Source organism: the organism of the source record quoted next, unplaced genomic scaffold (assembly GCF_019419815.1).
Source record: "Pyrus x bretschneideri cultivar Hongxiangsu unplaced genomic scaffold, Pyrus_bretschneideri_v1 Contig42, whole genome shotgun sequence".
NCBI classification, from domain to species: domain Eukaryota; kingdom Viridiplantae; phylum Streptophyta; class Magnoliopsida; order Rosales; family Rosaceae; genus Pyrus; species Pyrus x bretschneideri.
The window spans coordinates 307-71952 of NW_025999746.1; the positions used below are offsets into that span (position 1 = coordinate 307).

The following is a 71646-nucleotide window of genomic DNA, read 5'->3' on the forward strand; positions in this document are numbered from 1 at the left end:
AGCTTGTTCAAGTTCGACATGTCCCTAAATAAAGGGTACAAGAAAACGTGGTTAGTCATATGGAAAACCATAGACATATATCATAGAACATTCGGGTTCTATAGACATATACTAGTTTAATTTATGCATGAAAGCTACAGGTTTCATGTGGTAAGCTTTGAATGAAAACTTCAGGTTTCAAAGGCACTAAATTCGAAACTACAGGTTCAATTTAGTTACGAACATTTAATTCATATATAGAGGTACCTGCAAGAACACAGAATACAATATACAATAAAGTGTAGTGGATTTATGGATTGCTTCAGGAACCCAAGTGTGAATGCTTCAAGACTACGAAAGATAGTCAATGGTTCAAAGAAACAAAATAATTTATTGAATTGTTAATGCCAAAAAGTGAGCTTCATACCAATAATTTTGGATTAATAGTCAGATTAATGGACTACTGGTCTCTTCAATTAATTCAATAGATTGAGGCCATTCGGGGTCAATCGTAAAAGCAAAAATAATTATAACATGCGAGTTAGAATTATTTAAAATGCCAAAAATTAGCATTAGATTCGAAAAATCATAGCCCAAACACGGTGGGCATAGGTGTCATGAGTAGGGCAAAGCCCTATAGGGTTTATTGGGCTCAGGTGGCTGCTAGGAGCAGCCGAAGTATGGCTTCAGGCCACGGGCTAAAATTTGGGAAGCCTAGCAGCAAGGCTGCTGGCATTTTAGGCCACACGGGACAAGCCCAAAGGCTTGCGGGGGTCCAAAATTTGATGTGAAAATTAACTTGACACACAAATTAAACCCTATTGTTGACAATTGTAGTATATATGTAAGTAGGGATTGTTCTAGACTGGAATTAACTAGGGATGCTAATCAACACAAATAAGACTCAAAAACACTAAACTAGACTCTATAGACTCAAAACTAACTTAAAAACACTCAAAACAGCAACAAACAATCAAAAAGACTCAAGTCTAGACCTAACAAGTGGTTTTGACGAAAATAAAACTTAACTTGACTCAAAAGACTAAAAGAAAACAGATTTTGACTCAAATAACAAGAATAAATGAAAGGGGGATTGTTTTTGACGAATTTAAAACTTAAAACAGAAACTTTGCATTAAACACTTTGTAAAAACGAATTTGGTGAATTTAAATGGGTGAAAGGCTAGTTAGAGGGTCCTTCTCCACACATGACATATGCATATAAACCAATTTCCAGTTATTATTCCTTAAAACTATGAATGACAATGCCCCAAGTTAATTGCATCACACAACTAACCATCAGATTTTCCTTATTTCATTGAGTTGAATGAATATGCATTACAATCAAATTATCTTTCTCAAGTTCTCTATATGAAACACATAATAAAGATACACATCAAAAGTCATTAAGTTTTATGAAAATCATAAGCATTGACAAGGCATTCATCACCATGAGACACATGAGACTCTTACCAAGGATTCACTTAACACGATTGTGACTAGCAACCTCCACTACTTGTGAATATAAGTGAATAACTATTACGTGAAACTCCCTTATACTCTAGCATCAAATTCATGCATGCAATAAGTGTTGACCCTCAACCAACATACATAAACAAGTTTTGATTACTTAGATAAGCAAATCACATTCAAGACTCAAGAAACAATAATTGAACGTAATCAATTCATATAAAACATATAATCATGGCTTTGAATTCACCTCCAACTATAAAGAAATTAGTTCCTCATGTTCATCATAATTGAAAACCAAACAAACAGTGAACTAAAACTAAGGATAGAAAGAACCCAAAAACGCTCCACACTCCAATGGCATGCATAGCACTCCCTTGGATGGCAGATTGCACAAGTCCTCTTCTCCTTCCTTCCTTGCTTACAGCACTAGGGTGATGTGATGTGAATTATGGTGTTTGATGGCTGAATGTATGAATGAATGAATGAGTGATGGATGGTTTGAATGGTGCGGCAAACACTTATATTTATAAGGCTAAGGAATACACAATTTCTGAAGGGAAAAAGTTTGCACAATCCTAGGAAGAAAGGGTTAATGCTTTCAGAAACCTAAGGGGGAAAGGGATAGGGAACACGGCAGGGATGTAGGAAAGGATTACAACTCCTAAACCACCAAGGGAAGGGCATATATACGGCACATAAGGGATAAGGGTTCTAGAACATAAGCTATGTATTTAAATGTATAACTAATCCCTTCTAAATAGCTAGAATTAAGGCACAAACTGATTTGGATAAGATAAGATAGGATAATGCTAGATTTAGGAAATGATAAGGTTGGTTAGGATAGGATAAGATAAGGTTTGTTTGGATTTTTGGATAAGATAGGATAAGGTTCCTTCTTTGTAGCTGATTCCTTATCTTCAAAACTTCCAAATTTGCTTCTCCAACTCTTAAGCACATTCCTAGACACCTTTGGTCTTCAAATTTGTCCATCCATCTTACTCCACTCATAAGTTATCCAATTGATGCCCAAAACTACTCCAAATGACTCAAAAAATGCACTTTCTTGCCAACTTTGTCATTAGGACCTATAAACACACGAAAATAGCTTAAAAGACTATAATAAGTAGTAATTAACTAACTAAATGCAAGGAAACAACATAACTAAGTAACATAAATATGCTCCTATTAGGGTGCGAGGAAAACCCAGCTGAAGCTAGGTTTTGATTTTGGGCCACAGGGACAAGCCCAGCCATCTAGGCTGGCTTCTGGTGTCGAAGGCCGTGTCATGGTCAAGACCAACAAGCTTTTGGCATGCTAGCGTGGGCTGAGGCTTCAAGCCTATGTCAAGGACAAAACCAGCATGCAAGTTTGGGCTCGGGTTGAACTAGAGCTGCAGGCCTGTGTAGTAGCGTCTAGGGCGAAGCCTGGTTGGGTCCGAGAGAAGCAGCGAGTCCAGAAAGGCTGCATGCAAGGTCCAAGGCGTTGGAACGATGTCATCCCAAGGTCTGTCACCACGCAGTTGGGTTTCAGGCCAACACGATGGTCATAACGGTGGTGCCACGGAGGTGCTGCGGCAGTGCCACGATGGTGCCGCATAAAATTCCTAATTTTTTTTTTTTTCAATTCTAAGGTTAAAAACCCTAATTGCTTCTAAATTAATTTCAATTCTTTGACTCACAATTCCACATAGCATAAATGCATAATGCATGAACAATTATATAGATTGACAAAATATATGAACATATATGCGATATATATAATTGGAAGGAAAATATAAATATAGGGGGTTCATGTATCATGGGGAATGTTTTCATGCTTCAAGGTTTTTTCAACTATCTTAATTTATTTTAGAAGAACTTGATTAGCACAAAACAATTGAAAGCCTTTGAATTTGTAGAAGATAGCCTCCTCCTACGATCCTTCAGTTTCTTAGCTTCTGGCAAAAGTGTGCTGATAACGTGTTGTAGGCCTATTTGACTAAACTGTATAAGGACAGATAAGGAGAGGGACTGGCAACAATAAAGAGAGAAGAGAGATTTAATTCTAAGGTGTATCACCTTCCCCCCCCCCTCGAAGCCTTTATTTATAGTAGTACGATAGGTAGAATCATTTCCCTAATAAGATTACATCTCTAATAGGAATTAAACTATTAAAGGGGATATACAAGATACTCCTAGATATACTAGGACTTACACAATCACATTCCTAATCCAATTGGACTACAACATATATATAATTATTATAGTATTTTACGGGTATAAAATTATTAAATTAGTATTTTGTTTATCGTGTATCCGGTTACTCACATGTATACCCGGACCAACCGGTTATCTTAACATGTGCTTATCGGGTTACCCGATAACTACCTGATTCATTATCGTATCGACCCGATAACCTATTAATTTCATGTCGTGTCGTGTCGTGTCAGGTTAACGGGTCGTGTCAGAAATTGCCAGGCCTAATTCCTAGTAACAAGGAAAGTCTTCAGTCCCTCGTAACATAGTTTCACGTCACCTAACAGTGTTATAATTTGAAACGTTTTTTTTTTTATCATCACCTAAAAATTATCATCTCTAGAAAAATGCATTCAATTTGAAAATTGTCTAGTCTCAAAGAAATTGACGATTCATTATGAGAATGCTACTTATTGTCATAATTGTCAATTTGTTTGATACATATATGCATGAATATATATATATATATATGTCTTCCAATCACATGAATTTTAGTAGAGATGCTTTTTAAATGTCAGTATAAATAATGGATGATTCTGATTATCACATTTGAAAGGGTTAAATAATGTACGTTAGGTGAGAATGAGGACTTTTCTCTTTACTATTAACAGATTAAGTACTATTCCTTAATGAATGACATGTGCCGTGGTAATGTATTGTATTGATAGAATGATAGATGTTGTGGGGAGCTGTGAAAGAAAAGAGAAAAAAAAAAAAAGAAAAAAAAAGATGACTTTATCCTTGAACGCTCCACATGCGAAAGACAAAAAATCAGATTAATTACGTAAAACTATTTTAACTATGGGTCGAAGTATAATCTCATACTTCATGTTTTAAACATTGCAATGTTATACTTCAACTTATAAAGTGTTAATTTTGGGACAGTCTTACACATCCGTTAAGTTTTCCATTAGAACTTCTATTAACTGATGATGTGGCGCCCACATGGATAATTAATGGCTGCCATGTGTCAATATAGGCCCACTTTAATATTAAAAAAAAACCTCATCCCCTGCACCCTCTCCTCCCTCCTTTCTCTCTTCTGCACTTGCACCACCCTCCCTTTTCTCCTCTGCAACCCGTACCCACCCTCCCCGCACACCCAACTCAACAAAATCCCACCAAAGGAATTCCAATTCAACAAGAATTTGGTATTTTCAAGTATAGATTTTCTAACCCAGAAGAAAAACCCAAAAAATGCAAACTCGAAGTAGGTGGAGGAGACCCAAATCCTCCCAATTTTCCAAAAAACTATAAAGTTAAAAGAAAGAAAAAATTCAGATCAACTAATATTGGGTTTCTTTTGTGAACCCAGAAAAATTGGGCTCTCTTTCGAGATGAAAGAAAACGGAAATAGAAAAGGAAAATCAAAAGGAAAAAGGAAGAAGAAGCGAAGAAGAAGAGACGAGAGGGTAAAGAAAAGGCCAGCGCCGCTGCATCACTAGCAGATTTTAAAGCTGTTTCAGCAGTTGGTGCTAAGTCTACAAACTACATATGTCCTCCTTCACACCACAGCATGCGATTGGCACCACAGGAGGGACGTACATCAACAGCCGGAGAGGGATGTACATTGAAGGCCTTGGTGTAATCAGTGGCAATGAGGGAAGGTTAAGAGGCGATGATAGCCACCAAGGAAGCCTCCACGACAGCAACACGGGACTCCAAGGCAGAGTCGCAAGTAGCAGCGAATTGGCGGGTGTGCACAAAAGGGAATCCAGGAATCCATATAGGTGATATCATTGTTAGAACCCAAATCTCAAACCCTAACTCAACCTTAATTAATGCACATAGAAGAAAGGGAAGAAGGAAGATTGAATAAGCAGAGCTCTAATATTTTTTATGTATTGATTTCTTGGTGTAAATTCTGATCTGGTAAGAGGGCTTGGTAGGTGCAGAGGAGAGAAGGGAGGGAGAAGAACGAACGAAGCGAGGGAGAAAATGGTACACGGATGAGGGAGGAGACAGCTGTTTGTTTTTTTTTTTTTTTTTAAATTTTTTTAATTATTTTTTTTAATATTAAAGTGGGCCTATATTGACACGTGGCGCCCAGTAATTGTTCACGTGGGCGCCACATCATCAATTAACAGAAGTTCTAACGAAAAACTTAACGGATATATGAGACTGTCCCAAAATTAACACTTTAGGTATGACTCTAGGACGAAAAAAACTTCATGTACTAAATGTTGAAAACCACAAAACTTGAGGGTAGTAAACAGAGATTAACCCAGAAAAATAAAACTTGGGAGATAGTGCATTACCAAAATAGAAGAAACTTGTTGGTTGTTGTTGGGTGTTTACAGTTAAGTACAATGTTGATGGATCAGTGGATAAGTACAAAGTAAGGTTAGTTGCTACAGGGTACACAAATGTATGGTGTAGATTATCAAGAAACCTTTTCTCTAGTAGAGAAGATGAATACGGTACGTGTTTTGATTTCCTTAGCTGTAAATATGGATCGGCCTCTTAAGCAGTTTTCATGTGAAGAATACGTCCCTTCACAGGAACTTGGAAGAGGAAGTGTATATGGTCTTTCCACCAGGCTATGGTGCAAGTAGTAATACAAGAGTGTGTAGATTGCGTAAGTCTCTTTTTAGACTTAAGCAATCACTTCATGCTTGGTTTGACAGGTTTACTCAAGTAATAAAGAAATAGGTATCCGCAAAGTAATTCAAACCACATTTTGTTTCTGAAGCGTAAGCTTAGCTAATTGACTACTTTAATTATTTATGTGGATGATATGATTATTACAAGGGATGATTCAGAAGAAATCCATAAGTTATAAGTAAATCTTGCATCTGAATTTAAGATAAAATATTTGGGAGCGTTAAAGTACTTCTTTGGGGTTGAGGTCACTCGTTCATCTAAAGGTGTTTTCTTATTGCAACGGAAGTATGTGTTGGATTTGTTGAAAGAAACTGGTATGTTAAGGTGTAAACATGTGGATACTTCTGTGGTAGAAAAACATCACTTGCGTATTTATCCATACCAGATCCTTGTTGATAGGGGTAGATACCAATGACTTGTGGGAAGATTAATTTATTATCTTATACTCATCCTGATATTACATATGTTGTGTGTGTTGTAAGTCAGTTTACGCACTCACCTAGTGAATATCATATGGTTGTGGTAATACAAATCTTGGCATAACTGAAGTCTACACCTGGTAAGGGAATACTTTATGAAAATCATGGACATCTAAAGTTTGAGGGGTTAGTGCAGATTGGGCTAGCAATGTTACTGATAGACATTTTACTTCTTGGTATTTTACATGGAGGTAATTTGGTTATATAACGTAGTAAGAAGCAGAAAGTGGTGTCGAGGTCGCCTGCTAAAGCTTAGTGTAGAGTAGGCCTGACAATTTCTGACACGACCCGATAACCCGACACGACACGACACGAAATTAACAGGTGTTTGGGTCGACACGATAACGAATCGGGTCGTTATCGGGTAACCCGATAACACCTGTTAAGATAACGGGTTGGTTCGGGTATACACGTGGGTAACACGATACACGATAAGCAAAATATTATTTTTATAATTTTATAACCCTAAAAAAATACTATAATAATTATATACATTAATTTTACAATTTTATACCCCTAAAAATTATAATAAATATATATATATATTAAATTAACTATAAAATTTATAATAATTATAATAATTATATATACTATAATAATTATACCCCCAAAATATTAAGTCTATCTATAATAATTATATATATATATATTAAATTTTATAAAAACTATAATAATTATTAATTAATAATTTAATATGCATGATGCATTGCATGATTTTGCATCCATTGAAATTTGATGTGATTTCTTTCCATTCAAATTTCAATAATCAATTTCTTGCCGTTGCCAACTTGCCGCCCTTTTTGAAAAAAAAAATGGAGGGAAAATGAAAATGTTAAAAAAAGTTGAAAATGAAACAAAAAAGTGAGGGAATTAGGGAAAGATGTTGGAGGGAAAAGTGAAAATGATAAGAAAAAGTTGAAAAGGAAACAAAAAGAGAGGGAAAAATGAAAATTAATAGAAGTGGTGAGAATTTTTTTTTTTTTTTAAGTTATTAACTTTTTATCACACACATGACTGTCATGACATATCTCACTATTTTTATAATGACACACGTGACACGTGATGTATGTACTATTCCGTGTACCAGTCAATTATAATTTATACGTACAAAATAAATAGATTTAAATCTACTTAATAAATATATATATACACACACACACACGGAACTTGATTGATGGCATACAAATTCTCCAAAACTAATTTCAACGATCCAAACAGTCAAAATTGTTTGTATATGATTGGAGATCACATCAACAAAAAATCACAAAAAAAAAAACATTCAGAGATCAAGTAACGGGACAAAGCTTTTCAACGGTTATAAACGAAAAATCACGATTTAACGGTTATTTTAACTCCGATTTTGATGATTTTTTATAACTACACTCCTTGACCCTATATGAATACAATGAATGAATTCGATCTTCAATTTAAAATATTTACACAAGTGGATACCACAAAATCTTATGTTATACTTAATAAAAGTATAAATAAACTCTAAATGTTAGTCAATCTATCGTTTTATGAATTCTCCAAAACTAATTTCAACGATCCAAACCGTCAAAATTGTTTGTATATGCTTGGAGATCACATCAGCAAAAAATCACAAAAAAAAAAAACATTCAGAGATCAAGTAATGGGACAAAGCTTTTCAACGGTTATAAACGAAAAATCACGATTTAACGGTTATTTTAACTCCGATTTTGATGATTTTTTATAACTACACTCCTTGACCCTATATGAATACAATGAATGAATTCGATCTTCAATTTAAAATATTTACACAAGTGGATACCACAAAATCTTATGTTATACTTAATGAAAGTATAAATAAACTCTAAGTGTTAGTCAATCTATCGTTTTACGAATTCTCCAAAACTAATTTCAACGATCCAAACCATCAAAATTGTTTGTATATGCTTGGAGATCACATCAGCAAAAAATCACAAAAAAAAAACATTCAGAGAACAAGTAACGGGACAAAGCTTTTCAACGGTTATAAACGAAAAATCACGATTTAACGGTTATTTTAACTCCGATTTTGATTATTTTTTATAACTACACTCCTTGACCCTATATGAATACAATGAATAAATTCGATCTTCAATTTAAAATATTTACACAAGTGGATACCACAAAATCTTATGTTATACTTAATGAAAGTATAAATAAACTTTAAATGTTAGTCAATCTATCGTTTTACGAATTCTCCAAAACTAATTTCAACGATCCAAACCGTCAAAATTGTTTGTATATGCTTGGAGATCACATCAGCAAAAAATCACAAAAAAACAAACATTCAGAGATCAAGTAACGGGACAAAGCTTTTCAACGGTTATAAACGAAAAATCACGATTTAACGGTTATTTTTACTCCGATTTTGATGATTTTTAATAACTACACTCCTTGACCCTATATGAATACAATGAATGGATTTGATCTTCAATTTAAAATATTTACACAAGTGGATACCACAAAATCTTATGTTATACTTAATGAAAGTATAAATAAACTCTAAGTGTTAGTCAATCTATCGTTTTACGAATTCTCCAAAACTAATTTCAACGATCCAAACCGTCAAAATTGTTTGTATATGCTTGGAGATCACATCAGCAAAAAATCACAAAAAAAAAACATTCAGAGATCAAGTAACGGGACAAAGCTTTTCAACGGTTATAAACGAAAAATCATGATTTAACGGTTATTTTAACTCCGATTTTGATGATTTTTTATAACTACACTCCTTGACCCTATATGAATACAATGAATGAATTCGATCTTCAATTTAAAATATTTACACAAGTGGATACCACAAAATCTTATGTTATACTTAATAAAAGTATAAATAAACTCTAAGTGTTAGTCAATCTATCGTTTTACGAATTCTCCAAAACTAATTTCAACAATCCAAACCGTCAAAATTGTTTGTATATGCTTGGAGATCACATCAGCAAAAAATCACAAAAAAAAAACATTCAGAGATCAAGTAACGGGACAAAGCTTTCAACGGTTATAAACGAAAAATCACGATTTAACGGTTATTTTAACTCCGATTTTGATGATTTTTTATAACTACACTCCTTGACCCTATATGAATACAATGAATGAATTTGATCTTCAATTTAAAATATTTACACAAGTGGATACCACAAAATCTTATGTTATACTTAATGAAAGTATAAATAAACTCTAAGTGTTAGTCAATCTATCGTTTTACGAATTCTCCAAAACTAATTTCAACGATCCAAACCGTCAAAATTGTTTGTATATGCTTGGAGATCACATCAGCAAAAAATCACAAAAAAAAAACATTCAGAGATCAAGTAACAGGACAAAGCTTTTCGACGGTTATAAATGAAAAATCAAGATTTAACGGTTATTTTAACTCTGATTTTGATGAATTTTTACAGCTACACTCCTTGACCCTATATGAATACAAAGAATGAATTTGATCTTCAATTTAAAATATTTACACTAGTGGATGTGGATATCACAAAATCTTATGTTATAATTTATATACTTAATAAAAGTATGAATCAACTATAATATTAATAATTATATACATTAATTTAATAATTTTATATCCCTAAAAAGTAAAAACTATAATAATTATATAGATGTAGGTGTAAATTGAATACAATTTCATGATGATCGATGTAAATTGAAGATTTTGTAAATGGAGGTGTAAACTTTTGAGAAAGACTTACAATCTTAAAAACAAAATCTCTTTATCCTTGCACATTTAATATTTGTAATATATTAGTAGTGTATGTATTATTTTTTTTATTAGGCTTTTATTTTCGAGTGTAGATATAGTACTTGACGAGAAATGTTTTAATGTTTTGAAGTAATATTTATGTAGCAATGTGTGGTATGTGCAAATTTAAAAAAATATATTTTTTTCTTAACGGGTCATAATGGGTCATAAGACTCATAACGGGTCGGGTCACTTTACCCGTTGGGTAAAGTGACACGACCTGTTAAGGACCCGTTAAGATAACGGGTGTGACACGACACGACCCGTTAAGATAACAAGTGTTACACGAAAACGACACGAACACGATAGACACGACCCGTTTGCCAGGCCTAATGTAGAGGTATGGCACACAAAAATGTAAACTTCTTTGGTTACATAAACTTTTGAGATGTCGTGGCTTTGAACCAAAGGAGGCTATGAAGTTATATCATGACAATAAATTTGCAAGGGAGATAAAAGATAATCTGATACAACATGATTGAACAAAGCATGTGAAGGTTGATTGACACTTTGTCAAAGAAAATCTTGAAATGAAGATTGTCTATACGGTTTGTGAATTCAGAGGAGCAGTTGGCTGATGTTCTTACCCATCGAGTATCTAGCAAAGTTTTTTAGGACCTAATTATCAAGTTGGGCATGTATGATATCTATGCACCAACTTGAGGGGGATTGTTGATTTGAGTCTTAATTGCAAATATTCTAGGAATCCTATTTTAGGTAAGATTAGGTTTTATAATTGGTTGTAGTCTCTTGTATTTAGTTTTCGTATCGTTATAATTATATTCCTTGTAGTAAGGCATATGTGCCTATATACTGTAAACCCTAAAAGATAGCTAAATTAACGAAATATTTTGGATGTATTTCTCGAAATGCTACATACCAGGTGAGGTTCCTTTAAACCGGACATCCAAGGAATATTGGTTAGGCTGATTCATTACAATCTGAGATTAAAAGCAAAGAAACCCTCCCAACAACCAATCAAAACAAACAGAAAATCATCCATTTGAAACGTAGAAATATATGTTTGATGAGGCTGATTCATTTTCAGCAGTTCTTATTATTTTTCATCCATGACTGAAAATGTTGGTGGGGCTAAATTTAATTGGAGTGTTTTGTATGTTAATGGGCTGATTCATTATTCATCTGAAAATTATGGTGGGGAATGGAGAAACATATTACAGGCCAAAAAGGGACAAGGAGAGAAGTGAACAAGAGAAAATGTTGCGGTTTTGATCCCCGATTTTTCTATTTCATTTTAATCACACGACATTTAATAAAGTTAAAATATCAAATGCAAAGGTCAGCGCACAATTTAGTAGCGTTTCACAGCCTAAAATGGGGAACATGATTAGTGCAGGCATTAACAAAAGCATGTCTTACAATACTTATATTTACAGAATGACGATATTGCACGACACTTCATCTAGAAAGTTGTAGCCACTGGTGATTATTATATGAGTAAGGCTTCGTTTTTGCTGATACTTATCATTCATACTCGCCATATTTTATTTGTGGTTTCAATAATGCAGCTAATTATTAAATGAAGTTTCGTTTGTGTCGGTGTCCTTTGTTTGGCTATTTGTTTTTATTTTTTTGTTATATTTTTTTTAGATGAAATCGGACCAATGATACTCAATAGTGATAAAGTGTTCCAAAGATAAACTATTGGTATAAAGAATTTGAGGGCGTAATTAGATTAATAGTCTCCTCAATAATAGGGTAATCAGAAGATAAAAAATTAGAATTTAAATCACTATGGTGAAGTTTATCAGGTAGGCACAAAATTGAAAGTTCAGTCAATTTTCATTAATTGTTAACACGTGAGCATCACATATGAGGCTAAAAAGATAAAGTTTGCCTCACATGCTAACAATTAATGAAAAATTTTGTTTTAGCTATACATGCGTGGCTCACGTGCTAATAATTAGCGGAGAGTTTATGGAACTTTTAATTATGGATCTAAATTAATTTTGGCAGACTTCACCATAGGGGTTTGAATCCTACTTCTTTTACCACATGGGCCATCTTCTGACTGCTCTATCACCACGAGGACTAATAAACCAATTAGACCAAATTAGTTCTGAAATTCTTATGATGAAGATGGTTTACAAATTCAAAAATGCTACTCTTACCAAATATTTGTATCATCTCTCTAATAGAAATTAGACCCACATATCCTAGTGAGCCCCTCCTCCATTAAAAAAATGATACAGATGAGAGTAAAAATATGTGGTAAGTGTAGCATTACTCTAACAAATTTAATCCAAAAATGACATTTTATATTCGGAAGATAGGCTATGAGTAGGTTTCAATAATGCAGAAAATTATAAACATGCTCCACTTTTTTCTCTCATACACAATTCTTCATCTCAGACTATTAAATTGAATAAATCAAAGTAAAATACAGACATGATTCAACAAAGAGAAAAGTATTTTGTTGTTAATATTTTCTTTTCAATTAATCATCTGTTTTAGTTACTTTAACCGATTATAAATACAAACCATTGTGCACGGTACCAACACAACTCAACCCATATCCCCTTAACAAATGCACAAGATGAGATTCCTACTAGCAGCTGCATGCCTTGTTCTCGCAAGTTGCCTCAACGTCCGAGTTATAGAGGGCCGTCCGGGAGACATCGAATTCTCTACTCAGGATGCCACCGACGACTCATACCAGAACTTTATTAGTGCACTGCGCGGCCTACTGACGAGGGGAACGACCACGGTACATGATATATCAGTGCTGAATTCGAAACCATTCATTTTGGTTGATCTTTCAAACCGTATTGGAAGCACCATCATCCTAGCAATAGACAAGGAGAATACCAATGTGGTGGCTTATGTTGCGGGCGACAAATCCTACTTTCTCAAAGACGCTCCGGTTGCAGCTCTCAACACTTTATTCCCTCCCACAACGAGCTTTTATCTTCCATTTACTTCTAGCTATACTGACCTCGAGAAAGCTGGTCGTAAATCCAGGTGGGAAATCCCTCTAGGACTCACTCCCCTGGACAATGCCATCACCACGTTGTGGGAGGGAGGTGATTCCAAAGCCGCGCAGTCCCTTCTGGTGGCCACACAGATAGTTTTAGAAGCAGCGAAGTCCATAATAGTTGAGCAACGTGTCCGGGATAGCATACAAGACAAAGGTGACTTCTTGCCGGACGCTGGAATCCTAGCCAACAGGGAATTCTAGACGGCAGTGGCTGTCCTTTGGGTGGATGCCATGCATGCTCCTACATCTAAGTATGTATATCTATGTTATTAGGTACTTTGTCCTCAACGTAACCACACATAAGGTACTTCTATAGCATGTTTGGATAACAAGCTTTTGTAAAAAGAACCAAAATAAGTGTGCAATTATGTAACAACTATGCTTATTCCAAGAATCAAGAGGACAAGGGACTTGATTTTGCTTTCAGATTTTAGTTTCTGAATACGGTGTATGATCTTTTAATTACTTATCTCATCACGTGAAGGAGAGCACAAATTTATGGGTTTGAGACGGGATGGCCATATATACTTAGGATTCGGATCCTCTGCTTGATTTGTGTAATGGTAGGATCTACTCTTATTAGACAGCAACTAGTGTGTCAAGAGCACGAATTCATGAGGCTTGATCATGTTATTAGACAGCAACTAGTGTGCCTAGTCCACATGTTAGGCTTGATCATTTTCCACAAGTGAGGGGACGTGCCGAAAATGAATCTCACATTGGGAAAAGAATGGACCTTACATGTGCTTATAGTAATTGGGTCTCTCCTCATATAACCAATTGATTTTATGGTGAAACCTCAAACTTTCAAAAAAAATCAAAGTTGCTATACAAAGGCTTGCGGTACACTACAATCTATATAATAGAAAGTGAGAGCCCCAAAGGGGTCACACATGCTGACAAAAATTTGGGGTCATGCCATTCGACAAAAAATATTAGGACAGAATTGCCCCTCAACCAAAAAAATCCAAAAGCATCCCAATATAATATATCAAATAATGCAGTGGTAATTTGGTAATTTGGTCATCTTAAAATATAATATAAATATAAGTAGGAAGAGAGAAAAGAATAAAAAAATGAAAGGATAAGTAAAAGTTGATGGTGCCCAAGTGAAGGGGAAAGAAAAATATAATAAAAAATAAGAAAAATGATGAATATTGTGTTTAAAACATCTTAAGAGGTGCATAGTGCCGGTGATAAATTAGTAAATTTTAAAAAAAAAAAAAAAAATTAGTACCTTACAATAAGTTAGCAATAATTTGATTCAATCAATTGTTTATTAAATATTATTTTATTTATAAAAAAGGTCTTTCGCACGCAAATAATAATGCGATTAAATTAATTGTCAAATGATTTTTTTTTTTAACAAACAATATTATCTACACTGAGGAGGAGGTGGGTTTAGCCTTACAATGGGCTAGCAATAATATGATTCAATCAATTGTTTATTAAATATTATTTTCTCTATTCTTAATGTAAATTTTATTGAAACCAATTTTATTATGTGAATTCAACTGTTTTAATTGGTTTATGAGAGGTTTCTTCTAGCACAATCTAAAATTATTCATTTACTACAAATAATTAACTTTCCTTTTGTCAATTTACGCATATAAATACATTTAAAACGTGTAAGTCGCGTGTAGTACGCCGTGATTCAAAAATGTTTTCTACACGCACATGAGCACATGTATGAAGGCTAGTTACCTATAAGCACATAGGTCTCTTTCCTCAACTTTCAATTGATTTTATATTATGAGACATTCTATTACAATTACATTTAAATGGGGAGCAACAAAAGAAGCGCCTGCTCCATACAATTATATTTAAATCGTGTGTTCGACATGCAGACCGATCGACCAGATTGTAACATGGGGTTTCGACTTTAAAGGTTCTTCAGCACTAAAGCGAAGTGTATGAGAGGCAGCAGGGATCTCACAAAGAGGCTCGCACTTAAACACATGTTTGGAATAGGTCCTTAAAGCAGTTCCGCTGTTGTTAGGCTCCCTGGACAAGAGGCAACTCAAACCCTTTAAATGAACAACTGTCTGCAGTGAACAATAATTGCCCAAGTGCATCTTCACCTCTAAACTGAATAGCCCAAGCAAATGAAAGCAACCGTAGCCTGCCAAATGAATCAGCCATTGCTACGCAATGCTTCTCTTGATCATCGGTCACTCAAACTACATCCATAAACTTCAATGACCCAATAGACAGGTTTGCATGAAAAAGCTTTTGGACAATGGTAAGAGGATGGGAGTCGGATCACATTCGAAACGCTGTCGTTTGCGAGTGGTGGCTCGTGGCTGAGTAGGCCGAGCAGGGAGAGTTCTCAGAAGAGTGCGACTCACTCTGGTCATCGATGAGCCTCTCTCAGACTCCAGACCCTCACGTAGAAGAAAACGGCATGTTTATTTATCATTTTAGAGAATTTATTTGGAAGATTGGGTGAAAATCGAGATGAATTTACAAATCTCAATTGATGAACGGATTAAAATTAAAGTACAAAAGACATCGATCAAATGCTGACATATTGCTCACTCCAACATTGACGACATATTTGATCGAATGCTAAAAATGATCATTTCCGCAATTGAGGTGGTAAGTTCATCATGTCATCCCATCTCAAAGCTGAGTGAAAGCCACCAAGTAAAAGAATAATCAACCTTAAATTTTTCTAACTACTGAAACATGAATTAGAATTTGGGTGCAAAAGAGGACGACAAAGTTCAGCTCGAGTAAAAAAATTCCTATGCGGCTACGATCATTCGTGTCAATTGCAGCACTTGCCGACGACCGCCCAAAGAGCGGGCATGCGCAACTGAATTCGGGCACTCCTCAGTTTTGGAAAAGTTCAATGACTATTAAAATCATAACCAATCAAGATTCTTACTCAGCAAATCACAACTCAGAACGTTTACATATAAATTATCATGGAAAATTATAACTACTGCAATCAGAAGCGGCATGTTTAAATTTAAAAGCCGACCCCCCCAATTGTCCAATTCTTCTTTTTCCGGTCGAAGTTTGCTCAATTCAGCGGACCTGAATATCACCAATTTGACCGGAACATAGTCCTAAATTAACTTTACCGGTTGACCACTGAACACAAAATTGACCTACTACCTTATATACAGCAGCCTACAAGAACTCCCTGGCAGAGTACATATGCCTTCGACTCAAAGATCGATTTACTGAGGATGACCATTTTTTGTTTGAGGAACCTGAGTGCTCACGTTGGCAATCAATGACTGTTGAGCGGCAACAAGATGTGGTGGAGCAGACAGATTTGACGGGGGTCTTGAAGCAGCAGGAGTTGGTTGGGTTGGCTGAATAATGAACTGGTTGAGAGCAGCAGAGTAAGCCCGACCTGACAGGCTTCCACGCATCCGACCTGTTGGTCGCCAGTTCTCTCCAGATGACAAGTCTGGTGATCCATCTGCCCCTGATACTGCTTGCACGGTTTCTACTACGTTTCTGCTCTGCTCCAGTGCAGCTGTCCTGAAACCTTCAGCATTTGCTGGCAAAATTGCCCTGTTTCTTGGAGATTGATTTTGAACTGGCGTCGATGGAGACTGCCTGGCCATCATAGCAACTCGCTGCTGCTGACCAATCACAAACCTTTGTTGGTTGTCTAAAGAACTAGACGTTTGACCAGTCTCAACTCGTACACTTCCTTGCTGAATATGGGCCCGCAAGAGATGTGAAGATGATCGATTGGCGCTTGAAAGCTGACCTACAGTCTGGGGAGTCCGTGGATTAAAAGCTTGCTGCAGATGTGCATTTTGGAACTCCATAAGCCCAAGAGATGTTCGGTTAGCACTCTGCAGTTGACTCGGAGCTGGAAGGCCAACAACCTGTTGGGCAGATTGGCCATGACGATCCCAGTTCTGCAAGATTAATGAAATGCAACTCATTAGCATGACAAAATGGACACCAAGAAAATTTCATTTAGATTGGAATTCCGTAAATTAGCAATGAAAAAGTCTCTACAATGCTTTGGCCAACAACCAATCAAACTGAAAAGTGCTGATTAAAAGTGAAGAATTTGAGGAACCAATCAAACTGAAAATTGTTGATTAAAAATGAAGAATTTGAGGAGCCAATCAAACTGAAAAGTGTTGATTAAAAATCAAGAATTTGAGGCCCAGGGTTCCCAACTTGTATTTATAATGGTCGCCACCAGCAAACAAAATGGACTTCAAGAAAAGAAGGGAGCATTAACCTGTGTTGTTTGTGAGGGCGGTTGCATTGACGATGGAGCAATATTTGACACTTGAGGCGGACTCATTCGGGGCCTAGAAAAGTGTTGCTGTCTTTCCACATCACTACATACTGCAGGGACACCATTTGCTGTGGGTGTGATAGACTGGCCAACCTGAGAACTAAGAGAGGCACTAGGGGGAGTATTGAAACTAGTTCTAGATCTTTGCTGCAATCCTGACGTCTGGGCAGGAAGGGCCTGAACTGCTGTTGGTGTCCTAGGTAATACTGTGTTAGCAAGTCTCCCATACTCATTGCTAACAGTAGCATTTGAACTTGCAAACTGCGGCTGTTGTAACTGCAAATTATTGGAAGAATATTGAGTATGCATTGCAGATGCCACAAGATCAGTGTTCACACGACTCTCAGTTTCTCGATCAAGCACAGGAGAAACGGCATCAGTCAACACAGGCAGGTGTAAATAATTTGCAGGACCAGAGTGAGAGATACCACCATCCATCTGGGTGTCTGACCTTATACCGGAAGTCAACGAACCATTAGGTAAGTAAATGCCAGACCAAAAGTCGTCCTCTAGATGAGCAGGAACAGTTTGATTAACCCTGTTTGTGTTGCAAAGAGGTTTTACGTCTTCGGTTTCGCAAGCACTCAAAGTGTCCATCTCAGTATCATCCTCAGTAAGATCCAAAACAATAGGAAGTGCAGATGAGACACGGGTAGATTCTTCCTGTTCAGAAATTTCATTTTGAAAGGCCTTATCATGTGCTTGACCTAGATCATCATCATTCTCCAGTCCAGCTTTCCATGATCCATCCATAGAGATTATTACTTCAGCAACATTCTCTCCTACCTCTCTCAGGACCTAGGGGAGAAAAGCAACTGATTTTATAATATTGGGTAAAAAATAACACAAACAGACAGGACAATGCAAATAAATAGCTACTTGCCTTAACCATATTTTGATCAACGCGGAGGTCCAAATAGCACACATACTGATTACAGTGGGGGCAGCGCCACGAAGGTCGTCTTAAATTTATATTGACGTAATTACCGAAGTCGAAACACTATAGCTCATATAAGCGACAGAAAATTATATTAGAAGACAGTATTGACTATAGTTACAAGAAAATATATTACCATGTACAACTACAATCACAGAATAACTTCAAATTTCACCAATTACCCAAAGCTCGAAACAGAAAAAATCAACGCAGGACATAAAGAACAAATCCAATTCCAAATTCTCAACTTCCCCTCCAAACCTCAACAACTAACAAGAGAACATTTTGGTGGGACAAAGCAAAAACTTTCATCCAGCCTTTTCTATCCTCCTTACAATCCCTATAGCACAAACAAAGAAAATTTTACTTTTTGTCTTCTTTCTGCTCCCAAAGAATGAAAAAAAAAATCATAATAATATTTTTAAGATACTAAAGCTGAACCCGAACTCATAAGAAATATCTCCAACGTATAAATTGGAAACCACGTGACCTCAAAGCAGCACATTAAATCACTTGCACATATAATGGAGGTGGAAAGCATCAATGTAATTAGAATCCACCTCTACTGCATAATTTAAAAAACAAAAAACTCTGGGGTCCAGTAGAATCAATCATGCAAGCAAGATGCATACAAATAGAGGAACAATGTTACAAGTCTCAAAAGCTTGTTACATAATGCTTATGAAGTTGCAAACAAAAATTTAAAACCAAAGGCATCAATAGGAGAAAAGGATGCATGGAGCACTCACCTGAAGATGTTTGCACAAATGACCTTTGACAGGAGTTTTTATACGTGTATAACTGTTTTACAGATAAAAGTAAAATGTAATAATCAGCATCATAGCAATGAAGTTTGATCATGGAAGGATTACCAAACTACACATTTTTCATCCATTTTAACGTAGAGAAATAGACAACAAAAAAGTAGATAAGATAGGAAACACACTTCAAACTTAACAAATTTATTCACTGAAACCAGGACACATGAACAAAATGCTATTTTGATTGTTGAACTCAACACTTGACAATATAGAAGCAGCTGGCGTAACTGATGAAAAACACACCCAAAAAAAAAATCATGTTCCAATATTTCAGCGAAAAACATAAATGTTTCTTCAATGAGAGATTCAGAAGTTCAGAATATATGGGATGAGAAAGATCACATTAATAGGCATCAACGTTTAACCTATGATATCTTCATATGAAGCAACTCAGCCTCTCCCGATCAGAATCGATTGAAAATTAACAGATATCCCATAAAGTTTCTAGCATTAACATTTCTACTTTTAAGTAAATCCTGATAATACGTTTCAAATCAAATGTCCCAGGAATACATATCTCCAACATAAAAGGTTATAAATAAACGAATAAAATTCAAAAACAAATGTAGTAAGAAAATTATAGCAACATTAAAGCTACAAGCAATAAATATCAAGGCATACCTTATCGGACAATTGAGAGAAATTCTTGATGGCCCCTCAATTAAATCAGGATCTAATGATTAAAAGAAGACAATTAAACAAACTATACCATTGTAAAAAGCCTAATGCTTTGCAAATTCCTGATACTACAAGATATAATCAAGTGTCTTTTGACGTTTCCTATGGAGAATACCTGAATCTGACGGAGACACAGTGAACTGCGAATAATCTTTCAGTACTGGAGTGTCAGGTGATGGTGTGATACTCATAAAGGCAACCACTATGGTATAATGGCCTAAAAATAGTTCAATGTGTCAGAGCTGGATGAATATAGTACAAGAAAACTACAATAAATAGAACGTAACTCACCATTGAATTGGCCCACAGCTTGCAGAAGATTTGATCCAAACTTGAGCATTCCAGTCACAACTGAAGGCAACTGGGGTCCAGTATCCTGTTAAAGAAAATGGAAGGCACAGGGTGTTACGAAATGAATACTATGTTACAATCCAAATTCTGTCAAATTTAGTTATCCAGTAAGCGGAGCCACACAAACCATTGTAACATTGATCCTTTTATCTACTCCCTTTCCATTTAGCAGAAAGCTACAGAATTGAAAAAAAAAAATGTTGTTAGAATAAATAGGAAACACCTCTAACTAAACTAAAAGGTTGAGAGGAAAATCAGCCATACTTCACTTGTGGTGGACTTATAATACATGCAGATGTCTCTATATTATCTGTTTGTGCTACAAGTAATCGCTTGAGGCAAACAGAAAGTGTGAGGTCCAGAATAAGTTCTACAAATCATAATTCCAATTTCATGTATAAAAGGAAAACAGTATAACGTAAACAATTAGAACAAAAAGAGAAACCACCACGAGTTTATAACCAAATAATAAAGTTATGATGACACAAATTATATGTGTAGTTATTCTCTAATAAGATAAATATGGACATACTTCTTTGTTGTTAGATAGACATGGACAGCTAGGATGCACAGAGGATAAGAACTCAGCCATCCATATCAAATCTAACAACTGCTAAAGACCTAAATTAAGGACTTGCACCCTAAATTAAGATGCATCTCTCACTACCATTTGAAATGAACAATAAGCATCTAGAAGGAGATATAAGCCTTCCACTGGACCAGATATGACCATTCGGTCAGCCTTCATGAATGATGTGTTTGCTTGTGTTAGGATTTTGGCTTGTCAAATTAGTGTCCTATTTTGTTTAGGATTGTATGCACCGATTCTTCTCCAAAAAGGACTAGGAAAGAATCAAAGTTTCCTTGTACAATTAGATTAGGAATCCAAGAAGTCTAATTTGGAAATGGAAAAAAGTGTACTTTCCTATTCCATATAAAATAGGAAACTTAATCAGAAAATAGGCGTGTAAACCACACCCTATACTTATAAATAGGGTGTGGCAAGGCTAGGGAATGTGTGAGAAAAGCCAGAGACCGCTGAGAGGGATAAAGGGTGAATAGTTCTAGGATTTTACAAAAGTACTATAACTCTATTATTAATCAAAGAAGTCGTGGTTTTCTACCCAGGGAAATCACAAGTGGATGTAGGCAAAAGTTCTAACGAACCAGCATAAATCTTGTGTGTTTCGAGTTATTCTCTAATTTGCTGAGTTTAGTCTATTGCCGGATACATCAAAGAGCAAGATCCAGAGGGAGTCAACATTATAATAACTTGTGTATGATGTATGACATTCATGCATACATGTTTAAATAAACTACAAGACTCAAGAACTTACAACCACTCCAACATTCAAACAAAAATGCACCTAACTTTATAAGATGCTTACAATTTTTTCTTGAGGAGAATAATGTGTACTCTTCGAAATATGGAAATCAAGCACATGCGCCCCATATCCAGACTACAACATGATAAGACATACGTCAAAACGAACCCAAAAAAAGGGATAGGAAAAAAAGTTGAAAAAGGGAATAAAGAGCCACCTTGACTTCTAGAGAGGCAAGTATCTGGCCCATCTTCATCATTGGATAAAACCTACACCACACACAAAAGGAGATCTTTCTAAATCATTTGCAACCTCAGCAAAAGACACCCGTTGATACTTGATACCAAAAGCATGATTATTAGGATGAGCAAAGAAAGAATATTTTGAACCTTAGAAGCTAAAGAAGTCATTGTAATAAAAAATTTCTACCCATTTCTAGTTAAACTCTAAATTCTAAATTCTAATATGAACATGGTGCAGGATCATTAGGCTAACATGATATCCTTTAAAAGGAAACATCAAATGAAATCTATATTATACGCGTGTATACACATGTATGTTGTAACAAAATGTACAAAATTAAAGCACGATACAAGTTCCCACCTTTCCATAATTGTGTCTATAACAGAAAGAGAACAGCTAGCTCCAGTTTTAACATCCCCCAAGCTGCAGAAGCTACTCCCTATCTATAATTGCACAAGAAGATCATCAGCAACATCAACCTAAGACAGATTTGAGCAATAATAAACAAATTAACAGCATACCTCGTTAGCTAGAAAAAAGAGCTCTTCAGTCTCCTTATCCGAAAACCATCCGGTCCTACAAGCATTCTGCCAAGTAAAATACAAAGTCAGCTCGACACTCATGATTACGTTCAAAGTTGGATACAAAACAAAAACCAAACAAAGCATCAAGCAAAAAGGGGATAACAAAAACATGAACATGGGCAAGCAGGATATGCTACTTGGATAAATGGTTAGCATCCATTTTCGCATTTATTACATAAAATGAACCACATTCGGGTTTATACCTTAACAGAAATCATCAGCACCATGATAGCAGCTTCCAAAACCTTATCACTCTTGCGTTGGCATATCTACACAAAACAAGAGTTAAAGTACAAATCTTTCCCTCAAAATAAAGGGGAAACAAACTGAAACCGGGAATTCACGAACTAGAAGAAGAAAACTTCAGTACCTGCTTCAACAACCCAGGTAAATCTTGAGCAATCGCCGGAACCTCATTGTTTGCAACGGCATAGTCAATGCCTCTGCATTTTGCCAAAGCAATTTCATAAAAAGGAAGGAAAATTGAGGAATTCAATCACTATGTATGTTTGAATGAAGAAAATAAACTTGAAATTTGGGGAAAAGTCAGAATTTATAAATTGATATGCACCAATTCCTTTGTTTGTATTCATAAACATAAAAATTTAGAATTTATGCGTGGAAAAAAAACTTGAAATTTGAAAAGTTTAAATTTCATCTAAATACATGTCATTTCCTAATTTTTATAATTGAGAATCTAAAAATAACAAATTACGTATTCAATTCCACTGTCCTTTTAACTTAACCAAAAAAATTCATAAATTCTAGAAAATAAAATCTCATCATTTCAAATACCATCATTTTAAAATTCCTTAATCTTAAATTTCTTCCTCCAAAGATAAGGGATTTAAGAAAAATGGGGGAAGGGTTATTACCTGGAAAGGGAAAGGCAGAGATTGAAGAACTCCATGGCCTCGCCGCGATAGCCAGATTTGACGTGAGCTGCCAAGCGCTCAGCGACGGCGGCAACTCGGTAGGAGTTAACGAGGGAAGCGGAGAGTTGCTGCTGCCCAACGCCTTTCAGACTGACTAAGTTGCCGACCGCCTGCGGTGTTAGCGTTGTTCCACTCATTAGCTCGCACAGACACACCCACCACACCCACACCTACACGCGCCCCTCTCTCTCTCTCTCTCTTCCTTTCTCTTTCCTCTTTCTCTCTCCCTCTCTCTCTAGGCCTTTCAAATGTTACAAAAATTGCAGGAGAGATTGGACAAAGGGTTCTAGAAAGCTGTACTCATAATTTGCAACTGTGCAGGCATTTTACAACAAAAAATAAATAAAGTCTAGGTAATTTTTATTTTTTTATTTTTGGTAAACTGAGGGGTAGATCACCCCACAAACTAGCGAAGAGTTATTACAAATTAGGGCTGGGCACGGGCCGGGCAGGGCCTAATTTTGAAGGGACCGGACCGGACCTAGGTTCAAAGGGAACAGGGTGGGCTAGGCCGGGGATTACATTTTTTAATATTAGAACCGGACATTACCCGGCCCAGTTGAAACGGGTAGGTTCTGGCCGGGTCCACGGGTCCCTTTTTTTTTTTTTTTTTTTGGTTGTTTGAAAAAAAAAATAAAAATTGTACAGAATACAGTTTGCAATCTGCACAAAACTGTACAGATTGCAAACTGCACAGATTTGCACAGATTGCAACTGCAGAAAGTCACATACTGCATTTACGCATATTTTGCACAAATTCACCATTATTCACATCCAATCTAAATACAAAGTCCAACATCCAAGTTCATAGATTAACAATACATTCAAAATAATAATATTACATCTTCCAACATCTAAAAATCAAATCAACATACAAAATATTCGAAAATCCAAGTTCCAACAACAATCTTCATTGAATCTGTAGACAAAAATAGAATATAAACATGACATTTTTAACGTCCAACATCATATTATCTATCCTCATTCAAATTGAATTATTGAAATTTAAAGTTTATTCATTTGAGTTTAAAATATTACCGCAATTCCTTTTCCTTTATTCGTTTGAGTTGTTTCAATTTCAGGAACACTTGATGAGATTGTTGAACTTGTAGAGATAGTATTTGCTCTTTTTCTTTTATATTCTAAAACAAAAAACAACCGTTAATTGTAAACCAATTAATATAAAGTTATAAACCAAACTATAAAAAACAAGATAATATTGCATGCATTTCTTCATTCCATTGAATGACAAATTCTTAGGACCAAAAGTTGGCTAAAAAACAAAATCGTGTGTTATCCATATCACAGCCCATTCTCATAGCTAAGAAAAATGCACGCTTTTTCGAAATTTACTGAAGGGGGAATTCATAAACTTTGCACACAATTGAAAACCATTAGAGGAATCAAAAGAAGAAAGGAAATATTGCCTGCAGATTCAGGCTAGCCAAAGCATAACGTGAAACCCTCTATAGTTCTTTATGTACTGAGCACAAATCATAAATATAAAAATTTGATCATGAAAGCGCAGAGGGAAAGAGCTTACCACATTCTGAACAGATTTCACAATAGATGTTGAAGACTCGGAGCTTTCCCCAGTAGCCCCTTCACCACAACAGCAACACGATTCTGTCTCTCTGAAAAGTCAGAAAATTATACACCTAAGTTAGGAGAGAATAGTGCAACCAAGGCATTGAAATGTGCACTCAAATTGCATTTCATATGACACTTCAAACACATAACCATCAACCTCTAAAACCCTTGATTACTTAGAGAACGTTTGATAACCATTTCGTGTTTTAGTTCTCAATTTTTGTTAAAGTAGATGAAAGGATGAATGAATCAAGAATAAGAAAATCAAACAAAAAATAACCATCCAAACCAAGAACTCACCAGTAAGCAAGCAGGATATGATTCAAAATCTTCCAATTTCCAAACTTTCTCAGTAATAAGTGGCTCCGGAATCTGAAACCAATTCCCAAACAATCAAGAAAATACATATAATATTCTTGGAAATGCAACAATGCAAGAAAATCTGAAAATGCAATCAAAATTCAAAAGTGTCTAAAACAAAACCCATAAATTAAATGTCTAAAACAACCTCTTTAAAGTTTAAACCCAGAAGAAGCTATTAAATACTCTTAACTCTTAAGTTCTTAACTATCGGCTTTGACTTACATGCATTAAGATTGCAGCTTCAATTACCAATTTTAGTTCAAAAATTGTAACAATTCGAAAATTTTCTGCAAATTTAAATACCAAAGTATTTAACCAAACAACTTAAAATCTACAAACAACTTAAATTTCTGCAAATTTAACCAAACAACTTAAAATCTACAATCTATAAGCAGATCCATAAAATTCAAAACCAATAAACAAGTTTCTGCTAGTAATCAAATCGCAGCAGTCCATATAATCAATCGAAAAGCTTATGCAATCATAGCCCCAAAAACCCTAAATTCCCAAATCAGAAACCCTAATTCATAAATTACCTAGGAATTTGCAGGATGATGGTAGTGTTCTCGACGGCGAGGTTGGTGTCGACCGTGTGGTGGTGGTCGGAACTCGCGATTGGGGAGGATTGATGTAATGTCGACAGACACAGTCGAGGTCGACAGTCACTGACTCACTATGAGTCTCAAGGAGTCGAGTCGAGTCGAGTCAGTAGGGGTGGAGTGGAGAATCGATGGAAAAAGATGGGAGCGCGAGCGATCGAGGTCTGACTCTGAGACGAGAGAGTAGAGAGGAGAGGAGATTTGGGGAGTGGGGGAAGGGAACTGTCGAGGTCTGTCTGACTGTCTGAGACTGAGAGTCTGATCTGAGAGACTCTTGATCTTGAGTGCGATCGTGGTTTTAATCAACGGATCAGATTAAATCTTAAATTTTGGAAGGTGGAAACGGTTCGGGTCGGGGACCCGTTTCCTCAGTAATTACGACCTGTCCCGCCCCGCAAATAACATGGATCCGCCCCGCCCCACCCCGTTTCAGATTTTTAAAAATAGGACCCGCCCCGATCCACTTGGACCCGCCCCTAACCGCGGGTCCAGGACCCGTTTGCCCAGCCCTATTACAAATAATTCAAGTCCTAGGACCTCATTATATCATCAAATAATTGAGCTCCAATCTAATTAGGAGGATTTTCAAAATAATTGTGTTAAGATTCATATTATAGCTTCAATTGGCAATGCTCTTAGCCATCATATTCTTCTCCTGATATATATGCATTAACTCACATTCCGTTATGCGTGTTATAAATTGTCTACACTGATGAATGATGTTGGCATGAGAATGAAAGCTGGTATCAATCATATTATTGATTAACCACAAGAGCCAAATCCATCTCCACATATAATCTTGAAATATTCTTGTCAATTCTAAGTTTCAATCCAAAATATAGCCCCCAAATTTCAGCATCAACCACCTGACCTTTGCCCGAGTTGACAGAGAATCCATTAAGCCGCCAATGTTGACTCTAAGAACTCCTGTTGCACCTATATTTCCAGTAGCATTGATCCGAGAACAGTCCACATTAAGCTTCACCTTCTTTCCGGTACGTATTTTTTTTCTTTAACGAAGACAATGTATTAAGAAACTCAATCCAAGTTCCAACACATCTTGCGCGCATGGACGGGGCCAATGAAGGCTCACTGGGGCAGATGCCTCCACTCAAGTAATTTGTTTGTTTAGTTACAAACTACAATTATATAATATATACGGGTTATCTTTGAAGAAAATATATGTATCTAATATCTAACATACATTCATTCTACTTATACACCATATCAAATATTATATGAGCGATAGTACTTTGTTCTATCATTCAAACAGAAAAAACCATTTCCCGCCTATCATATACTTACGTTTTTCTCATCACTTTGTCACTTTCCACTACTATATTAAAATTTTTGTGACATTGGAATTGTAATACATCGTCATTTGAAACAATCTTTAATATCATATTGCGTATAACCATACTATAATAAGGTTTTTTTACTTGTTTTCGGTTGCCCCCATGAGAAAAAATTTCTGGCTCCGTCCCTGTTGTGCGAGGAGATCCTGAACAAGAGCAAGTGTTTCCTTAATTCAAACTATGTCGTTTCCAATTGACAAAGCAAACTTAGTTAACCTATGGACAACCCCATCGCAACTCCAAGGACATACAAGAATAATTTAGACAGGAATGACTGTATCACATCGTCCGCAATCAAACCCATGACCGTGAAGTTCTTTCTAGCTCCATCGCCATTGATCTTTACCCATCATTCCCTAGGAGCAGTCCACCGTAGCTACATCTACTGTCTGGACGCTGTCGGCCTGAAATTGGTCGACTAGAAATCTTGAAACCAAGCAATGGCTCGCTGAACAACTTCCACAGGGTACCCTTCCACACTCTTGAGTTTCTTGCTTGCCAAACAGCCAATCGAATCATACAAAATAAATCAAAGTCAAAAGCATGTTGTTCCACCAGAGTTATTAACCATTCCTTCGTAGGGATACTGTGATTGATCACCGAACGCAAGCCAAAATGTAATGGGCCATTCCCAATTTTACGATTTTTATAAGGGTTAATTACACTAACACCCTCTGAGGTTTATCATGTTTTCACAAAATCCCCACACATTTGAAACATAACACTAACATCCCTTGAGGTTCTAATTCACTTTCACATAACCCCTTTAGGGCTAACATCACCTTAAAATAATTTCTTAAAGATAATTTTGCCCTAATTATTAATTACTTTATGAAAAATCCTTTATAAATAAATAGAATAAAAATTAAAATTAAAATCTTACATTAAACAATAAAAGGAAATAAAAGAAAATTGAAGAAATCCTGTTACCTTCTTCCTCTACGCTGTTAATTCGTATCTCAATCCTTTTTTCTTAATTGGAAAAACCCTAGCAGAACAAATCTTTCTCCTGTTAAATCCTTCGGGAGTTTCAGAGTATGAATGTGGTCGGGTAATTTCCTCCAAGAAGCCAAATCAGGTACTCTTCTCCATGTTTGAAATCAAGGCTTTCTTCCATATCGTTTTCTCGTCGAAATTGGTTTCAGTTTGGGTGAACAAGGAATGAAGGAGGTTGCCGAAGAGATTGAGGTGCCGATTTGAGGACAAGAACAAAAAGAAAAAAAAAATTAAACGAAAGATCCAAAGATGCATAGGTGGCTTTCTATTTTCATTTTTTTTTTAATGGTTAATGTATGTTTTTGAAGTCCAACAAAAAAAATCTATTTTCTTTATATTGGTTATTATTATATGTATTTTTAAAAAAACCTTTTTTATTTTTTAAAGTAATTAATAATGGGGCAAATTTGTCTTTAAGAAATTATTTTAAACTGATGTCAGCCCTAAAGGGGTTTGTGAAAGTGAATTAGAACCTCAAGGGGTGTTAGTGTTATGTTTCAAACATGAGGGTTGTGAAAACACGATAAACCTCAGGGGGTGTTAGTGTAATTAATCCATTTTTATAATTTAAAAGCGTGAATTTACAAAAATGCCCTTCGAGGCGAAATCATTGACCTTTGTTGACTCTTGTATTGTGAGACGTATAACCCAATCTGTTAGCGTATCCTTGTAGTTCTTGCCACTAGGAACGCGTGGACACAAGAGAAATTAATTTTGAAGCTAGAACGAAGATTTTACGAAATTTGAAACATCAAGGCATTTTGGTAATTCTCTAATTTGAGAGATATTTTTCCCTTTTTTTTTTTCTTTCCCTTGTTTGGTGAGCCAGTGGGGCCTACCCTTGCCTTGTTGTCTCCTAGCTCTCTCTCTTTTTCCCTTTTCTTCTCTTTCTCGTAACCCTTTCACTCTCTTTTCTCTCATCTCCCTATCTCTCTATGAACCACCCTCCCCGAGGGCACAACACAAACAAACAACGAACAACAACAACAATAGTACCACCTCCATCACCATGAATCTAGAAACAATGGAGAACACCCCCCCCCCCAAACCCCTTCCTCCACCACTGCACAATGTTGTTCAACACACAACCCTTTCTTTGGTGAGTTTTCGCCGTTTTAGATGAAGGTAAGTCCCTAGAACCTTGTGGATCGTGCTCTAGTATTATATTAGGGTAGTTTTAGGCATTAATCATGTGTGGATGCAAGGGAAAACTCGAAGGAATGTACTGTACACTTTATGGAAAAACCTAAACTATGGCCGTTTAGCCACTTTCTAATCACTTTTTCGGCAAACTCTGACCTCCGTTAATCTCAAAAGGGTATGAATCTCTTTTCCACATTTCTAGCTTTACATAGGATCTTAAATCACTTGATTTGGAGTTGTATCGAGCTCGGAATGAGCTCTGGAAATTGGAAGAAAATCTGGAGATTTTCTAGAAATTGGGGAAGGCGAGTACAACGTACTTGCGGGTGCATAGGGTTGCGTGTGGTGCTGCAGTGCCTAGCACGTGGAGCACACGCGCTTCCACCGGAGGTGCTGTGCTTCACCACCATCCACGACGGCAATCATGGCGGCACCGGCAACTTTTCGACGACCCAAATCAGTGTGTGGCAATGCGTGTTGTAGCGCATGGCCTTTTGACAGCATTCCCGTAGTGGCGCGTGCAGCGGCGTGTGGGGGAACCCGAGGTCCCTCCTTAGGTTTTTCGACGTCTCGAATCCGAATTTGACGTCCGTTTTCCCAAATTCAATCGTCTTAGTAAAGTTTTACTAATTAGTCCTTTTATGTGCTTAGGTGCAGCTGTTGGTGGCGATTTCGTCTTTTCTTGCCTAAACGGCTCTTTGGCGACGGAGTATCAGTGAGTGGTCCCCTTTTTAAATTGCATGATTTTGATTAAATGCTAGGCTTGCATTCATGAAAAGCATGATTTCATGATTTTACATTTCATGATTTATTTATGATTTATTGAATTTACGTTTACAAAAGATTTACGAAGCCTGGCTTTTTACGCTTTACGGTACATGATGGATTTATTATGATTTCGGATGATAAGGTTTTGGTATTCTACACTTGGTATGAGATTTTGGTTACGTTTTTTGGTGCTTATCTAGTGGGTAATCATACAGCACATACACGCAACCTGAGTATGTATACATTTATGGCCATAGGACACAGTTGAGGAGCAGTGAGATATTTATGACATACTCCCAGCTTCACTAGCGAAACCAATGTCAGACAGCTTCACTAGCCACAGCTAGTGTCAGTGTGTTATGTTATATTTCTTCTCTAGCGTAACCCAGAGTCATACGGCTTCACCTTCGGGTGATGGAACCTACCATGTTTCTTCACTAACGTAACCCAGTGTCGTACAGCTTCACCCTTGGGAGATGGATATGCCTTCGAGCGACTATGATACCCTTAGTTGAGTACTTTATTATTTTGGGTTTACGAAGGTTTTATGGATTTGCCTTCGGGCGACTATGTTATCATTAGTGAGCACTATTTTATACATACACGTTTAGATGTTTTCATCGCACGTTAGGGTTTTTAGAAAAACCTAGTATGTAGTATTATATATATGTGTGCTTTCAAAACAGGGGGTTAATATGTTCAAAAGAAAATTTGTTTTACTTAGTATTATTATTATAAACTTTGGTCCACTCACCCTTTTGTTTTGCACCCCCTTCAGGACTTAGAATCAAGGCGTACGATCCGGGTGTTGAGGCATTCCCGTATCGGTACCTTCGAGTCCTCTCGGTGTAGGACCCCCTTTCTTTGTAATCTCATTGTTATATAATAATCTTGTCGTAGTATTCTTGATTAATTGTATGCTTTGAACATGTTTCTGCATTGGCATATTTCATTATATTTAAATTTACTTATTTTATTTACGGTTGCTCTTTCTTCATAACTTGCATGCATGTTAAAATGACTTCGTCACCCTTGGGTGTTGGCCAGCACGTGCCCATCCTGGTGTTTGGAGGATATCAGGATCACAAAAGGAGACGCAAACCAGACAGCTCGCGCAAACCCAAAGTCTTTTGATATATGTTCATCGGTTTTCGGGCGCTCCATTGCACACCCTGCCTGCCATATCCAACTTGACTCCTTTTGGATAGTCTTGCCACCAAGGAATCAGAATGGTGGAGTAGCCGTCACCCTTGCTTAGCCATCATTGCCAAGTTAAAGGCATAAAGGTCTCGACATCCCAAACCACCCTCCGCCTTTAGTTTACATAATGTCCCATGACCACCGCTGGATTTTACGCCCCTCCAGATCACTTCCTCACCAAAACATCGTTATTAACTGATGTAATTCATCGCAAAAAGTTTTCAATCATGAAAACAGCTCATTGCATAAGATGGAAAAGTTTGAGCCACCACCTCTCTTTAACGAAAGAAAGAGGTTTGTTTCTTGTTCTTTCCCACACCCACAAAGGTAGGTAGCACCAAGTATCTATCATGTGATCCACCAACTGAACCCCCAGAAAATTAGCACTAAAAGCCACACTACTTTTACTGAAGTTCCCTGCTTAACCCAACCCGATGATTTGGAATACAAGTCCAAGACATTTCGGATGACAACGCATTCATCCACGTTGGCCTTACCAAATAGAAAGCTATCGTCGGCGAAGAGCAAATGATGAATACTTGGTGCCCCGTCACAAACGTGTATACAACTCAAAACTCCTGTTTGTTACTTCTTTGCAATGAGCCGATAGACCTTCAACACAAATGAGGAAAAGATATGGGGTCCCCTTGCCGTAGTCCCCTGGTCGGTACCACGTAACCTTGCGACTCTCCATTAATTAAAAAAGAATATGAGACTGATTTCACGCAAGTCATGATCGCCTTAGTCCATTTCCCATCAAATCCCGTCTTAAACATCATTGTTTCCAAAAACGCCCATTCCACTTTGTCATGGGCCTTACTGAGGTCCAGTTTCAGAGCTAGAGAACCATCTCTCTCCGTCATATTTAATTCGTGATCTGAGATCTATTGAGTGAAGTGAATACTAAACCGTAGTAGAGATTTAGAGTCGTCTAGCAACTATTACTTTTAATTCAAACATAAAAACAAAAGAAAATTGGTATGAACCTAAGATCTCTTCAATGATTTCTTGCATTGATCATGTTCTTTGTAAGGTGAAGCTTCAATCTATGCCATGTACGCATCAAACCAATTGCATATCGAAAAAATATCCCTCTAAAGTTAGCTTCTTAAATCTAGAAATTTTCTCAAAGGGTAATGTTAGATAAACTAAATTTGTAAACTAAATTTAATGATGTATCACTAATAAGCAATAAACATGTTAATCTATACTTGAGTAATAATCCAATCAACTTTTGTGTCATTTAGTTTACAAAATTTAGTTTACCAATTTAATCTCTCTAGCATTACTTTTTCTCGAATGCACCCGTCGAAGGGGAGTTGAAATGAAGCAATTTTCGCACTTCTATTTTTCTATTCTCTTGGTTTTTTTTTTCTTTTTTTTTTCTTTTTTTTTTTGTCAAACATTATAAAATCTATTAATAAAGAATGCTAGTTCAAGAGAAGGAAAGCTCAAAACAAACAAGTAAAAGCATAATCCAACATAATGGAAACTACAAAAAAGACCACAAACAAGAGAAAACTCCAACTGAAACCCTAGATTTGAAAAAAAAGTCCTCCAAGCTTGTTGCAGTGATAGGAGCATATTTAGGCGACTTACTTAGCTTGTTTTCGTGCATCTATGTTGTTAATTCATAGTTGTTTTAGTAGTTTAAGCCATTTTCGTGTGTTTTTTGGTTCATATGGCTAAGGAAGCAAAAAGATGCATTTTGGAGCATTTTGGAGCAAAATTGGGCTTGGAATGGATAGCATATGATTGGAGCCAAAATGTTGGACGAATTTGAAGGCCTTGTATTCACTTTGGACATAAAACAAAGGGCCTAGCCCATTCTCTCTTAAACCAACCCCAAGGCCATGCATTTCCTTCCAATTCCAAAACCCACAATCACTTCAAAAGCCATGCAAATCCATATTCAACACCCTAAACTACAACCATGCATCATTACACCACCTTCTCCATCTTTATTCCACATGCATTCATTATAATTCACCCTAGCTACCACCATTCACACACACATGCACTTATTCTTTCATCATTGCACCACCAATTCAACACATGCATTCACACACCAACAACATCTCCCTTGTGCCGTGCATTCCCCCTAATTCCATCCATCTTCCACACCTTTCCAACCTAGCCACACCCTTTAATCATTCCCCCCTTTAAGTTATGATTTTATTTCCTAACCCTACATGCATTATTTATTAACTCTTCATCATGCATCCACATTCATTCCAACACAAAACACACACATGCACTTATTCTTTCATCATTGCACCACCAATTCACCCACATGCATTTCCAACCATTCACACCCCTTTAATCATTCTCCTAGCTATCATTCACATGCTCTCCCATCCATTCTCTCCCTATATAAACCACACACACTTCATTCATTGGCATCATTCATTCACTCCCCATTACATCTCATTTCATACACAACACCACAACACAAACATTTCCCCTTAGAATCCAAAACCGTGGGTTCCCTTCCATTTCTCCTCCATTGCTTCCATTTCCACCACTCCCCAAACCATCCACACCATCAAACTATCCTTAGACCTTATGCTACAACGAAGAGGAAGAGAAGAGGGCCTAAACGTTCATACAATTCAAGTTTGAGTTGTTGGAATGTTTAGGCGTTTCTTTGATTTCAAGGTTTAATTTCAATTCTCTTTGTTTTGTACGTATGAGGAACTAAACCCCCCTTGGCTAGGGGGGATTCGAAATATATGTTTATGCTTGCAATATGATTTGATTACTTCTAATTACGTTTCATAAGTTGTGAATTCAATTTGTTTAACTATTTGATTGATAACCTATTTATGTATGTTTATTGAGAGTTCACGCTTAATTTTCATGCATGAATTTGACGCTAGAATATAAGTGAGTTTCACGTAATAGTTATGAACTTATATTCACAAGTAGTGAAGGTTGCTTATAAACAATCGCGTTAAACATATTCTTGGCATAAGTTTCATGCAATCATAGTAACGAATGCCTCGTCAACACTTATAGTTTTCATGTTGCTTAATGATTCTTGCTTGTATCTCTATTATGCAATTCATGTAGGGAACTTGTGAGGAATGCTTTGGGTTGTCGTATGCAATCATCCAATTCATTAACTTAAGGAAAACTTGACGGTTAATTTAAGCGGACCTAATTAACCCGGGGCGTTGAGAATTCATGGTTTAGTGAAAAGCCATTAGAAAGCGTTTTGTATGCAAGTATAACATGTATGGAGATGAACCCCTTAGCTAGCCATCCCATCCATTCATCTCCGTCAAAATCGTATTTACAATTTGTTTTCTTTGCAATCTATCCATTTTAGTTTAATTTCGTCCAAAACTCAATCCCCCTTTACTTTATTGTTCATTTTAGTTAGAAATCAATTTAGTTTGTGTTTTTAAAGCATTTTGAATCTTTGGTTTGTCTTAGTGTTTTAAAGTTTAGTTTTGCATTCTTTGAGTCTAGTATAGTGTTTTATATTGTGTTTTTACGTTTTTGAGTCAAATCCAAGTGATTAACAATCCCTCCTAATCCCCGGTCCAGAACGATCCCTACTTATACTTATACTACAATTGACAAAAAGAGGGTTTAATTTGTGTGCGTATAATTCACGCATCATGCAGCACCTTCGCAATGCCAACATCATCAATAAGACAAACCAAGGAACCACAAATGGATGGAAGAAAAATGAAGGTGGCCAAGCTACCCGTGCAATGAGCGCTCCCATAGTCCTACCAGATAGTGCAAAAAGCACTTTAAAAGCCACCGCACGCCAGAGCACACCTCCGAAGGAACAACTTGGAAGAGCTCAAAATAAACTGAGACAAAAGCTCAGAGCACAGCACCAAAGGATATCAGATGCTAATGCAGATGAGGGAAAGAAAAGAAAACCAGAGGGAAAGCAGAAAAAAAAACAGGAGAGGGAGAGACCAGGACGGAGAGAAAGAAAGGATTTGAGGGAGGGGTTAGAGAGCTAGAGGGGAGAAATAAATCAAAAACCCACCCAAACTTCACATTCATTCATTTACAATTCATTGCATACGAAAACCTCTGCAACACATCGAACAAACGATTTTCTCATCCTTCAATGAGGCTACGCAACAAGTCGAAATATGATTAATGACATCATGATTTTCAATAACCACACTTCTACTGTAAAGGTTCACTGCCACGCAATGTTTTAAAAGACGCGCCCCGAGGCGCACCTAGACGGCTTTGGAGGCGGGGCGGGAGTGATAATGCCTCTGCCCAGTGGGAGTGGGCAAAAACTCACCGAGGCGTTGTTGAGACGAGACTAGGCGGCTAAGGCGCGCCTAAAGGCGGTTGGCGAGCGTTCCCAGATCCATCCGCGACCCAAAATCAAAGTCAACTGCTCTATTTTCAAGCTCTGCCATCTGAGTTTTAGGTTGCAGGCTGTGCGGTGTCTTCACGAGGAAGACAACTGCGAAGAAGAAGAGGGATTTTTTGTTGTTTTTTAAAGACTTGGTCCAAAACGACATCGTTTTGGCCAAGTCTTTAATTTTTTTTAAATGACTTGGCCCAAAACGACGTCGTTTTGGCCAAGTCTGTTTTTCTTTTATTTTTAAAACCCCAAGAGTCTTTGTTTCCTCTGTTTTTCTCACCTGTTTCCTCAGTTTTTTTTCAGCAATCCTCTATTATTTAAGGTCCCGTAAGGCTTCGCCTCACGACTTACGCCTAGGCTGGGCTATCCCTTGGACGCCCACGCCTCACGCTTTTACTACATTGCTGCCACGTAACGTCCCAATCCAATAATGCAGTAAGAATATTACACAGCGTCACAATGATGGTAAACCCGTTTCATGTGTGTCCTGCCAAAAGACAGCAACATAAACACTCCCTGCTGAGATGCCAGGCAATGGTGGAGTTCCAATTGGGGCATAAAGTCAATTGCAAGCAACAGAAGATTTAGGTTTTTCCATGAAACAAAAACTTCTAAAATTCCACAATGGAGTCGAAATTTCCATTACACAGTTAAATTTCACTTTTCTTTCTTTTTTTCCGGAAACAAAAAGTCGCACTAATTCTGATACGCTAATGGCTATTTTGCCACTGTAGAAGTAACTTTTCAGCTTCATCTTCTGTACGACACAAAAGAAGGCAGAGGTGAATAATCAAACCTTGCAGCTGAGAGAAAGCCGAGCAGCACAAGATGATACAGAAGGTGTTCTCAGAAGTTACAATTAAAGCTTCTGCAACCGATCAGCCCTTACCCTGCGAGAGAGAAAAGTATGCAGCTAAACATCATTGGGTTCAGAGAAATCACAGTTGATAAAAATTGGATAAAATTCAAGGCCACTGAACAATGAATTAACATAGAGATTTCCCATAACAGCTAATTCCTACCGCCAATTACTTTAGGCTTCCATTCAGTACTATTTGGCCTACTGTAATCGTGTTCGTTGTTTCCGTTTGATTTATTCAATCCAAAGGCCAGAAATAAGGACAGGCATGTATGAAAAGAAAAATGGTGTGGCTATTCCAACACTCGTAGCAGTTTTTCACCTATTGCTTTTCGGAAGTAATTCCTATGTCTAAATCTCTGTACCTTGTGAGGAGGAGTTCCTGGTCTTAACATGTTGTTGCTTATCCCAAGCTTTCCCTTCTTCTCAGATGCTTTCAAAATCTGGAAGGAACATGTCAATGTATCATCTACACTCATCATGGCACCAGCATTATCGAACTCCCCACAGTAATTTGGTGCTGAAAATATGGTTACCAGCTTTCTTTTTCCAAAAAACTCATATCCATCTTCCACAACCTGATAAACGAAACCCAATAAATTTAATAAGAAATGGACAAACATTGAGAGAATCTGATAATAAAATACAATTTGCATCTCAGACCGAGCAAAAACATGTGTTCAAAAATACTCATATAAATAATTTCACTCCAGCATCAATCGAAGGAGGTGAAACACAAGAAGTCCTGCTGTCGAATAAATATTTTCAAGTGTACAACTACTTAATGAAAAATGTATACCTGCGCCTAGAATCTCAACACAGCACATAGCATACTAGCATTCGATACCAATACCCCAGGATAACAACCCAATGGACATGCCACAATGACAAAGTTGATGATGAGTAGTCGTATGAATATGACAAAAAAGGGAAATCAACTCAGAAAAACAGATAAATCATGCAAACACACACACAATCTCAAATTATAACTTACACCGTGTGCTTTCACATGTTCTCCAAAATATGAAAGACTAAATTTTAAAAAAAGTTACGTCAAAATTATCATCCATATTACTGTCATGACAAGTTTAGCTGTACAAGAAAAGTGATTATTTGAAGATGCATCTCATGTGGTCAAATCTTTAAGTCCCCAGACATTGTGTATACATGATGATGCAGGTCCAGTTCAGTCACAAACGAAAAAACAAAAAGAAAGAAAACAACTACATAGCACCTGATGAGCACGACAAATGAGATCAAGGCCATGTTTCTGAAGAAATTCGGCAACCTTGTCAGCCCCAAATGTATATGACACGCCACGATCATTCTCTCCCCAACCTTCAACATCTTTATCAGGATCAGCCCATAATAGATCACAGAGAAGGCCCTGATCTGGCACGTCCACCGGCCGTGCAATATTCCTAATCTGATCTAAGTGTTTCAAATCAGGAGACAGACCGCCATGCATGCAAAGGATCTTCTCATCAATAAGAGCAGCAACAGGAAGACAGTTGAAGCAGTCAGTAAATGTCTTCCAAATACGAACATTAAATCTTCTCTTGCACTCGTCATAGAATCCATAGATGCGGTTGATGGAAGCGCATTCATGGTTACCTCTAAGGAGAAAGAAGTTCTCCTTGTATTTGATCTTGTATGCAAGGAGAAGGCATATTGTCTCTATGCTTTGCTTACCACGATCAACATAGTCTCCTAGGAATAAATAGTTGGCTTCAGGTGGGTACCCACCATACTCAAACAGTCGCAAAAGATCTGAATACTGACCGTGAACATCTCCTGAGAAACAAAGAGGGAGGATGAGCATTGTCATCTTAGTAATCAACAGCAATTTCACATGTTTTCAATTTAGGAAACAAATATGAAAACGGTTCTTAATTAATCGTTTGAATTAATACACATCTACATTGTAGATTCAACTAGAAATAGGTCTTTAATTGTTATTGAAATGATATAAGATCTACCGTTATCAACAGAAATGGATTTCCATCCATTTTAAAAAACTAAGGTGAACATGAGAATGCAAACCAGATAATGGCTGACAGTCATGAATATAAAATTACTTAACTGAAATTCCTTAACAAGGCACGGTGCTAAATGGTGGAAAGTGAAACGATGCTAAAAGTGTAGTCCACCGTGTTTTCCCTCCGCATCAAATAACTAGAAGCTATACGTGCGATTTTGCACACTATAACAATTTGATTGACACATAACACTACTGGATTGGCCAACTTACAAAAACACACAATTTGACCGACTTTCAACTGTATGTGCGAATGTAATAAATGAGGATAGAATATAAAGCCTATTACTTGGTAGCATCAACTTTTGACATTTCCCCAATAGGGGGGAAACATCAAATTTTGACTACATTCAAGAGTCAATCTCCACCCCAAGAAAAGGGTACTCTCATTCCTCACAATGACGAACTTCAAAGACTATCTACCAAAATCCAACTTCAAAGAATGCCTACCTACACAAAGCACACATGGAACTAGTGACGGAGAAATTGATGCCTGTCTAATCTAAAAGTAGAAAATAAGCACAATACAGCCACATCATAGACACTAGTTCCGGATGACCTAAGAACTACTTTTCAGAGTAAGAAGCCTATCTAATGCAGCAACAGGCAACCACGCCAAAATAAAAGTCAAAGGACAAGCTAACGAATTACTGAAAGGCCTCATATGGAACCTCAATCTGACTAGAACCTTGCAACCCTTTAGCAATGCTCAAAAGTTTTGTTACATAACCCTGCCAAAGTCGCAAATTTTTCTAATGAAATGCTACATTAAATCCTCTGACCATCAACTTTACTTCGTAAGATAAATCCAGTAATAATCCAGAATGTGCTAAATCATACCTTCCACTTTGCAATATATATGAAATTCACCGATATGGATAACAGATTAATCTATATGGTAACCCTTTTACTGGTAATTGCCCTTTCTGCTCTAATCAAATGAACCATTACCCAAAAAAATAAATTCATTACCTTTCCAACAAATTACACAAACCACAGTAACAAAATTCCAATTTCCAACCATCAAACCCTTTTAACATCCTGCGAATTACCCATACTACTCTTTCACACAATCAAGTCCAAATTCAACACATAAGCATGCAAACAAAGTCAAAGAAGCAACTTTTCAATTCATCTGAAGCAAAAAAACCAAAACTTTCAATCCACAAATCATTTAAAAACCCTAGTTCTTTACCACAGATCTTTATCGGAGCTTCAAGCTCCAGAAGATTCGGCTGACTGAGAAAGATTTCCTTGGAGGCGGAGCAAAGCTGCCGTATTTCAGCCTCCGTGAGTTGCACCTGTTTGGTGGTCCGGCCATTCTTCGCTGCCACAAGCTTCCGTATAAGATCGTCGACAATTCTCTCGTCCATCATAGCAAATCACCCAGAAAAAGAAAAAAAATACCCACTAGAGCAAACGAACCCAGAATACCAAAACCCTAGCACTCTTGGTCGAGGTGAAAAGTGAGAGGATAAAAGATGCGATTAACGCGTAGAAACCCGAGAGACAGAGAGAATCAGAATAACAATAAGAGCGTCGAAATCAAAAGCAGAGATTTTGGGATATTATATTTAGGGATTTACGGGTTGGAGAGGATGTGGTGGAGGTGTGCGTGGCGGCCATTTTCGGCTGGTGACATGACAGAGAGAGGAGCGATAAAGGAAGGACAGAGAGTTGAAAAATGAGTCACAGTTGGGGTTTTAGAGGGGGGACCTCTTTCTTTCGGCTTGGCCGTGTTGGAGCCCTAAAATAAAATTTGGGAGTGCTTGCCAACCCTATCTGGAAACTTTTGGGAGCACGTGACTCGCACGTGTATGGAGTGTACAGGGACACAAATTTTGTTTTGTTAGTGCAATGATGGGATCCTTAATCAGACTCCTAAAAGTTGAACTCCAACAACCTCAATTAAACTCCATAAAACTGTTGGTCTGTCCACGTGTTTCTAACGCTCGGGTGGCCCCTTGTTCATCTTGGTGGAGTCGAGCGCTCATGACTTGTGCTAGTTTTATAAAAGTAAGTTTTGATTGAGTTAGGTATAATTTATCAGTTTTAATGAGATGTTTTACTTTATTACTAGTCATTAGAAAGAAATTTTCTTTCTCACATATCACATTATTATTTGTTTACATAGTATTTAATCATCAATTCTTTAATTCATACATGTATTATGGTTTTATATGACATTCTCTAAAGTTTCATTTTAAATTTTCACGTTTTTGAGCAAATTTTTATCATTTTTATCGAAGACAACTGATACTGTGACATCCCACATCGCCCAGAGGAGTGATCCTTATATGTATATTATCATCCCTATCCAGCACGAGGCCTTTTGGGAGCTCACTGGCTTCGGTTCGGTAGGAACTCCGAAGTTAAGCGAGAATGGCGCTAGAGCAATCCCATGATGGGTGACCCACTGGGAAGTTGCTCGTGAGTTCCCCAAAAACAAAACCGTAAGGGCGTGGTCGGGGCCCAAAGCGGAGAATATCATGCTATGGTGGTGGAGCGGGCCGGGGAAGTGATCCGTCCCGGACCGGGATGTGATAGATACCAAGTAAAATATATCTATTGATATTTCCATAAATTTGGATATGAATATTTCCATCAATATTGATACTTCAAACACTATGATTGGTTGATGATGATGATCATGAATTCATGTTGAAAGTCATGAAATTTTGATGCCCTCCAAACCAATCAAATATATGTTATTTGAAATTATTTATGTGTTCTTTTTGAAGTGGAGGTGGAAATCATCATGTTGGAAAATGTAATATTATTGTTATATTAAATTTATTAATTGAATGGAAACTAAAAATAATCTCTTTTGGTGGAAATATGTGTTTGCCTTAACAAAGAGTTGCAATTTTTTTGCTTTTCATGAAAGATCACATGTTTTTCAAGGAGTTATCTCAAATTCTATAAATAGGAAGCCCCTATAATCATTTAATAACTTTTCTATTCATATATTCAAACATATAATGCACTATTGTTAGAGTAGTGTCCCATTGAGTCCATATAAAGGAGTATTAAACACGATCGTGGTTCATTAGAGCTTTATGATTTGGAGTGTTGCAACTATTATAAGGATGTGGTCGTTGTATCATAGAAGACAAACGCCGATCAACCATAAGCATCATAGTAGGGCGTAAACTTGTCGTAAGGATAGAATGTCTAACATTTGCCTTGACCATATAGTTGGGTTTTTCTAATCTATTATGTCATGTTCATTTAACAATGGTTACTCATGTGCACGCATTACTTTGATATATAATTGCACAAATTATTTCTTAATTTTCTACGTGATTTAATATAGCAATTAGACGCTAAAATTTTCCAACGGATCACAACGTGGCTAACATTCTTTTCTCACTTTCTTCTTTTGGAAATGGTTTTTGTATGCAAGATTTTGCAACAAGCGTGTCTTTGATTTGAAACAAGGTCACTTTAGAACTCTTAAAACCAACAGAGGAAAAGTAGAGATTTGAGGCATCTAATTTTGAAATATTAAAACGGAGGGAGAAAGGGATAATTGTATACATAGAAAAAACATAGGTGCAAACGTTTACAATGTATAAATGCTTTAACTTTGAACGTATAAAATGTCAATTGTTAGGTCCTCTCCAATCGAACGGGCTATATTTAGCCCATGTCTAGATTATAACTCTGTAAGAAATTATTTTTTAATAAACAGTGATAGACCATATTTATATACCATCTCCAACCGAAAGGAACTATTTTTAGCCCCTTCAATAATTTATTATTTTAAGTTTGTTCTTTAATTTTATTGGTTAATTGAATTAAACTATCATATTAAAATAAGGTTTTTAGACATATTTTGAGTGTCACTTGTTACTAAATGAATAAACCTCCGGGTTTCTTATCTTTATATAATCTTAATGATTTTTTGGATATAATTTTCAGCGACACGTGTCGCTAAAGTGAGTAACTCTTCATATTATTGAAGGGTCCCAATAATGTGAGAAATGGTTTAGGTATTTATAGAAGAAAAAAAATAGATTTTTAATATTTTTTTTAAATTTTATCCTTTTAAAAAAAAAAAATCAAATTCAACGGCTACATGACGTCATGCAACTGTTGGCTGCTATCTGGCTGGCTTCAATTCCCGAGCTCGATGGCCATGGGCTAGAGTTTGGCCCATTAGGTTCCGTTTTTCCTTTGGCCTGGACCTTTATTGGAGATGGTTTTTTCCTCATTGTAGGCTATAAAAGAGCCTATAGCCCTATAACCTAATCCATTGAAGATGGTCTTAGCTATTGTGATAGGTATGTGGTATGTTGGAATATTACCGAACTGAATTGTTGATTAACGTGTTTATTTTTATTAGTGACACATTACATGATTTACAAATTTAGTCTACCTAACAAGAAGGATGTGGGTTAAGTAATATTTAACTCGTCATCTGAGATCTATTATTTATGAGTGAAGTAAAACAAAAAAAATAAAATAAAAGAATACTACTAAACTGTATATAGTCATCACGTGACCTTTTCTTTTAATTCAAACAAAAAAATAAAATAAAAGAACATTGGTAATTTGGTATTACAAATTCTAGAAAATAAAATCTCGTCATTTCAATTTCCGTCATTTTTAAATTCCTTAGTAATCTTAAATTTCTTCATCCAAACATGATGTAAGAGCTTGTTTCTTCAATGATTTCTTGCGTTGGTCAAGATACTACGAAACCATATGTAGTCGTCTCGTGATCCTTTCTTTTAATTCAAACATAAAAATAAAAGAAAATTGGCAGGAACCTAAGATCTTGTTTCTTTTGATCATGTTCTTCGTAACGTTAACCTTCAATCTTCTAATGTACGCATCAAACCGATTGCATATCGGCAACATCGCTCTGTAAAGTTGGCTTCTTCAAAATCTAGAAAATCTGAAGTTTCTGGAGCTAGAGGGCAAATACGACATTTTCTCGAACGCACCTGTTGAAGGGTAGTTGAAAGGATGCGATTTTGCACTTGTATTTTTCTATCCTCTATAGTTTGAATAAATTAAAAAACCCATCCAAACTTCACATTCATTCATTCACAATTCATTGCATAAGAAAACCTTTGCAACACTTTGAACAAACGTTTCTCATTCTTCATTGAGGTTACACGAAAAACCGAACAAGAAGTCCAAATCCGATCAACGACTTCATGATTTTCAATAACCACACTCCTATTGTAAAGGTGCGTTTGTTGCACCAGACTATCTCGGAATAACCACACTTCTACTATAATAAAGGTTCACTGCCACGAGACGTCCCAATCAAATAATGCAATGTCATGTAGTGAGAAACTTACACAGAGCACCAAAATGATGGTAAAGGAGAGCAACACACTCCCGGCTGAACTACCGGGAAATGGTAAAGTCAATTGCAAGCAACAGAAAATTTAGGTTTTTCCATGAAACAATAACTTCTACAATTCAACACAATGGAGCCGAAATTTCAATTATACAGATGGTTTCATTTCTCTTTTTTTTTGGGAAAAAAAAAGGTGCACTAATTCAGATACACTAATGGGTCTTTTGCCACTGTAGAAGTGAATTTTCAGCTTCATACTTCCGTACGGCACAAAAGAAGGCAGAGGTGAATAATTAAACCTTGCAGTCGAGAGAAAGCCAAACAGCACAGGATGATCCAGAAGGAGTTCTCAGAAGTTACAAGTAAAGCTTCTGCAATCGTTCATCCCTTACCCTGCGAGAGAGAAAAGTATGCAGTTAAACATCGTTGGTTTCAGAGAAAACACAGTTGATAAACTTGGATAAACTCCAAGGTCACCGATCGATGAATTAACTTACAGATTTCCCCATAACAACTAATTCACATCGCCAATTACTTTAGGCTTCCATTCAGTACTATTTGACCTACTGTAAGTATCCAAGGATGCCAGGTAAGATACTTCTTACATTTGATTCATCAAAGCTTCGTAACTATTAATACAATCATGATTAAAAACTTAGGGAATGATAACCACACACCCTTTTTCTTCCCGTACATACCCGTCTAATTCTGTCCATTGCTTCTGTTTAATTTATTCAATCCGTATGCCAGAAACAAAGAGAGGCACATAGGAAGAGAAAAATGGTGTGGCTATTCCCAAAACTTATAGCAATTTTTCCCCTATTGCTTTTTGGAAGTAATTCCTATTTCTAAATTTCTGTACCTTGTGAGGAGGAGTTCCTGGTCTTAACATGTTTATCCCAAGCTTTCCCTTCTTCTCAGATGCTTTCAAAATCTGGAAGGAACATGTCAATGTATCATCTACACTCATCATGGCACCAGCATTATCAAACTCCCCACAGTAATTTGGAGCTGAAAATATGGTTACCAGCTTCCTTTTTCCAAAAAACTCATATCCATCTTCCACAACCTGATAAATGAAACCCAAGAAATTTTATAAGAAATGGACAAACATTGAGAGACTCTACTAATAAAATTCAGTTTGCATCTCAGACCAGGCAAAAACATGTTCACAACTAATCATATAAAGAATTTCACTCCAGCATCAATTGAAAGAGAGTATCCAATCAATTAAATGAGTACGTGGCGGAACAGGTGAAACACAAGAAGTCCTCCTGTGAATAAATTTTTCAAGTGTGCAGCTATTTATTGAAAAATTTATACATGCGCCCAGAATCTCAACACGGCACATGGCATACTAGCATTCGATACCAATGCACCATTAGGGTAACAACCCAATGGACATGCCACAATGACAATGTAGATGATGAGTAGTGGAATGAATATGACAAGGAGTGGAAATCGACCCATAAAAACAGATAAATCATGCAAACACGCACATAATCTCTAATTATAACTTACTCCGTGTGCTTTTACATGTTCACCAAATTCGAAAGATGAAATTTTAAATAAAGTTACTTCAAAATTATCATCCATATTACTGTCATGACAAGTTTAACAGTACAATAAAAGTGATTATTTGAAGATGCATCACATGAGGCCAAATTTTTAAGTTCCCAGACTTTGTGTATACTTGAGCAGTATAAAAAAGAAAAAACAAAAAGAGAGAAAATAACTTCATAGCACCTGATGAGCACGGCAAATAAGATCTAGGTCATGTTTCTGGAGAAATTCAGCAACCATGTCAGCCCCAAATGTATATGACACGCCACGATCATTCTCTCCCCAACCTTCAACATCTTTATCAGGATCAGCCCATAATAGATCACAGAGAAGGCCCTGATCTGGCACATCCGCTGGCCGTGCAATATTCCTAATCTGATCTAAGTGTTTCAAATCAGGAGATAGACCGCCATGCATGCAAAGGATCTTCTCATCAATAAGAGCAGCAACAGGAAGACAGTTGAAGCAGTCAGTAAATGTCTTCCATATACGAACATTAAATCTTTTCTTGCACTCATCATAGAATCCATAGATCCGGTTGATGGAAGCGCATTCATGGTTGCCTCTGAGGAGAAAGAAGTTCTCCTTGTATTTGATCTTGTATGCAAGGAGAAGGCATATTGTCTCTATGCTCTGCTTACCACGATCAACATAGTCTCCTAGGAATAAATAATTGGCTTGCGGTGGGTACCCACCATACTCAAACAGTCGCAAAAGATCTGAAAACTGACCGTGAACATCTCCTGTGAAACAAAGAGGGAAGATGAGCATTGTCATCTTAGTAATCAACAGAAATTTCACATGTTTTTAATTTAGGAAACCATTATAAAAAAATAAAATAAAAACTAATATACATCTTCATTGTAGATTCAATTCGAAATTGGTCTTTGATATTTATTTAAAACAAGATCCTTTCACCGTGATCGACAGAAACGGATTTGCTTCCATTTCATAAAGACAAGAGTGAAGATGAGAATGCAAACCAAATAAAGATTGGTGGTCATGAGTATAAAATTACTTAACAACTGAAATTCCTTAGAAGTCACGGTGCTAAATGGTGGAAAGTGAAAGGAACCTAATAAACAAAAAAGTGGAGTCCAAAAGCTATGCCTGCCCTCCGCATCGAATAAATAGAAGCTATATGTGCTATTTTGTGCGCTATAACAATTCGAGTGAGACGTAACACTACAAGACTGGCATACTACAAAAACACAAGAAAATTTAACCGACATTCAAGTTGTATATGCCAGTGTAATAAATGAGGATCAAATATAACGGCTAATGCATGGTAACATCAACTTTCGACATTTACCCGCGGGGTTGGGGGAGGGGGGGGCATCAAATTTTGACTACATTCATGGGTCAATCTCCACCTCAAAAAAGGGTACTCTCATTCGTCACAATGACGAACTTCAATGGCTATCCACCAAATCCAACTTCAGAGAATGCCTACTTACACAAAGCACACATGGAACTAGAGACGCAAAAATTGATGCCTGTCTAATGTAAAAGTAGTAAAAAAGCACAATACAGCCACATCATAGACACTAGTCCTGGATGACCTAAGAACTATTCTTCAGAGTAAGAAGCCTATTTAACGCACCAACAGGCAACCACGCCAAAACAAAAGACAAAGGACAAGCTAATGAATTACTGAAAGGCTCATACAAAACCTCATACTGCAATGCTCAAAAGTTGTCACATAACCCTGCCAAAGTCGCAAAAATTTCTAATGAAAAGCTACATTAAATCCTCTGACCATCAACTTTACTTCACAAGAAAAAACCAGTAATAATCCAAAATGTGCTAAATCACTTTCCACTTTGCAATATATATATAACATATATATGTATATATGAAATTTCACCCATACAGCTAACAGATTAATACATATGGATATAGTAACCCTTTTACTGGTAATTGACCCTTCTGCTCTAATCAAATGAACCATAACCTGAAAAAATAAACTCATTTTCTTTCCAACAAATTACACAAACCAGACATACAAAATTCCAATTTCCAACCATCAAACCCTTTTTATATTTGCAAATTACCCACATTACTCTTTCACACAACCAAGTCCAAATTCAACACATAAACATGCAAACAAAGTCAAAGAAGCAACTTTTCAATTCATCCGAAACGAAAAACCAAAACTTTCAATCCACAAATCAATTAAAAACCCTAGTCCTTTACCACAAATCTTAATTGGAGCTTCAAGCTCCAGAAGATTCGGCTGACTAAGAAAGATTTCCTTGGAGGCAGAGCAAAGCTGCCGTATTTCAGCTTCCGTCAGTTGCACCTGTTTGGTGGTCCGGCCATTCTTCGCAGCCACAAGCTTTCGTATAAGATCGTCAACAATACTCTCGTCCATCACAGCAAGTCTTCTCTACCCACCCACAAATCGCACCCAGAAAAAAAAAACCCAATAAAGCAAACGGACCCAGAATACCAAAACCCTAGCTCTCGGGTGAGGTGAAAAATGAGGGGAGATCCGAGAGAGAGAATCAGAAGAACAAGAAGAGTGTCGAAATCACAAGGAGAGATATTGGGAAATAATATCTAGGGATTTACATGTTGGAGAAGATGTGGTGGAGGTGTGCGTGGCGGCCATTTTCGGCTGGTAAAATGACGCAGAGAGGTGAGAGAGAGAGAGAGAGGAGAGAGTTGAGAAGTAAGTCCGAGTTGGGGTTTGGGGGAGGACATGGCGGGTATTTTATTATTATTTTATTTTTGCATAGTTTGGTGGGTTTTTGAAATCATACATCTATTTTTTATTTTATTTTATTTTATTAAACGATATATCTTTATTTTATTAAACAATATATTTTGTTGGATTAAATTAGACGTTAGATTAATCACTGACGAGATTCGAACTCGCACTGTTATATAAGAACTCAACTGCTTTCCACTACTATAGTAAATGCCACTTGCCTATTTTATTTTTTCATACCAGTGATATTTGAGAAGTGTCTAAAAATTTTGACCATTAGATTCCTATTCATTGCATCCTTAAAAACGCAAATTTAATGATCTGTGTGTACCATTGCGAGTCATAAAGAAATCAAAATTCAAGAATGTGGTGTGTTATGATAAGTATTTTTAACCACTTCTAATGTGATGCCATAAATTATGTAGAAAGATTATTATCTTTATGAATTGTGATTTGGTTACAATTATGAGACTCGAATTCGTAATGCCAAGAATTTTTTGTTTCCTATATTTCGATCTTATTTGAATTTTCTTGCTAATTATGATCTAGAGAATTAACTCAACAAAGTGGTATATTCGATTTTTCACCCGCTATATATGCAATTTTCGTAAATATTTACACTACTAAATATGTGAAGAAATATGTCACATGGCTGGAATTAGTAAGACATTCGATTTCCGATTACGTTATCCTGATATTTGCGTGACATGCTAATGTAATTTCCTTTTATAAAATGATGCGTGCACATTGAATAATAATGACTCGTATTTCAAATCTTAAAATTCCAACTAATGCGACAATGTTATAAATAAGTCAAAGTTAGAGAGATAACCTTTTTAATGGTAGGTGCGAGGTAGATGTAATATGTCACACTAAAATATATCACAAGATGATAACAAATAAAAACAGAGGAATAGATGATGTTACTGATCTTTTTCTCTCGTTCTCTTCCTCTTAAATTTTATGTAACTTAAAAACATACGGAGTGCTCTATTTATAGAGCAACTCCAAACTGATTCATTAACTGCTTATTGAAGTTTACGACTCTTCCTTTGACAATACAATCTCTTTGTATTTACATATTCAACTTTCACTCTGCATGGGCATTGAAAACTTCTGCCCATGCTGAAAAATTCAGCTAATGAACTGTGGGCATTCATTACCCACCAGACTTTTCAACAAACAACAAGTTTTTTTGTTTATATTTTGCTTGCTCAATGATTGACTTTCATTTTCCTTTTGCATAGTTGCTTCATTATCTATTTTAAAGTTTGAGAAGAGTGTGTTTGTAGCTTAATTACAGTCTCAATCCGACGAGTGAACATCATAAAGAAGATAGAAGTAGAAAAAAATGAATAAGATGAAAATAGAGTTTTGCCGGAGTGTTGGGTGTCACACCAGAGTGATAGTTAAGGTAAATTTTATTTTTTGTTACTGTATAATGTTACACTATATTTGGATTAGGGAAATAAACATAAAATTTTGGTAAAAGTCAGAATTTATAAATTGACAGGCACCAATTCTCTTGTTTGGATTCATAAACATAGAAATTTAAAATTTCCGCATGGAAAAAAAACTTGGAATTTGGGACCTCCAAATCTCAAATTCAAATTTTATGTAAATAAGTGTCATTTCTCAATTTCTATGCTTGAGAGTTTAAAAATAACAAATTCCGTATTCAATTTTAGGGGTGGGCACGGTACGGTTCGGTACGGTTCCACCCCTAAATTGGAACCGAAACCGAAATATATTAATGGTTCGATTCGGTGCGGTTCCACTTAAATTTATTACTAGAACATTACGGTTCGGTCTACACCGGTTCCGATTCGATTCTTGCCGGTTTACGGTTCCTAATAATAAATTATTTGAACACCAAATCATTATGCATTCAAATACATCTTCTAAAACTGATTACATAAAGTTGCATACAACACATCTTTTTTAATGCAAATGTCTTTGTTAGTGGCACCAAGTCAACAAAAAGAGACAACTAAAATACATATGCACTGGTCAATCAGTCAACAAACAAAAAAATGATGAAGCAAATTGCAGGTTTTCAGACTTCAGAGAGCAAGCAAGAAGCAGCAGCTCTTGTACACAATTTTTCAACCTATTATACCATGACATGTGTGTATATATATAATTTATTTATTTATTATTAATAAAACGGTTCGGTTCGGTTCGGCCGGTTCTTGGTCATTCGAAACCGGAACCGGAACCAGTTTGAAAGGTTCGATTCGGTTTTTCACTCAAAGTTGACTTTTCTGGTCAACACGGTTTTTTTCGGGTTTTTTTCTTACGGTTCGATGCGGTTTTGCGGTTTGGCGGTTTTTATGCCCACCCCTATTCAATTTCATTGTTTTTTTAGGTTAACCAAACAAGAAAATTTACAAATTTTAGAAAATAAAATCTCGTTATTTCAATTTCCGTCATTTTTAAATTCCTTATTAATCTTAAATTTCTTCATCCAAACATAGTGTTAGTGAGTATTAGTGAAGGAGGAATAGGGGGTTCTTTTATTGGTTGTCAAATTTTTAATAGTAAATTTGTTCATTCATGCCACGTAAAAAAATTAACAGATTTAATGATAAAGTTTCAAAAAATAAAAAATAAAACGAAAATTGAGTTTCAAAAATTAAAATAGCACAATTTGAATAAGAAAAGAAGAAAATAAGCTTAAAATGGAATTTCATCAGACTTTTTGCTTTTCCTTTTCCATTTTCCACTTGACTTGACTTACCACCAACTCTACACATGCTTCTCTCTCATTGGTGCTCCCTTTGGATATGCCACCGCAAGCAATCCCCAATTTTCTCATGTAATTTGGATTGGATAATGCCACGTCATAAAAATAACCCCATACCCAACAACAAAGCATGTGTATTTTTTTTTTAGTACATTGATATTTTTACAATAGGAGAAAAGGAAAACAAAAGACTGGTGTTTTGAATCACCATCGTTATGTGTGCATTTTTTTCTCATCACTTCTGTTCATCATACACCTTATTATCTGATACGTGTTCTTTTAATTAACTACTAGCATATGGCACACTCAAAGTGTGTGAGATTTTTTTTTTATTTTTGTTTTTGAAATAGAAAGAGAGAGGAAGAGAGTGATAGATAATGTAGGAGTGGGAGATGTGTTTTTATTTTTTATTTTTTATATGTTAGGATTACTTGTAAATGAGGTTTTGAAAAAAAAAAGTAAAATTTGGTTGTGTGAAATTACATTTATGTCCCATATTTCTTATTCATGTTATGTTTTAATTAGAGAGGTAAATTAGTAGAGATAATTAATTTTTTTTTTATCAAAATTAGAAAATAAATATTTAAAATTAAAATAAATCATAATTAATTGAAAAGATACGTGGCAGAGAATGAGACGTCTAAATAAACATACATCATAATATTATGATAATGAGCAAAAGTGGTTGCCCGACGCTAGCCTTACCGGAATATTCCCCATTCACTTCCCGTTACCAAGCACACCTCACCCTTTCCCGAAAACTATAAATACTTCTCTTTCTTCACTCTTTCCTGTTCTTGCCCTAGCCTGGAAACCCCCATTTCGCCGCAACGTCCCCAATTTTCTCTCTCTTTCTCTCACTTTCTCGCACCAAATCCACAATTTCCGGCACATTTTCCCGAGAAAATTCGCCCAAATGGTCCTTCCCAGATCACTTTAGCTGATTCCTCCTCCTTATGGATCGCAGGGCGGTGTTCGGCGACTCCTGCTGTGAATCTATCGGCTGAGTCTTGTAAATTTATCGGTTGAGTGTTTAGGCGATGGAAGCGGTGGACTTGAGTTTTCCCGTGGATGTAGCCACCGTGCCGAAGTTTTTGGGTGTGGAGGCGCTTGTGAGAGCTGGGGTTACAGTCAAGGAGCTAGAACCTTGTGATTCGGACCGCGTTTCGGTTCGAGTTACCTCATACACCGAGGTTTGCAGCTCATCGTTGAGGGATAAAGGTGGTTTCTTGGCCTGTTTTCTTAGTTTTATTTGACATTTGAATTGTGGGTTTTATGTTTCTCTCTTGCTTTTAGTTGTATATTCACAAATTTAAGTTTTGAGGTTTGCTGTGATGGTTAGTTTTCGGAATTGCAGCTCATTATATTTCCCAATTTAAGCATTTCCTTTGATTTTCCTTGTTTATTTGTTACTTGTCTCCAATATTTGTAGTTTAGTTTTAGTCTAGTTTTCTTTCTAGGATTTCTTCATCTGGTTGTGTATATCGTTTTGTTACTGAAAAGTTTCGTAATTTTATGTACTGGGGAATGGTTATGTTCTCAGAGGTAACGAATGTGGTTAGTACTTCAGAGAATGAACCAATTAAGCTCGGTGATATGATGTGCCGGGGCAGCTATCAGGGTGAAGAATTGTCCAGGCATCTACATGGCAGGGGAAAAAATGGTTTTTTGTTGGATACTGGTGCTGATAGTGTACAGTTAGAACGGAAACCAGGAAAGTTGTCAAAATTGGGCAGTTTATCTAAGAGACCACGTGTTGCTCGATTTGAAGATCCAACGAGCCTTGTTGAAGTTGATGGGATAAAGGATATGTCATATAAGCTTGGATCTTTACTTATAAAGTGTGGTTCATCAGGTAATATATGTTTCTTTTGGAGCTGTGAATTAGTTATTTGACGTAAATGCTTGTTTATTATCATCAGGATTCCAAATTAAAAAAACTGACCCGGGAAAGTCTTTTAAGATGGCAGATGCCATCTGTGGTTTATTCACATGTGAAATTTTAATTGGTCTGTATTTATTAGTCACTTAAATGTTAGATTAGTAATTTTTCGCCTATTGTGTTTTTTATTTTCTCTGGAGTTGTTTAATGCGGCGAATGTAAAATTTTCTTGGCTGGAAAGTCCACTTTATTGTCACAGTTCTTGATGTTGGGGAAAATTAAGATTCCCGGACAGCTCCTACTGCTGTTGGCCACATCAACATCATCTAGCTATTGTCAGTCTGTTGCTTAACATCAGAGTATTATGGTGAGGTAAATATTTTTCTTAGTGAAGCATAGGTAACGGAGATTCCGGAATGAAAATATTGCATGAGGATAATATTCCAATACTAAAACTGTCCAAACCCACTCAAAATATTTACTGTCAACAATATATATATTATTAACCAAACCTCTTGTCAATTTCCCATGTAAGCTCGTAGGTGTGTGATATTTTGATAACCAATTATATACAAGCTCTGGATGTAGAGGCATTTTTTCCTATTTAAAAATATTGTTAAACATTAGCGGTTATTTAGCACATGGATCATTTTGACGTTTGTTCAATAGCTGAACTGAAACGTTTTTAACTTCTGAACCTTCGCAATGGAACTTTAAAAGGTAATCGAAGGAATAGAAATTACGATATTTCCTTCCGATGACTGAGGATGCAATATTGTCTGAGACTTTTTCAAGCAAATTAGAATGCTGTGGAATTACATTTTCTGGGTCCATAATCTTCTTTCTGCATATTCTTTTATTCCTTAAAGTTTAATTGATGTACCAGTTCTCATTCTTTGAGAGTAAAAAATTTATGCCCGGCTAGTTTCTTTAGGCCTCATTTAATCACTAGCTTTGGATTGCGATGGACAACCCAATATATTCATGGTACGTTGAAGGAACAAATGAAATAAGTTTCCTTCGTGTCAGATCTCCTTCTAATCCTCCCAAATGTGGCCTTTGGGTGCTAGTTCTACGTGTCCATTGTATCTTCCAGGACTTTTCTTCTTTTATATTAACTGTTAATTTTATTTGAGTGGTTCGAAATTTTAAACCTTAACTTGCAAGTGATGTCTCCAAAATGCATGCTTTGATTTTCTATGGCCATAATGCTATACTTAACCACACTGCGTGTCCCATTAAATGTGTTGGATTTTCCTTTTCATGGATTTTAAGGGTTTCTGCTGAGAGCTATTCTGTTCCTTTCTGTGTTATACATTCCAGATAAGACTCAGTTGGTGAAACAAAAGAACAACTCTACAAGCAAGCGAGGTGAAAAGAGAAATCTCAAACTTCCTGCAAAGACTAAACACGACTCCTTCTCTGTAAAGCCTGGTTTGGCAAGCTTCAGTTCAGCTGCTGGTGGAAACAACTTTTATGGTATGACATTCCACAAAAGCCAAATTCCTTCCTTCAATGTATCATGACCTCCTTAAAGGAGTGTATTTGTTCCATTATTACCGGACTATCAATGTGCATACTGTGCAAAAATTAAATTGTAATTTAAATGAATGTCAGGAGTACATGGCCTTAAGTCAGATAATCATGATGTTACACAGCTGGTAGACGATGTGCCACTGAATGATCTCCTTGATGGGACATACAAGTGTCCTAGCTTAGGCAGGGGAAAAGGGAAGAGACCAGCAAATGTGAATGATAGTTTTCTGCATGCAGTTAAAAAGGCTTGTTCTACCCTTCAGCAACCGAGGTCTGTTCAGCCCCAACTTAATGCTGAAGTAGACAGCAATCCTGACAAGATAATGTCGCCATGGCTGTTATGCACAACTTCTGTTGTAGCTTCTGGTGTCGATAGTGATAAAGGAGAGCCATTCATCACAGGTTTGTCTTCATGTAATGAGGTCAGTGATCAGTGGTAATGGAAGATTTATTAGCCCTGGAGAAAACTTTCATTTTTTTAACCTGTTTGATTAAACTAGAAGTTTAAGGATTACGTGGCAAATCATGCAAAAGGTATTCTTCAGGGTAATGATTATTTGGATTGGTCTTGTGAATCCAGTATAGACATGCTGCTGGACCTAACTGGAGTTTGGGTTCCTTGTGTGAGCATTTGCACACTTTAGTTATTAGTCTTAGGCTCCACTCACAAGGATTTTAATTCTGTTGTCCAGCTGCTAGAGTTTATTTCAATCATATTATTAGTGATGAAACTACTAATGATTGATGATGTACGTTTCTTTTTTGTAGGTACAGGATTCACATAGAAAGCCTGACGCTCCTGCTAATCCCCTTGATTTGCCATTGTGTCAACCTAAGTATGTCTTGGAACGCTTGGGCCTTCCTCCACCCAAGGATTTGGAATCTTTGCTTTTGGATGCTGCAAAACCTGCTTCATCTTCAAGAAATACTCCTGATCCATGTTCGGGCAGACAAATATCTCGCCGAGCAAGCTTGCCTCCTTTTTCATGGTCACATACTTCTAATGGGCACTGTAGAACCAGTTCCGATGCGGCCAAACAGTCCACAAGCAGGGGTACATGCCAAGGCCGATGGCTAAGAATAGAGAGGAATATTCTTAGTTCATTGTGGGTTGCCACTAGTAATTTGACAGACTTGGAGTCACTCAGCTATAATCAAAGTCTAGTTCCTTCTGCAAGGCTAAAAGTGGCTGGTTCCCACGATAAAGTTTGCCCATCCATATCTGTTAGTCTTCCTCTGTGTCAACAAGATTCGTTATCTAACGCAACATGTCTGAAAGATTCCTACATTCCGCAAGGTAATTTATTTACATTTTGTTTCTCCAAGGGGAATGCCGGCATGAGTTTGAGTTATATACTAAAACTTCAATAAGTTACATTGGTTGCTGGAAATATTTACCATCTCTATCAGTCCTACTTGGGACATTGCCTTTTATAAGTTTTGGAAATGTTATCAGTCCCACTACTTGGGACATTGCCTTTAATAAATTTTTGTTCTGTTGGAAATGCAGAATCTGGAGGCAAGCTGAAGCAGATGGGAGATTGTAACGGTACAGCTTCCTCTTTGTAGCCTCTCTTTATGCTTCTTGTATGTATGGTGTAATGCATGTGTTTGGGGCTTGGGTTGGTGGAGTGATATGCATAAAGGAGGTATCGAGGAAGATGACAAAGAATGACAATTGAATATTGGCACTAAAATTCATTCCCAAGAGGCCTACCTTGGGTTATACCAAGTCACAGGAGCAAACTGAGTAGATATCTCATCCTTGTAGTATAACGTGATCTAGCTGAGGCGTAGATTAGCTCTTTGGCTGATATTTTCCCAATTAAGTGTCATGAGATGTGCCAAACAATGCATAATATATGCTTGAAATGGAAAAGTAAATAAATCTGATAGGCTAAAGCCTCGTTAGGAAATAGGAACTGAATGTCAGGTCCATCAATTGCACAATTATGTATTTTATCATTCTTGGCTTAAAAAAGAATTTAGCCGTATCCTACTCTGTGTGCACTTCATTTCTATTTTCTGCTTCTGCAGCTTTGCTTTTGTGCTTTTCTTAGTGAGATGCTTTTTGTTTGTTCAGATGGGCATTGTCCAAAAGTATTAAGTGCTGCTCGAACACTTTGTGACATGGCAACTCGTCCCTCAAGGAAAAATCCAGATGGAATCATAAGGTGGCCAAAGAAGCCTTCGCAAAAAGCCATGAAAGCTCGGAAGTTGAAATCAATTGAGAAACCTGAAGAAGCATATGGAACATCAGTTGCAGTATCTGGGTCCGACAATCCTGGGAGAAGCGTGGATCGGATGCTGCCTCCAAAGAAGCCCAAGCTCTCCTTGAATGATGATAAAAGGGATTTCAATAATTTTAGTTCTGTAAGGAAAGGACCAATAAATTGGTCTACGCCCAGATCAAGTAGGTCATCACCTAGCAGATCAATTAAGGGGTCAATTGTGGACATTAGACATTCGACAGCGGATGTAGTAAAGCATTCCTATATGATGCCACCACCAGGTCGGGTTCCAGCAAAGACTTCAAACAGACAAGCGAAGCAAGGAAAGTTATTGGTAACGGAATGGAACCGAGGAAGGGACCGGCTAGACTGATGAGTATCGGCCTCAATCGGGTTTAAGATTTATTCCTACTGACAAGGTTCGTCATTTAACCTGATGTCTCTGAGGATTTATTGGAAATAGTTGATTTGTACATATCATGCCCTAGGTGGAATAGGGAAAGGTTGCAAGGGTTTAGTTTTAGGAGGAGGATGAATAGGAATTTTATGTCGTAACAAAGAATACCACTAGACTGTAGTACTAAGTGGCAAGTTTTAATTCGATGTTAGATATTGTGACAACGGAGAAAAACATGTGTGGGGCTCGGCTTGCCACTGGATTATGCTGAGCGACATTACAATCCATTCAAAACTTGTCATTTGTTAGAATAAAAGTTTTAGAATGTTAACATAAAAACCTAGCTAAAAAGATTATTCAAAACTAAAACAGAAAATAGAAAAATAAACGCATACCCCATCACCAGTACATGTCCACGGCAATCCAACTACCAAACCTCTCCCATTCCATCGGAATCGTACCTGTATTGTTCTTATTTTTTGCTCTCTCGCCATTCATTTATGGTCTTCCTTCAATTCGTAGAAGGCTTCTATTGACCTGTACACTCCTTGAAAAAAAAATGGACTTCTTTAATAATGGGGCAAGAGTTCTCTGAATCTATCTTTTAATCCCCTCTTTTTCTTCAGCCACTATGTATTGCTTGCTTCCCATGATCTGCAGTTGCAGACAACCCATGAAAATACACTATTGATATATATATATAGAGGAAGCTTTTAAGGGAAGGGATCCTCATTTAAAAAAAAAAAAATGAGAATATCCTCTCGACCGTTAGATTTGACTTTAATGAAATCATATGGTTGAGATTCTGTGGCCTGTGATTTAATTTCAACCACATAATTTCATTAAAGTCAAATCTAACGGTCAAGAGGGGTATCCCCATTTTTTTTTTAAAAATGAGGATCCGTTCCCTTAAAGGGTCTGTATAAATATATATATATATATATATATATATATATATATATATATATATCTATATCTAGGTATGTGAGTATTAATGGATTTAAATGATGGGGTAGGTTGGTGAGGACGAGGGGAGGGATGAGGTGCACTTGAAAAGTCTTTTTACTTTTGGTTTTCCATTTTAATTAACTAATCAATTACATAATAATTTTTTTTTAATTTCTCAAGAAACAATTAAACTTAATAAGGACAGTCATTCGTCGGTTTGGTTTAACATATGGCAAGTTATAAATAGATAATAGTGCCACTCAACATGATCTAGTGGCAAGTTGAGTCCTAAACAAATATTTCTCTTTAGTTTTTGGTTAGAGGGCCTCATGAAACTAGAATCAGTATCATTTTTAGTTCCTTATCTGATGTGCAAAATTTCTCCAAATAGGAAAAGTGTGTTTCAATCTGCATTTGCATTTTCATTTAAAATTTGTATTTATCTTTAACAAAGTTGTTTGCTTGCAATCAAGGACACGGATGGGCGCGGGTGGTTGGGTCCATTTTTGGTGGATTCGGACTCGAACTTGTTTTTTTATGAACGAGTCCGAGCTGGTTTTGGGTTTATTTATTTTATTGGTGGAATTGGCGCATTTGGATCTGTTTGATAAGGTCGAATTCTTATGGGTCAAACAGATCTGTTTTCAATTATATGTCGTATAACAAAACAAAAATATAAGGGTTAATCTCAGTTTACTACCCTTAAGTTTCGTGGTTTTCAACATTTGGTACACGAAGTTTTTTTTCGTCCCAGAGTTATACCTAAAGTGTTAATTTTGGGATAGTCTCATACATTCGTTAGTCTAGCTGTTAAGTCTCTTGTTAACTGATGATGTGGTGCCCATGTGGACAATGATTGGACGCCACGTGGTATTAAAAAAATAAAAAAAGTAAACCTTCTTCTTCGACTACCCCTTTCTATCTCCACCATACCTCTCCTAACCCCCACCCTTCTTTTCCTCCTCCTTATCTTGCACCCCAACCCACCATGTCCTCACCCATCGAACCCAAATCCCCAAAGTTCCCACTGCCCTCAACACCAAATTAGACCCAGGCACCAATTCCCGATCCAGTTGAAGTTTTTGCTCCAGACCTTGGACCAGCGGACTCTCCACCACCATGAAAACATGAAAGTTGTAGATGCAGCGTGACTGGGTTTTGTTTTGGCATCGTGATAAGGATCTCCAGCAGCCGATCTTTGATGTGAGATGCATGCAACGGCCTTGGATCTCCGACAGCCATGACCTCGAAAGGGTGGTAGTCGGCGTTTGTTGCAGTTGGGGTAATAGTCGGCGTCGCATCCTCTTTCTCTCCGCCAGTGTCCTCTCCAACTCCATCGCTGTAATCAGCTGCCGATTCGCCTTTTCATTGGCTTGGCTGCTTTGCAGCGTGGGCTGCAGATTAGGTCGTGCACCAAGTGGACGAGGCTTGAGCCTGCACTGTTTGGGCAGCGGCTTGGGCTGCTTTTAGCACCTGGGCTTGTTGCTGCAAAGTGGCTTGGGCTTAGGCTTGTGGCTGCCTCGCTACTCGCTGCTCATTGTGGGCTTACTGCCATGGAGCTAGCCCACTCCCCACTGCCACGGTGGTCCCTATGGCTGCCATGGTGGTGGTGCTCCGTGGTGGCAAAGTTGATCATCTTGCCATCACTTTGGGCCTCGTGGATCGTCGTGGTGGGGCTACGTCTTGTCCTCCATCATTTGATCTAGATCTTTGGAACGTAGGAAGTTTCGTTCGTCGTGGTTTCCGAATTTTCCGTCATTGTATTTTTTCCTCACCTCTATTCAAAGAATTAAAAAAAAATCTAGTATAAAGAAAGTATGAAAAATTTACGAACAAACGAGAAACAAGAAACTTTGAATGCGAGAGTCTTCTAAGAACGTGTGAATTAAACTCTCAATGAAAGCACTAATAAGGACAAGAGTCTCACGTGCCCACAATGAATGCGGGGAGGGGCTTTAGCCGAAGAACCTCCGATGCCAAAGTTAGAATTTTGAGAGAAAAATGTTTGCAGAATTTTGAGAGTATAGCAAGAGAATTGGAATTTGGTTTTGGAGAGAATGAGGTAGTATTTATAGGGTGTGGCCAGCCCCTTTAGGAGGAGGACGACCGGCCACTTGATTGGTATTTTGGGTGAGGTTCATGATTTGTAGCTAATTAGGAATAATTGAATAATAAATCAATTAATTAGCTAATTAATAGAATAATTTCCTAATTGATTAGCTAATTAATATAATAAAATAGGAATGATTTGGGAGTTATCTTGTGGAGAGGATTGGATGAGGATGGATGAAATATGTTTTGAATTATTACCTATTTTGGGCATTTTTAACTTGGTTGAGGGATGATTGCCCACTGCTCGCGCATAAGAATCTCAGTGTGCCTCGAGGGTAATTTTGTCCTTTTCACTCAAAAATCCACATGTTGCCTTATGCTTATTTTTGGCTCCACAACACCCAATAATTGTCCACATGGGCGCCACATCATTAGTTAATTGGAGACTTAACAACCAGACTAATGGATGTATGAGATTGTCCCAAAATTAACACTTTAGGTATGACTCTGGAATGAAAAAAACTTCATATACCAAATGTTGAAAACCACGAAACTTGAGGGTAGTAAACTGAGATTTACCCAAAATATAAACAATCTCTGTGTTTCGGTTATAAATGAATTACGTCTAACAAAGTCAATGCCAACAAATTTTCCTAGGGCATTGAATGGACTCTTAAGACTCTTTGTTTGAAGAAGTTTGATCGTAGTTTTACTTCTTAGGGTTTGATGGTTGTTTTACTTCTTCTTAGGGTTAGATATAGATGAAATTACGGATCATAGGCTTCATTGTAAACTATTAATAAAATAACAAGTGCTAAGACAACATTTAAACGATTAGGGCTAGGTCACCAAAATAAAAATAAAAATATGGACTTAGTTTTGGACTCGTATTTACACAAGCCTAGCCCAATTGAGACTATTTTGAAAATTAAAAGTAATAACTAGATAGTTTCATATCGGGTCGGTAATACGGTCTAGATCTACGAGTCTAAATACCGGTATACCAACCTCTAATCAGGATGACATGAAAAGAAAAAAAGGATGACAACTTTTTAACTAGCCTCTGAATTGGGGTTTTAACTTTGTTTTTGGTAACTAGTTGAGGGGCTCATCAAACATTCTTCTATAATGATGAGACCGGCTAACTTTGAAGTCTCTATTTATGGTCATTTTTGCAAAATATTAGTGAATTTGGAAATGATTGAGGCTTCTAATTGTGATAAAAAAAATTGACAGTCATAGTGTTCTAATAAAAATTGAAATTCCGTAACGAGAGTTAAATGGATGAATAGTTTTAATTGAAATGATTTTTTCTTAAACAACCTAAAACTATATATAATGACTAATGAGTGGTAAATTTTTTAAAACAAGTGATATTACTATTTTAATTACCTTAGAGGGAGGGGACGTTTTGAACACAAAACAATACGTTGAAGAACATATCCTAACCAGCAGAAATATCCAACACTTACCTGATAAGTAATACATTCAATTTAAAGATCATACATATTCAGGCTTGAGTTGGCAAACCATTAAAACAATATTTGTAATTTAACAACATAAAATTCTAATATGCATGGGGATATGGATAATGGGTTCCCAAAAAGTTTTATCATGCCAAATAGTAATTGTCGGTCGTTGATTCTTTTTCAGTGGTTGTTCCTATTCATATTTTGACAACATATATACCAGCTCATTACAAGAGATCATCTTACGATTAAACTATAATTTATTAGATCATACTTGCACCCTCAGTGGTGGAATGCAAATATCACATCTCCTGTGAATTAATGTTCAGTATAGATTTTATATTCGAAATTTTATTCAGTTTCTTAGTCTTCGTTCGAAGATCATATCTATAAAAAGATATGTTAGAATCGGGAATTGTTTTGTCATTCAAATGTATATTTGTTGATTCTAAAAACTACCAAGCCTACATGACGCACAGGCCAAGTAACTAATGAGCTAACTACGTCATTCGGTTGATGCGGGGCGTGCCAACTTGTCGGCCGAGCTCGGCCGAGGAGTAAAATTTGTTGATGTTGCATTGAGTGCGTTGCTAACTTCTTGATCTTGCGACTGTGGCTGAGGAAGGAACACGTCTCGGCCATTGGGTTCTAGAGCCTGAAGACAAGGCTGCTAGTTCTGCGAAGTTCACGAACCGTCGACGCCGGGTTCGGTTATGGTGATTATATTCATAAGAGTATAAGCACGTCGAACTGGCTCCCAATTATACGGACACAGGTACTCAAAAGAGATGTACATCTTGATGGTAAATGTGGTTCGGCCGTTAGAATGCCGAACTCTGAAACTCACTTGTGAGTATCCAATTATAAATTCACTCGGTGTTCAATGTATCGAATGTAGTAACTTGTAACACCTCACTTCGCCGAGAAGGCTAGTGAGATGACCTCTGCCAATAAGGATTCAAAAACCCTTCTCGACATAGACTTGGATAGGTAACCAATCGGCCTTGATGCAGTGTTGTTTATCCAAATTGAAGGTGCTCCTCGGTCGGCTGATTCTACGGCAACAGTGTTGTTTATCTAAACTGAAGATGTTCGCTGGTTGCCTTCACAGTGCTGCTTATCCAAACTGAAGATGTGTTGGCGGAAAAAGAAAAAAAAAAAAATCTCAAAGTCTTTGAGAGGTTTGCGCAGAGCAATTTATGTGTTGAATTGGAGGAGGCTTTGAATGGTGCACTCTGCTCTCTATTTATAGCAACAAATCCTCCTTACGATCGAGTTAAAACCATACTCGGATCCAAACTTCTTATTCTGATCTAGCCTTATCTCGACCAATCCTACTCCTATTAGGACTTTGAACTCAACCCCCTTTTCAGGCCGCATTCATTTATAGGCTTAAATGCCCTCATCTGGCTAAGAATCCTCATTGCATTAGGACTCCTTATCATACTAGGACTTCAACCCATCTGCTCTTATCCAAATCACTCATTCTTGCAATAGGACTTGACCGCCCTAACTGAGCGGCTTATAACCACCAGACAACCCATAGTACATTTGAAAAAGCTTTGGGCCGAACATAAACCTACGCTCGGCCCAATTATATTATTTTGGGCCCAAACAATATTATAATTGAATGCTTTATCATGAATATGTTGTACAACGTCGATTTGTTTCACACAAATGATGGCTAAATAATCTTCGATTTCAAATGAATTTTTCTACGTATGATCTTTACATGAAAATTAAAAAGCTAAACGAAACAGATTATAACATTTATAAGATGAAAATATTTTACTCACGATGAGTGGGATATGTGCATTCCATATTATCCTTATTTGTTGAGATCTCTTCAGTAGTAATTGACATAAGGACTTGTATGGAAAACCATATTTCGTCCAACATAAATACATATCAATGAATTGATAGAAAATAAACCTAAGAAAACAACTGATCTAATACTAATACAAGAGCCATTGCAAGTCCAGAATCAAAGCCAGAATGCACAATTAAATGAAAAACATCTAATCCATAAGAAACACCTCCAATATTTGGTTCCTTTCTCTTGATCTCAGCTACCACATTCCTCGACTCATCTAATACCTTGCATGATCTGTGCGTGAAAGAACCTTCAATCATATATGTATGTCTTTTGTGGCCACATGCCTCTCGATACACATAAGCAAGTATACTCCTGGGATTGGTATTTAGCATGTTCTTGTTCTTCCTCACGTAAAACGTTGGCATACTTTTTGATGCTGCAAATGTTGATCTTATTGGGCAACAATTGCCAGCTTCCCCGTCGTGCACAAACCAAGTATCAATTAGATTAAGCTTCTGCAAGGCAAAATAGTTAGTTAAGAATCGAGATCAAGCACAATTGTTCTTTCACTACTTTATTCTTATATATTTGTTTAATTTATGAGTATATACAAGCTCAAAAAATGTTTTTTTTTTTTTTAACAGTCTGGCAACATAAATTTCTGTATCTTATGATATGCAAGACTCATGTTGAGTCACATGGCAATCAAGGAAATCATGGTCACACATGTACCCTTAGATTTGATATCAAGGGTGGAGAATATACAATTGTGATTTTAGTGTTTGGTGACCTTGTATACTAAATCACCACACCAGCACCAAGTGACTAAGAGAACAGATGTAGACTAAGCTTCTGCCAAGCAAAACTGATGCCAAGATCAAACAATTTTGTTTTTTTAACTCTCTTTTATTATAGATACATGAATTTAATATCAAGATAAAGAATAAAAAATGCGTTTTAATTTCAAACTTGATATAAAAAACGATTGAGGGTGACCATGTATACTTGGTCACCAGCCATCAGATGACCAAGAGACTGGTGTATATTTTCACACTCACACACACACACACACACACACACACACAATTACGATGTATACAATTGGAAATATATTTACCTTTCGGCGACGCATTGTGAGGACAGACTTTCCAGAGCCATCCATGAGAATGACTTCCTCAGGATGTCCGACGTAGTTGTCCACTCGATAAACAAGATCTCCATTTGTATCGATGACTGTGAACCCTTTACAGCTAATTAGAAGGGATTTTCTCCACACTGTTAATGATGTGCAAGCCCCGGAAGTACTGTTATCAGTAGCCTTGTAATCTTGGTGGTCATGCTGTTCTTGATGATTATGCACAGACCTGGTCCTAGACAAAGATTTCCACATACGAACAATCTTCATTATTGATCTCTCTCTCTCTCACTCTCTCTCTCTCTCTCTCTCTCTCTCTACTAAATGGTAAACCTTAAGCAGGTTAAGGAAGCAGATACTTATAGCCTGAGAATGTTTGAGATATTAATGGTCTTACTAGAAGTAGAAAAATTCTGCGTTTTGTACAGAAAAGCTGTATGAACAATCCCCCTTGCAGTTAATCACGCAATATACATTCTGCTGTGGGGCATTTTAAATTCATAATTTTATTGTGTACATCTATTGCATGAAACTTAACACTTTGTCGTATCATATTGGTCGTCACAAGCATGACACGTGTAGATCTGAATGAGTGAGATCTGGGTTGTGCGTTTATATAAAATAAACTGTGAAAGAGACAACTTGCCAGAAAAGTCATTGCTGGTTTCCTAGAGGATTAATTCATATACTAATTGGTGATTAGCATAATCAGCATCAGAAAGGTGACACGTATATGTTTTCTTAGGTGGTCTCCGATATTTCAACTTTTCTCTTTTGATTGTAGAGTTAGGTTTGTTTTTATTTAATCGGACATTCATGGGCACGAGACAAAGATGGGAACCATAAAAGTTAGGCAGGGAACAGCTTGCACGGAGGCGTGAAACCGTGAAACCGTGAAACCCAGGAACATTGTTGCTCAAGTTATTTCCGTGACCATTTATTCAAACTAATATTACAGTTTTTTTTTATTTTATTTTTATTTTTATTTTTTTTAAATACATTAACTTTATATACAAACATTTACAAATTAACGACCTTTTAGATGATCCAATGATTTTTACTCTTTCTTCCTCACACACTATTGTTTATATTTTGTCTTCAAACTGAAAAAATCAAATAAGAAAGATAACGGACAAAAATGAATATAAGCGTGCAGAAAAAAAAGTATGTAGAAATCATTTCTTATATAGAATTTCTTTGTGCACACCATACCACACACAACCTCAAAGTGGAGTCCAGCACTCACTATGTCGAATATATCATTCAGTAGGCCATGATAATAGTATTTCCAAGCCTTCGTATTTTAGAGAATGCAATGTAGAAATACCCATAGTTTATTGCTTATCTCATAAATTATGATCAAATGCGTTTTACTAATTGGCTATGAAAAATGTTTTGGGCTCGTTTAATAACATTTGCTTTTTAATTTTGGTTTGGGTTATTTTATACACACCCCACATTTTATTGACTACACCCTACATACTTAATACACTTCACGTTTACTTAGGGGAAAGAAGGAACAAAGAAGAGTGGATGAAAGATGGTGTGTGTGCTTTATGTAAGAAAAGTACAAGTAAAGGCAGACAAAACGAGAACTAAAAACCAAAAACCAAAAATTATTCTGAATTGTTTTCACTTTCAAGATTTTATTTTTATTTATTCTTTCTTATTTCTCCCCTATTTATTATAACACTTCTTCCTCCCTCATTTCTCCTATACAATTTTCTCTTATCTCAAAAAAAAAAAAAAAAAAAAAAAAAAAACTAAAACTAAAATAAAAATGTTTATCATAAGGGACTTTAGTCCTTAGTGTTGTTCACTATTTGATAGGAGCATATTTATGCGACTTAGTTTGCTTGTTTTCGTACATTTATGTTATTAGTTCTTAGTTATTTTAGTTCTTTAAGCTTCTTTTGTGTGTTTTCAGGTTCATAAGACGTATTTGGCGAAATGATGCATTTTGGAGCATTTTGGAGCACTTTTGGGCACAAATTGGATAGCTTATGCTTGGAGCAAAAGGAATGGATGAAATTGAAGAGTTGATGTCGCAAGGATTCCTACGACGACAAGGATTCCTACTATGACAAGGATTCCTACTACGATGAGGATTCCGATTACGAGAAGGTTTCCAAATTGAAGGAGGTTTCCCACTCACACAAGGATTCCTACTTGAAGTAGGAAAGTTAAGTCAAAGTTTCCTATTTTGGTTGACCTTTCCTAAATCAAGAACGCTCTAAGTTTTAGCACTTAAGATGGCTCCCGAGCACCCTTGGACAACAAACAAAGGTTCTTTGCAAATTTTCCCTTCCTTGCCGTGCAAAGAAGGTGGTTTCCCTTTCTTTGTGCAAAGTTCCCTATTTTTCATATGTGTTAGGACCTTTCCCTTATTCTAACACCTCTTGGTTGGTGCCTTACCTTTCCCTAAACCTTATGCCGCACCTCCCCTTATGTTTCCTGATTTCAAACTCTTATTTCCTAGTTTAATTCACTTTCCTAGTTCTAAAACTTTCCCTAAAGTCCTAATTTCTGATTTCTTGCAAGGAATTGACTGTTCCTTCCTTCTTTTGCACCAATTTCGTTTCTTACCTTAAATCCCCTTTCCTTGCTTTGCAAGTGGTTTAATTTCTGATTCCTTGCAAGGCAAGGACATTCCTTATTTGTTTAAATTCGTGCATCCCCTTTTTCTGAAATTATTTGGACTTTATTCACTTACCTTTTCTATTTAGACTAGGAAATCTGAATTCAAACTTAATTAGGTATGTTATTAACTTCCTAAAACACATATATTCAGCCCTTGGTCGAACCCTAGAGGGGGATTCAGACAGAAATTCGTCCATTCACACCCTAGGGCAGAAAAACACCCCAAAAACACCATTCTAGCGCCCAGAAAATACAAGCAGCCGCTCCACCTTCTTCCACCCTCTTTGCCGAGTTCTCCACCACCTTCCAACCATCAAACACTCTTCCACACTCACCCTACACCCCTTGCCGTGCCTCTACACCCCCCAAAATCCATTCTACATCATCAAAACAGCCCAGAAAACATCATCATCCAATCTGCCGCAGCAAGGGAAAGGAGACAGTTTCACGAAATTGTTTGGCTCTTCATTCTGAGTTGTTGAACAATTTTAGGTGTATTCTATCTTATATTTCAATGTCTAATTCATGTAATCTTTGTTTTGCTTTGAGTATGATTGGCTAAATTCGTTTTGGCTAAGGGTGTATTCAAACCATGATTATATATGTGAAATAAGTTGATTACTTCCAGTTATCATTGCATAAGTCGTAAATACAATTTACTTAACCGTTTGGTTTAGAACTTATTCTTGTTTGTTGATTGAGAGTGCACGCTTAATTTGCATGCTTGAATTTGGTGCTAGGATATAAATTTGTTTCACCTAATCGTTATGAATTTATATTTGCAAGTAGTGAAGGTCGCTAGTCACGATCGTGTTAAGTAGATTCCTGGCAAGAGTATCATGCTTTTCATAATTACAAATGCCTTGTCGATGCTTATGATTTCCAAAGAACGTAATGATTCTAACTTGTGTCTTTATCATGCTGTTCATATAGAGAACTTGTTAGGAATAATTTGTTTGCGATGCATATTCATCCAATTCAATGATTCTAGGGAAATCTGAAGGTTAATTTAAGCGGACCTAATTAACTTGGAGTGTCGAGGTTCATAACTTATTGAATTGATAGCTGGAAATTGATTTACGTTGCATATATTTCATGTGTGAAGAAGAACCCCTTAGCCATTCCATCATCCATTGGTTTATCTCAAATTGTTTTACAATCTGTCCATTTAAATTAATTTCGTCCAAACACAATCCCCCCATATTTTGTTAAGTCTTAGTCATTATAATCTGTCTTATTTTGTGTTTTTAAGTATTTGGAGTCACAAACACTTTCAAATTCGTCCAAATCTGCCTAGTTTATATTATTGTTTTGTTTGTTTGATTTTCGTCCAAAACCAAATCCCCAATTGTCTTAGAGTGTCTAATTGGTTCAAATATGTTTTAGATTGTGTTTTTAAGAGTTTTGAGTCAAGTTAGAACCAATTTTCGTCCAAGTTTGTGTTTAGGCTCAAAACTGCCCAGTTTGTGTTTTTAGGCAGTTTTGAGTGTTTTTAGCTTATTTTGAGTCTTGTGAACTTGTTTTGAGTTTTCTTTAAGTGAGTTAAATGTTTTAAAGGTTAGTTTTATTTATTTGAGTCAGTTTAAAGTGTTTTAGCACCCCTAGTTAATCCCCGGTTAGAACGATCCCTACTTACATCATTACTACAATTGTCACAAATAGGGTTTAATTTGTGTGTCACATTCGTAACGCATCACTATTTGTTGACCCCAAAGAAATGGTTCACTATTTATTTGTTTTTTCAAAAAGGGAGAGTAAGCTGCCGAAAGTTTGGGTCATAACCTCTTTCAAATTACAGAATTATGCTAGCTGGTATCATTTTGTAGATTAAATAAAATTCATAGCAAGAATAAAAGGAGTGATGGAAACAGTTTAAGGAAAAGGATCTTCTATTACCACTCACAAATCAATAAAAAAAGGATCTTCTATTTTCTACGTGGATTAATTCTTAGGCTTTTGGTGGGAAATTGCCAAGTGAAAAGAACGTTGATTCAAAGTTCAAAGTTCAAAGTTGTGACGTGAAAAGTGGATCAGTTATTCACTACCCCTTCTAATGACAACAAAAGGAAAATTAATGAAAATGATTTGAAAACTTTGAGTTTTAATGATAAGGACAAAATAAAGTGTAAAGTGAATAGTACTAGGTTTGACTTTTTAATGTAAAAATATGATTTTTCGTTAAAGTGAACAATACCGCGGACTTTTTGTTAAAACTCCCTAAGACAAATTGAAGAAGCAACAAGAGTAGTGCTTTTTGCCAGCTAGTATCTGTTCAGTTTCCTCAGAATCAGGAAAATCTCTAATATTAGAAAGCCAGAAGCACAATTTGGTGTCTGAAGGTTTTACCAAAAAAAATTGGACTGAAAAGCCCCTTAAACAAAAAAAAATTAGAACTGACCGAATTTGATACACGAAAACACACAAGGCTAATTTTGTAAAAAAACATAAATCTAAAATTCATTTTATTAGATCAAACAAAAAAAAAAAAAAAAAAAATGGGGAAGACGTGTATTAAATCTCACTAGAAAAGGGGGCCAATAACCCCACTCCTCCTCCTCCATTTTAGGACAGAGATTATTATCCCATATAAATGTATAAAAATTTGTAAAAGTTTATTCTATTGGGAAAAAATGAAAAAAAGAAAAACAAATAAAAAAGGACGGATACTTCAAATAAAAAATAAAACGTGAAACTGAAAAATTGCACCCAACATTCAGCAAAAAGCAGAGTTTCTAATCAAACTGAACTACCAATATATTATTTTATTGAAAAAAAATTGATAAAAATTCGGCTAAAAAAAAAATTATAAAAAAAATACAAAAGAGACATGATAAATCCCTCAAATAAAAAATAGAACGTGGAAACTGAAAACTGCACCCACGTTGAGCAAAAAGCAGTTTGATAAATCCTTCCACAAATCTCATTTAAATTCAAGAATTAGAAAAGATAAACGTGTACAGAGTCTCCATCTTACGAAATTCCTAATTTCTTCTCAACTAGGTTCGCTACATATTATCTGATTACACAAATATATTTTTTTTTATAGCAAATTGTTCTCCATTCACTGCAGAAATAAAGAAGAAGAAGAAGAGAACGAGGGTGCGGCAGAGGATGAAATAGAGAGACAAATCAACAAAGAGCCTTCCTCGGTATAACTTCTCAACTCTCAATCTTTATCTTTTACTCTCAATTCTCAATCATTTCCTCCTATCAATCTTAATCTTAGTATTTTTAGTTTGTATCTCTTTAGATTAATTCAAAAGGTTGTTTATGTTCCTCCTGCGAATTAGTTTATTTTAATTAATTAGTAGAAATTTTCATTTTTATGTTTATTCTGTGACAGCCCGTCCCGAATTATTTGTACCGTAGGTGTGAAATGAATATTTTGTAGGTATTTGCCATTTTGGTGTGTTGTTTAGCTGTTTTTGGTGGTTGACTCTACATGACACACACACACCCATACCACACACTCTTGTGATTCTCTCTCTTTTCTCTCTCGGACTTCATTCCATTTTCCTTACAACTTGTACGGACGAGCTTCCATTCAACCATTTTTGGCACGAATCGTGACCATTGTTGGTGTTTTTGGACTCCCTTCGAGCTCAGGAGTCGATTGGTGGTGTTGGTTGGATGTGAAACCCTCGAAAACCCGAGAACCAGGGAACCCCGATTTTGTGCACTGTTCATGAACACGTGATCGTGGGGTTTTTAGAAGTTTCTAAGGTCATAGGAAGCTTTAGAATACTTTCGCGAAGCTTGGAGAAGCATTTTGGAAGAAATTCGACGTCGAGAAGGCCAGGAATGGCGAGTTGTAGGTTTGGTCGGAATTTCGTGGTTTCTCCAGCGAGATTCCATGAATTTAAGGGCTTGAAAGTGGTAAGTTTTGTTCTACTCGTTGTAAGCTTCATTTTGGTACAAAATTCATGGATTTTAGTTGAGTAATGAAGAAGATATTAAGTTTTGAAAATTTTCCAGTTTCCCGCGAGACTTCGAGTTGCAGACGGCGGCGGACGGCGATGACCGGCTAGACTCACCGGAGAAGACAAGGAATATTCCGTCAACTTTGACGGATTATACTAACGGCGTCAGGTATATTTAACGGTATATTCCATTTTTGTATGGAATATTCCCTAATGCCGTTAGGGTTACCACACTTGTGCCAAGCACGTGCCTGCGTGTGGCCGGCGCGTGGCGGCGTGTGGGAGGTCGGAAAATTATTTTAAAAATATGGGAATGTTCTTGAGGTTGAGTAGATCACGTTGG

At 36.6% G+C, this 71646-nt stretch overlaps 6 protein-coding genes and 1 long non-coding RNA gene across 9 annotated transcripts; 2 read left to right on the top strand and 5 right to left on the bottom strand.

Annotated features, from left to right (window-relative positions):
• The first annotated feature begins 12786 nt into the window (after positions 1-12786).
• LOC125469420 (abrin-a-like) lies at positions 12787-13955 on the top strand. The gene has a single exon (XM_048566750.1). It carries the CDS (start codon positions 13071-13073, stop codon positions 13719-13721), a length of 651 nt encoding a protein of 216 aa, XP_048422707.1. The 5' UTR covers positions 12787-13070; the 3' UTR covers positions 13722-13955.
• A 2435-nt stretch (positions 13956-16390) lies between these two features.
• LOC125469375 (E4 SUMO-protein ligase PIAL2-like) lies at positions 16391-23884 on the bottom strand. The gene is made up of 16 exons (XM_048566630.1): positions 23617-23884; positions 23112-23184; positions 22945-23010; positions 22679-22744; positions 22518-22600; positions 22132-22183; positions 21978-22049; positions 20854-20921; positions 20717-20765; positions 20530-20614; positions 20354-20455; positions 20182-20233; positions 19489-19540; positions 18686-18802; positions 17743-18600; positions 16391-17407 (listed from the first exon to the last, which is right to left on the bottom strand). The coding sequence occupies exons 1-16, from the start codon at positions 23811-23813 to the stop codon at positions 16709-16711; spliced, it is 2691 nt and encodes an 896-aa protein (XP_048422587.1). The 5' UTR covers positions 23814-23884; the 3' UTR covers positions 16391-16708.
• A 538-nt stretch (positions 23885-24422) lies between these two features.
• Positions 24423-26367, bottom strand: LOC125469413. Its single transcript, XR_007251717.1, has 3 exons — positions 26166-26367; positions 25567-25638; positions 24423-24595 (listed from the first exon to the last, which is right to left on the bottom strand). It is a non-coding gene; the product is annotated as an uncharacterized LOC125469413 (long non-coding RNA).
• A 10240-nt stretch (positions 26368-36607) lies between these two features.
• Positions 36608-40670, bottom strand: LOC125469386 (serine/threonine-protein phosphatase PP1-like). The gene is made up of 4 exons (XM_048566660.1): positions 40134-40670; positions 38135-38694; positions 37266-37478; positions 36608-36931 (listed from the first exon to the last, which is right to left on the bottom strand). Exons 1-4 carry the CDS (start codon positions 40312-40314, stop codon positions 36920-36922), a joined length of 966 nt encoding a protein of 321 aa, XP_048422617.1. The 5' UTR covers positions 40315-40670; the 3' UTR covers positions 36608-36919.
• A 3597-nt stretch (positions 40671-44267) lies between these two features.
• LOC125469387 (serine/threonine-protein phosphatase PP1-like) lies at positions 44268-48372 on the bottom strand. 2 transcript variants are annotated; one of them, XR_007251705.1, is made up of 5 exons: positions 48015-48372; positions 46002-46561; positions 45118-45324; positions 44753-44821; positions 44268-44648 (listed from the first exon to the last, which is right to left on the bottom strand). XR_007251705.1 is itself a non-coding variant. In XM_048566665.1 (4 exons), exons 1-4 carry the CDS (start codon positions 48190-48192, stop codon positions 44637-44639), a joined length of 957 nt encoding a protein of 318 aa, XP_048422622.1. In that variant the 5' UTR covers positions 48193-48372; the 3' UTR covers positions 44268-44636. The 2 variants fall into 2 exon arrangements, 1 of the variants encoding a protein (XP_048422622.1); XM_048566665.1 differs by lacking the exon at positions 44753-44821.
• Positions 48373-51989: 3617 nt separating this feature from the next.
• Positions 51990-57610, top strand: LOC103935781. Of its 2 annotated transcripts, none has more exons than XM_048566654.1 (7): positions 51990-52498; positions 52821-53132; positions 54483-54638; positions 54777-55117; positions 55470-55992; positions 56206-56244; positions 56779-57610. In XM_048566654.1, the coding sequence occupies exons 1-7, from the start codon at positions 52318-52320 to the stop codon at positions 57297-57299; spliced, it is 2073 nt and encodes a 690-aa protein (XP_048422611.1). In that variant the 5' UTR covers positions 51990-52317; the 3' UTR covers positions 57300-57610. The 2 variants fall into 2 exon arrangements, with proteins under 2 accessions (XP_048422611.1, XP_048422610.1); XM_048566653.1 differs by having other exon boundaries at positions 51992-52498; positions 55464-55992.
• A 5996-nt stretch (positions 57611-63606) lies between these two features.
• On the bottom strand, positions 63607-65237 carry LOC125469422 (protein LURP-one-related 17-like). Its single transcript, XM_048566756.1, has 2 exons — positions 64726-65237; positions 63607-64123 (listed from the first exon to the last, which is right to left on the bottom strand). The coding sequence occupies exons 1-2, from the start codon at positions 65011-65013 to the stop codon at positions 63725-63727; spliced, it is 687 nt and encodes a 228-aa protein (XP_048422713.1). The 5' UTR covers positions 65014-65237; the 3' UTR covers positions 63607-63724.
• Positions 65238-71646: the final 6409 nt, after the last annotated feature.

Coding starts and splice junctions, on each gene's coding strand:
- LOC125469420 (XM_048566750.1), top strand. CDS start 13,071: ATGCACAAGATGAGATTCCTACTAGCAGCTGCATGCCTTGTTCTCGCA.
- LOC125469386 (XM_048566660.1), bottom strand. CDS start 40,314: ATGATGGACGAGAGAATTGTCGACGATCTTATACGGAAGCTTGTGGCA. Junction 38,695..40,133: donor AGCTCCGATAAAGATCTGTG/GTAAAGAACTAG, acceptor TTTGTTTCTCAG/GAGATGTTCACGGTCAGTAT. Junction 37,479..38,134: donor TCATTTGTCGTGCTCATCAG/GTGCTATGTAGT, acceptor TTCGTTTATCAG/GTTGTGGAAGATGGATATGA.
- LOC125469387 (XM_048566665.1), bottom strand. CDS start 48,192: ATGGACGAGAGTATTGTTGACGATCTTATACGAAAGCTTGTGGCTGCG. Junction 46,562..48,014: donor AGCTCCAATTAAGATTTGTG/GTAAAGGACTAG, acceptor TTTGTTTCACAG/GAGATGTTCACGGTCAGTTT. Junction 45,325..46,001: donor TTATTTGCCGTGCTCATCAG/GTGCTATGAAGT, acceptor TTCATTTATCAG/GTTGTGGAAGATGGATATGA.
- LOC125469375 (XM_048566630.1), bottom strand. CDS start 23,813: ATGAGTGGAACAACGCTAACACCGCAGGCGGTCGGCAACTTAGTCAGT. Junction 20,615..20,716: donor AAAGGATCAATGTTACAATG/GTTTGTGTGGCT, acceptor TTTCTTTAACAG/GATACTGGACCCCAGTTGCC. Junction 18,601..18,685: donor TTGATCAAAATATGGTTAAG/GCAAGTAGCTAT, acceptor TTTCTCCCCTAG/GTCCTGAGAGAGGTAGGAGA.
- LOC103935781 (XM_048566653.1), top strand. CDS start 52,318: ATGGAAGCGGTGGACTTGAGTTTTCCCGTGGATGTAGCCACCGTGCCG. Junction 55,993..56,205: donor AGATTCCTACATTCCGCAAG/GTAATTTATTTA, acceptor TTGGAAATGCAG/AATCTGGAGGCAAGCTGAAG. Junction 56,245..56,778: donor GCAGATGGGAGATTGTAACG/GTACAGCTTCCT, acceptor TTGTTTGTTCAG/ATGGGCATTGTCCAAAAGTA.
- LOC125469422 (XM_048566756.1), bottom strand. CDS start 65,013: ATGAAGATTGTTCGTATGTGGAAATCTTTGTCTAGGACCAGGTCTGTG. Junction 64,124..64,725: donor TCACAATGCGTCGCCGAAAG/GTAAATATATTT, acceptor TTTGCCTTGCAG/AAGCTTAATCTAATTGATAC.